Source organism: Bombina bombina, chromosome 6 (assembly GCF_027579735.1).
Source record: "Bombina bombina isolate aBomBom1 chromosome 6, aBomBom1.pri, whole genome shotgun sequence".
Classification (NCBI taxonomy): domain Eukaryota; kingdom Metazoa; phylum Chordata; class Amphibia; order Anura; family Bombinatoridae; genus Bombina; species Bombina bombina.
The window spans coordinates 385,589,591-385,661,679 of record NC_069504.1 but is presented as its reverse complement, the minus strand read 5'-3'; the positions used below and the strand labels follow the sequence as shown (position 1 = coordinate 385,661,679).

Below are 72,089 nucleotides of genomic sequence, written 5' to 3'. Positions count from 1 at the left end.
CATTTTCGAGTGATCCGATTTTCAGGACCAGGCCAAAATCAGGAAAGGCTGGGGATGCGGCCTACCCCGGACCGGAGACAGAACAGCAAAGGGCCAAATTCATCATATATATACTCCTAACCATCCGACCTACCAGTCCACACAGATCTGACCCTTGGCTGAGATGTAGCAAGCCAAAATTAAGCTTTTAAAGGTGAGCAGCTTACCGGAAGATTTTTCATCAGAGGAGGTGGGGGAGGCCTCAGGAGTCATTGCTAGGAAGTGAAGACTGAGAAGATCAGACAAAAAGAAGGTGAAAAGAGCCTCTGGAAATCACACATATGCTCTGGAAACTACATCAGGGACCAACAACATAAGGGTGAGTGGCGGGAAAATCGCCATTTCTTTTTTTTTTTTTCTCTCTGATACATCAGCACTATTAAGACTGAACTGTACATCCACTCAATATATCAATCTTTCACAAAATTTTACATTAAGAGTGAGTGTGCACTATAAACTGGCTAATTTTCTACAATATAAAGAGAAGATATTGGGGGAAGTTCCCAAAGCATATAACATCTAAAAGCTGCAGGCTGACTAACCATATGCCTAACTAGGCAATGAGCATGAGAAGTCACTAACAACAGGGCTCTTAACTTAAGTAGTTCTAAGTTTGCCACAGCAGGTAACATCTCACATCTCACTAACCTGACTCTGCACCTCATCAGGGCGAGAGTGGGACACTTTTAGCGAGAATATCTGTGGTAAAAGTTGTCACGTGGACACTAGAATGTAAGGCCCTGGGATACTAAAAAAATACCTACAGCACTTTGGAAAAAGATTTAAACTCTGCAATGTTTGGTTAAGCTTATAAAAATTCAGCCTGGGGTAGTCTTAAAGAGGCAATGAAGTCATAATCTGTTAAAATGCTACCCAGCAACTAACTTATGTTTTTGTAAAACGGATGGAGGAGGAAAGGGAGGCGAGGTGAGCAAAGGAAAATACAGGGGTCGTGTGTTCAATATATCTGTAACTCAGATTAACTCTATAACATATTTTCTGAAAGAGGTCACTATCTAAGATGAAGAGCAGGAACCAAACAGTAAAGGACTGCCTTTCTAAGTCACAGCTTAAACTTAAACTCATAGATAAAGCTGCATCTCCAACAAAGCTACCTACTGAAGTAGAATCAACAGAAGAGGATAGCCAAATAGGAAAAGATATTCCAAACAACGAACTGTTAACCCAGATCAAATCTTTCTTCCATGAAGAGTTGAAAACAGCAATACATGACCTCAGAAAGGACATAAGAGAAATAGGGGGAAGGACAACAGAATTGGAAAACAAAATTGATGATATCATGGAAGAGATTCCCCAAATCAAACACACCCTGTTAGACCATGCTATATATATCAAAAAGCTTGAAGAGCAGGTGGAAGACTTAGAAAATAGATCTAGAAGATCAAACCTGAGAATCAGAAACCTCCCAGAAGATTACAAAAATCTCCAAGCGGATGTTACGGAAATATTCCACCAACTAATTCCAGATACAGAAATCAACATGCTGCTATTCGATAGAATCCACAGAGCTCTCACCAGACCCTCCCAATCCAAAACCAGAGACATTATAGTTAAACTACATTATTATCATATCAAGGAGATGATTTTGCCGGCAGCAAGACAAGCTAAGTCGATCACCTATGAGGGACACAATATCCAAATATATACGGACCTATCTCCCATAACACTGAGAAAAAGACGTGAAATGAAACCAATTGTAGAAGCACTTAACAAAGAGAAGATAAGGTACCGCTGGAACTTTCCCTTCAAGTTGATCTTTACTCACCAGAATACCTTGTATTCTTGCTCGTCACTAGAGGAGGGACAAATGACACTGAACAAGCTGGATATAACAATGGAAGACCCCACAACGCAGACCAGACAGTGAGAAGACCAACCCAGAGAGAATGGTCTATGGTCACTAAAAAAGGTAACCCAAAAAATCAAGACCAACTACACCCTCCAATGAAGATCAGAACTCCAACAACGAGGAGAATCCTCCTGTCCTTTGAAGAAAACATCCTTATGGAGTTAGGGCAAGAAGATTATTAAGAGTACGAACTTTACCTCACACAGTTGGACTGGGTATAAGGTATAATTGAAGGAGACAGTAGTCCACGAATGGTAATTGAAAAATGTATTGTCTCTCTCTCCTTTCTTTTTTCCTTTTTTTCTTACTTTCTCTACTTATCTCTTTCCGTCATTCTCCTTTTGCTGGTATGTTTTCTCCCTCAAGGTACAATATCTGATTACATCCTTATGGAACTAGGGTGAGAAGACCCATAAGAGTTTGAACTTTACCTCACACAGTTGGACTGGATATAAGGTATAATGGAAAGATATATTAGTTCACGAGTTGTAATGGAAAAATTGTATTGTCCCTTTCTCCTACTTTCCTTTTTCTCTTACTTTTCATACCGATCTCTATCCTTCACTCTCTTTTTGCTGGTATGTTTTCTCCCACAAGGTATAATGTCAGATTATAGAAAATAAGAAAGTTATAACAAGACTATTCCAGAGTTGAATACTGACCAGAAGGTCAAAAATTTTGCAGGTGCAGTTTGCGGCACCCAGTTTGAATGTCATATTTAACTGTTTTATGTTTTATTGTTCAGTTCTAAAGGTTCAGGCACAACAGTCACGAAAAACAGGTTCATTAGGAAACTCCAAATATGAAGGTATCCTCCCAATGTGCAAAGGTCCCACATTTCCGGCCCGTATAGGCTACAGGTACCAAGGTTTCCTAGATGGTATTAAGCTTAAAAATAAAAAGTTACCATGCAGATTAAGATAATCTCACATAATGCCAGGGGCCTTAATTCCAATATAAAAAGAAAGAAATCCATTATAGAGTATAAAGCTCAAAAAGCTAACATAGTGATGATTCAGGAGACCCACTTCACCACCACCACGACACCCACATTTTGGGATAAACTTTTCCCTATTAAATATCATGCTATCAATAATAAGAAAAAATGTGGTGTTTCTATACTCCTACATGCCTCTCTTAACTTTAAGGAGGAAGAAATAATCACTGATAAGGAGGGGAGATACCTCATAGTAAGGGGATTGATACACAATACACCAATTCTGTTAGTGAACATTTATGCTCCTAATGATCACCAAGGGCCATTTTTCACCAAAATAAGTAAGCTGCTAATATCCTGGAAGAGACACAAAATAATCATGGGGGGCGACTTTAATATGACTTTAGACGATAAATTAGACAGGACATCAACGGACCCACAAAAGAATAGAAGACAGACCCCAGACCAGCAAATCTTAAGAGATTTATTAGTAGATCACAACTTACTAGACAGCTGGAGAGCAGTAAATAGAGGAGCCAAAGAATACACCTACTATTCATCAGTGCATGGCACACGCTCTAGAATCGACTTAATTTTAATAAGTCAAATCATACTCCCTCTGGTTACAGAGGCTACTATAAGCAGCTGCGTATGGTCAGACCATGACATGATGACATTAGAACTAGAAGGAGTGTTAAACCCAGGCAGAATAAGATCCTGGACCCTACACCCCAAAGTACTTCAAAATGAAGTCTTTAAACAACAAATTGAGAAGCACATCGATGAATTCATGAGAATAAATTAAGGTTCCACAGCTAATCCAAACATAATTTGGAGTGCTCTGAAGGCTTCCATTAGGGGTTTGATTATAGCTGAATCCTCTAAAGTTAAAAAACAATATAACTCCACATTAGAAAAACTGAGGAAGGAGATATCCGCGATTCGAGAACAAATAATGAGAAATTCCAAGGGAGGTCTAACTAAATTATTAAAAAAGAAAAGTGAGGGACTTAACCTATTGCTTGATAAAGAGGCAATCTCCTCCTTCAAAGCAGTCGATACAAGATACTACACATATGATAATAAACCTGACAAATTATTAGCAAATAAATTAAAAGATATGACCAGAGCCTCCACCATCCCACAAATACAATTAACAAATGGATCAGTAACCAATGATCCCCTGCAGATAGCTAATGAATTTGCCAACTATTACAACTCACTCTATAACCTGCCACAACCCAATACTGTAGTAGATAAACAAAAATAATTAGATAGGTTCCTGGAGAGTGGCTCACTAAAAAAAATCCCCCAAGAGGATCTAGATCTGCTTAATGCACCTATAACAATTCAGGAGATAAACCAAGCCATTAAAGGATTAAAGAGAAATAAAGCCCCGGGCCCGGACGGGTTCCCAGGCTCTTTTTATAAAGATCTTCAAAAATCGGTGGTACCACATTTAGTAACTATTTTCAATAATATTTTGCAAGGCAAAGAAATACCACAAGATATATTGACTGCGAGGGTGACAATTATCCCAAAGCCGGGGAAATGCAAACAATATTGTCAAAATTATAGGCCAATTTCACTAATAAATCAAGACCTCAAACTTTTCACCAAAATTTTGGCAAATCGATTGGCTACCCCTATCACAAATTTAATAAATACTGACCAAGTGGGATTCATAGCTCAAAGAGAAGCCCCAGATAATGTAAGAAAGATCATAGACTTGATAAATCTAGCAACTAATAAAGGAATGCCTTCTCTGCTCCTTACTCTGGATGCAGAGAAGGCATTTGACAGGATCAATTGGGATTACATGCTAGCAGTCCTAAATAAGGTAGGAATCAAGGGTCCATTTTATACGGGGTTAAAAAAGTTATACTCTACGCCGGATGCGTTTATCAGACTCTCGGGATATAAATCGAAGCAAATCAAGATCAGGAATGGGACCAGACAGGGCTGCCCACTATCACCGTTGTTTGCATTATGTATTGAACCACTAGCACAGAAAATTAGAGACAACCCCAATATAACAGGAATCAAAGTAGGTGAAAATGAATACAAAATATCACTGTTTGCGGATGATGTCATCCTCGCAGTCACTAAGCCCCTACTTTCCCTCCCAGTAATATACTCAGAGATAGGTAAGTTTGGTTCATTATCAGGATACAAGGTGAATGAAGGTAAATGCGAGGCCTTGGATATTCATCTGCCTAATCACACGAAAAAATTACTGGAGATTAATTTTACCTTCTCTTGGGCAAAGACATCCATCAAATATCTGGGTATTTTCCTTTCACGAAATGTGCATAACCTATACAAAGAAAATTACACAGGTATAATTAAACAGGTTAGAGCTTTGTTGACCAACTGGGCCAAATACAAACTCTCATTGTATGGAAGGATTATGTCCATCAAAATGACGATACTGCCCAAGATCCTCTATCTATTTCGCTCTCTCCCAATAAATGTACCGATTTCAGAACTACAAATAATGCAAAAGGAAATTCTTAAATTTATATGGCAAGGGAAAAGGGCAAGAATTAATAAGGACACGTTGACCAGACATAAATCGGGGGGGACGGGACTTCCAGACTTAATATCTTATTATTATGCAGCTAGAATGGCCCAAACCATCCAATGGCATAGAACGACAAAGAGTCCACAATGGGTTCAGTTAGAATCTGATATCATGGAAATAGGCAGATTAGATAGATTACTATGGGCAGACAAACAAGACAGACCTCAAATTTTACGACAGTATGTAGCAATACATCACACCATTATTCTATGGGACAAACTGAACAGAACCTTTTCAATTATCAATAACCGCTCTCAAGCAACACCCTTGATACCCATCAAGTCAATAACAAATTCACAAATGCAGGGAAAATGGGAAAATAAAGGCCTATATCGCATAGCAGATACACTTGTCAATGGTAGGATACTGTCTTTTAAACAATATGAAGAACTGGGGGAACCTGATAGAAATCTCTGGTTTCATTACCTACAACTCAAATCCAGGGTACAAGAGATCTTAGGAAACACAAAGAAAGAACACAACACTATATACGAGTCACTGTGCTTAACTAAAGAATATAAAAGGGGTACAGTTACTTTACTATATCCACTTTTCAACATCAAAGAGAAGGATAAAAAAAACAATAGCATGATAAAATGGGAACAGAACCTAGGTAGATCTTGGTCAGTTGAAACCTGGGCAGAAAATATCCAGAGAGATCTTAAATTCTCCCCTAATGCTACATTAAAAGAAAATTACCTCAAGGTAATACATAGGTGGTACATTTACCCCAATAGGTGGGCTAAAGCCGAGGGTCGTGAACATCATAAATGCTATAGAGGATGCGACGAAGAGGGGACATATCTACATATGTGGTGGCATTGTAGTAAGGTCAGGAGAATATGGGATCGCACCTCACACTATTTAAGCTTAATACTTGAAGTAGATATAGCCCTTTCTCCAGAGCAGGCCCTTCTACACTTTCCATTAGAAGGACATCTAAAGAGGCACTCCAAGTTAGTTAACATGATATGTACTTTTACACGTATGTGCATAGCAAAGTTCTGGAAGATAGATGTTCCCACCTTTGAATATATTGAAAAGAGAATAGAATACCACTATAATATGTCAAATGCCACTGCAGAACTCCTAAATACTAGGGACCGCTTCATCGAAATGTGGGAACCATATATTATGTATGTGGAAGGGACTAGAGGGGTAAGAAGGATTGACACGTAGAAAATCAACGTTGAAGGTGATAATTTATAAGAGTGTTTCTTTCTGTTGTGGATAAGATATTATGTTTATTACGATGATAAAGTTATTCGGAGTAAAATACCGACAAATATGTAATGAATGTGACTCTTGAACAGACTGAACCTGTAATGTTACTTGTTTGAAGTTTATTTGTAAAATGATATTTTGATTTGAAAATTAATAAAAAATATTTAAACAAAAATTAGCCCCCTCATTGCTCCCCTACTTACTAGAGTTTTCTCTCTAGCAGGCAAAACTGGTACCCTTCCTCCTGAGTTTCTCTCTGAAATGATAATAACCATCCCAAAGCCAGGCAAAGAACCTAATATTTGTGAACATTTTTTAACCCATATCCCTCTTAAACCTGGACACGAAGCTCTTCGCTAAAGTTTTAGCCACTCGGCTCAATCGTATTCTTCCTTCCCTGATAGATTGGGATCAAGTGGGATTCACCCTAGGCAGAGAGGGCCCGATAACACTAGGCGTCTCTTGAACATATTCCTTGAGGTTAGACGTGAGACTATACCATGTACAACTTTAGCCCTTGACGCTGAAAAAGCCTTTGACCGTGTGAATTGGCTGTACCTTTTTGAAGTTTTAAACAAATTTGACTTTCCGCCTCACTTTTTCACATGTGTCAAAGCGCTATATACACCTCTCACTCAACATCAGCAGAGGTCGGAGATTTTCATCCCCCTCCTTCCCAATCACTAATGGAACAAGGCAGGGATGCCCCATGTCCCCTCTAATTTTTGCTCTAAAAATGGAGCCCCTGGCTGCAGCAATTCAATTCAGCAATGACATTAAGGGAGTAGTAATAGCGGGTGTACCCCCAAAAAACGCTTTGTTTGCTGATGACCTCACTGTATTTTTGAGTGATCCTATCCATTCCCTCCCGGCCCTCTTTGACCTCCTACATGTCTTTGGGACTGTTAGTTATTACAAATTAAACGTGAATAAGACGGATGCGTATGTAATTAATGTACCTGACATGGAATTCGCCGAACTCAAAAGGCGATACACTTTCAACTGATCACGACAAAGACTCAAACACTTAGGAGTTTTTCTCTCCTGCAATATCTCGACTGCTGTTGAATCAAATTTTTACCCGCTCCTGCACTCCTTTAAAAAATCTGTTGAACACTGGAATGTTCCAAGCATCTCTTGGTTAGGTAGGGTAGCAGCCTTTAAAATTACTCTCCTTCCCAAGCTTACCTACCTTTTTCGAACCCTATCAATCCCCATCCCCAAATCTCTCATTGGGAAATTTCAACTCCTATGCAATAAGTTTATCTGGAAGTACAAGCACCCAAGAGTGACCACTAGAATCCTACAGCAACCATTGCTAAGTGGGGGCGCTGGTGCCCCTAACCTGGCATATTACCACAAAGCCTCTAGGTTGGCCCATATTCTTCCATGAAATTCTGAAACCTCTGATTGCAAATGGTGGAAACTGGAGCAAGCCACTTTGCAAGATTCGTTAGCACTTTCAGACTTATTGTGGATCCCTAAACACATAAGAGCCTCTTTTAAAAACCAAAATTATATAGTTCTTTCAGCCTTAAAATTCTGGGATAAAATCCGCTCTCTGCCTCAAATTGCCCCCCACCCTTCTCCGGCCCACACACTCTCGAGCCTACTTCGAGCTCTTAGGGATTCGCACCCCTCCATTTGGTGCTCTCATGGAATCGTCAGTATTCAGGACCTCTTCCCTAATGGATGATTAACCACCCTTGCAAACTTCTGCTCCACATTTCAACCTTCCCAACTTCTACAGTTTGAATTTTGGAGACTGAGAAGCCTCCTTCAATCGTGGGGAATTACTGCTCTTCCTCAACAGGCTCCCACAGTATGGGAACAACGCTGGCGCACAACCAAAAGAATCCCTAGAGCTTTGTCAATCTCTTATCAGGACGTTCTCAACCCTCCCACTTATTTTAAGTTGGCCTATATTGTTTCATGGGAAAGAGACCTGCGATTCCGCGCCACCCCAGAGGACTGGTCTAAAGCTGTACTGGTCACAAAACGGGATCTCCACTGCATCACATTACTGGAGCTATATCTTAAAATATGCATGCAATGGCACTTGACTCCTCTGAGGCTTTTTAAAATATCCCCTCTAATCTCCCCACTATGCTGGAGAGGATGTGGACACGTGGGTTCATCGGCACATGTGTGGTGGGAGTGCCCTGCTCTGCAGCCCCTCTGAAATATGCTCTCCCATAGATGCGCTGACTTGGACCCTTCCCTATGGACAAAACCACAGACTGTACTATTTCACTTCTATATTGGGTCTCCTCTCTCTCCCATGGGTCTCCTTAGTGTTTGTTTATTGACAGCTGTCAAACTAGCTATCACCCGTCTTTAGAAACAGACCACACTCCCTAACTGGAATGATATTGTTAAAATTATGGACTACCTAGAAGTGATGGAAAGTCCCATTTTTACTGTGAACAATAAGATTAATTTATACTGTCAAGCATGGGAGTTGTGGAAAAAAATCAGATAGCCCAGTAACTACAGGAGTGAAAGAGTCACCTTAGGCTAATGTCTCCCCAACCTCTTCCCTTCCTTTTTTTCTCCTGTTCTCCCCGGCCCGCCCTACCCCATCCCCTTTTTTTTAACTTCCCATTCTCTCTCTCTTTCATCTTTGCTTTTGTCTTATTTTTTGAACCGGCACGTTCCCTTTAATTCTGATATCCTATTATATTCACAAGCCCTTTTTTACAGCTATGTAGCTATTCATACACACACTAGCGTTAATTACTACTTCCTTGTTTACAGCATGCGCTATACTTACCAATACCTACTGCGGTAGGATCATGCTTATATCACAATGTCTTTTGCTTATTGTTGACCATTGATCTCTATAGCTTAAATGTAGCGTAAAAAACTAAATAATTTTTTTAGATATAGATTTGTGATTCATGTTGTTGTATTATTGATATGGCTCAATAAAGTTTATGTGAAAATAAAAAAAATAAAAAACTTTATTAAGGGTCCCTAGACATACCCAATTTTTTTTTTATTGTGTATATAATGTAATACCCCTAGCAAATCCCCATGTGTTTTTTTTTTACTTCATTTTTAAAAGATCTGTTGTGTCTTACTGCTCCAAGACCACCACCAAAGAGCAGAAGATTCTCTTACAAATGAGGGGTCTTGGAGGTTTGAAACTGTTAAAGGAACTGAGATCGAGGGGTTTTAAAATCATCCGCCCATCCAATTCCTTTGTAGCTACCGATATGTATTCTTGTTCAGTCCCTGGATGAGTTAGTTACAGCATTTATCTAAAGGTTTATAGGCCACATACAAAACACAGAAATGGTCTCACAAAAATGGACTACACTCTCAAACTGGAGTGGTTACATATCCTATGCCCTGGGAAAACCCACAACCCTGGGTGTTCACCAACAAACATAGACACCTGTATTTGCTACCATTGACTTAGACAGGAAACCCCAGACAAATTTGGGTGCAGACCATAGGATTAATTACATACAAATTTACACACAACACACAGCCTGACACTTCCTGTTTTTAGAACATGACAAAGGCCTGTGTCACCCTTGTTGCATATCAGCTTGTTTGGTTGAAAGTTAGCATGTATGACTGTAGGTTAAGGCCCAAGGAAGAGACAGTAATGAGATCTTGGGCCAAATGCTATAACTAACTATGGAGTCATTCACAATCTTGTAGAAAAGTATATCAAACGATTCATCTACAAAACTCCCTATATACTTTAATGTGGATTTTCTGTAGAAAATCATTAGATAAACTTTTTGTTTAAAAATTATTGACCCCTGCATTGTTTGTATATGCGTGTGTCCATGTGTATGTATGTATATGCATAGATAGATAGATAGATAGATAGATAGTGTGTCTGTCTTATACATTTTTACATTTTTTCAGATGCAAAAGTAAACAGGTCACTACATAACAAAGTTAAATCAAATTTGTATTTTTTGTAAAGCATATTGAAATATTACCAATACTCCATTTAGTGAGTAAAAATTAAGAAATCCGTGTTTTTGTCCAGAAAAAAAAATCAGAAAAAATGTGCCGCTAAGCCTAACATCCTACGTTTTCTTACCAAACTGCATATTTATTAATTGAATTTAAAGCCTACAAACCTTATTTCTTTCATGCAATTAGCAAGAGTCCATGAGCTAGTGACGTATGGGATATACATTCCTACCAGGAGGGGCAAAGTTTCCCAAACCTTAAAATGCCTATAAATACACCCCTCACCCCACCCACAATTCAGTTTTACAAACTTTGCCTCCCATGGAGGTGGTGAAGTAAGTTTGTGCTAGATTCTACGTTGATATGCGCTTTGCAGCAGGCTGAAGCCCAGTTTTCAGAGGGATGTGAAGAGAGTATTGCCTATTTGAATACAATGGTCTTCCTCTAGGGGATCTATTTCATAGGTTCTCTGTTATCGGTCGTAGAGATTTCTTCTTCTACCTCCCTTTTCAGATCGACGATATACTCTTATATACCATTACCTCTACTGATTCTCGTTTCAGTACTGGTTTGGCTATCTACTATATGTAGATGAGTGTCTTAGGGTAAGTAAGTCTTATTTTATTTATGACACTCTAAGCTATGGTTGGGCACTTTATATGTAAAGTTCTAAATATATGTCTTTAAACTTATATTTGCCATGATTCAGGATAATCAGTATTCCTTCATTCAGACTGTCAGTTTCATTATTTGGGATAATGCATATGAATAAATATTTTTTTCTTACCTTGAAAATTTTCAATTGACTATTTTTCCCTGTGGGCTGTTAGGCTCGTGGGGGCAGAAAATGTTTCATTTTATTGCGTCATTCTTGGCGCAAACTTTTTTGGCGCAAAATTTTGTCATTTCCGGCGTCGTAGTTGACGCCGGAAGTTGTTTGTAGTTACGTCATTTTTTTTTTACGTATGTGTATTCAGACGTTTTTTGCGCCAAAAAATGTGGGCGTCCGTTTCGACGTCAGAGGATGTGGCGTCATACTTGGCGCCAAAAAATATTGGCGTTGTACTTGGCGTCAATAATGTGGGTGTCATACTTGGCGCCAAAAATGTGGGCGTCATACTTGTTCCACTTTTTTCTCAAATTATTTAAGTCTCACTTTTTTGTTGCTTCTGGTTGCTAGAGGCTTGTTTATTTTGCATTTTTTCCCAGTCTTGAAACTGTCATTTAAGGAATTTGATCATTTTGCTTTATATGTTGTTTTTTTCTATTACATATTGCAAGATATTCAAAACACTGTTCTTGTATCAAGATATGCTGAGGGATTCCTGTTGATATCAGTCCTACCAAAGCTAAGTTCATTTATTTTAATGTTATGAATGTTTATCTTTATCTATGGTTTGTAATAAGTTATCATGATAAATTTTTACATTCAGAATCCATTAGTATGTATGCTTTATATATTGCTATTCTTTTTATATCTTTTGTATAAGATATACTTCGAAATTTATAAGAATATTTTTCTGATTCTATTTTAAAGGCTTTTGTCTGACATTCCGCCTTCTAATAAAATTTTTTAGATCTTTTTCAAACTTCTTTTAGTTGATGAAGTTTCAAATGACCAACAACATAATGAATTATCCTTCTCTGATGGTGCTTTTTTTCTCACTCAGAATTTTTCTTCATCAGATATTGACACTAACAAATCTACTTTTTTATTCTTTATTAAAGTACATTTGTTCCTTGTTCAAAAGGTGTTGATTATTTTGGATATTGTTTTATCTACTTCTTTTGATTTTAAAGACTAGCTAACATTTACATTCTGCTTATTTATCTTCTGTGGTTTCTTCAGAGGTTTTTTTCCCAGTTCCTGATACTAGGGAATGGAATAGGCTGAGAATTTTCTTTTAGTCCTTCTTTAAGGTTTTTAAATTGTATTCTTTGCTGGCAGTTAGTTTTCAGTTTTGAGGAAAGATTCCCCAAGTTAATGGGGCTATCTCTACTCCTGCTAAATATACTATTATTCTTATAGCAAATAGTATTTATTTTTTTCCTTCAGATGATTGTATCTTATTTAAGGGAAATTATTTTCAGGTACTTTTTATAGACCTGTAATTTATTTGGCTGATGTTGCAATTTCTGCATCTTTCTGGTTGGATACTTTAAGATCAAGTATCAGATTATGATTTGTTTAGCATTGTTAAAGGACAAAATCTTCTACTTTTTTGAAGTTCAGACTAAGTGCTATTGCATTGTCTTGTTATCTTGCATTTGTTGATTATGTAAGTCCAGTGTGTTGTCTGATCCTTTAACTTGTTTTAACATGCTAATAATTTCATTTGTGTTGTCATTTTATTAAAATATTTCGCAAATGAGGTTTAATCTATGTCTTTAGCTATTTTAGCTAGAAGAACTTTGTGATTTCAATCTTGGAATGCTAATTTGATTTCTAAAATCCATATTTCTTTTTTTCCAAGATATTCAATTATTTGGTTCATAATTGGATTCAATTATTTAACTGTTACTCTGGGCTTCAAGATTGAGTTCTAAGACTAAAACTTTAAGCTTATATTAATTTTCTGTTCTTACTAAGGAACGGAATCCTGTATTCTTCCCCAAGTAACATGTTTATAATTGGAAGTTTTTTTCTTCATTCAATTAAGCCTTTTTTTAAAAGTTCAAAGTCAGCTCCCTAAATTTGCATGTAGGTGCGATTCTTATTCCAGCTTGGCTGGTAAGGGGCAGGTTAGACTTTTTTGAAATTTGTTTGGTTCTATTCGGTCCAAACTTCTTAATCTTTGGGTACAGAATAAGTTTCAGAGTAAAACTGTCTGTGAGAAGTCTTTTTTCTCTATCATATTCCAGCTATTCCAGTAAGACTAACACTTTCCTGAAGTGTGTCTCAGATCTGGAGTTTTCTGGGGTATTTTTTCCAGTTTCATTTTAGGAACTGGGTTTTGGGTTTTTATTCAAGATTATTCATTGTTCCAAAGATAGAAAATCTTTTTGAACTGTCATAAGTCTACCATCTTTTAGAATGGTGTTTTATATGGTCTATTCTGCCTTTTTGGTCAGTGATGGCATTATTTTTTACAATAGATACAATAGATGCATATCTTCATTTTCTGTTTTCATTCAGATTATTTTTATTTTCTGAGATTCTCTTTTTTTGACAAGCATTACCAATTTGTTGCTTTTCCTTCTGGTCTAGCGACAGCTCTAAGAATCTTTTCAAGGTTCTCAGTGTTCCTTTTTTGGACGGTATCGTGGTACTGGCTCAGTCTTTTTCGTTCTGTGGAATCTCATACGATTCAACTTTGTTGTTTCTTCAAGACATGGTTAGAGGATCTTTTTATCAAAAGCTCCTTGATTTCTCACACAAGGGTCACCTTTTTTTAGGTTTCCAGATAGATTGTGTAAATGTTTTTGTCTCTAACAGACAAGTGACAAGTTTTAGGTTTCATGGCTGCAGCCTTGGATTCGATTCCCTTTGCTCATTTCATAGGAAACCTTTCCAGTTTTTTTATGTTGAATAATGGTGCATGGATTCTAGGATATTACTTTTTATATCTTTGAATCCTAATGTTTAACTATCTTTGATTCGGTGGTTAAGATCACCATAATTTAGTTCTACAGGTCTATTCGGTTCTTTCAACCTGGACCATGATCTCTACAGATGCGAGTCTTTTAGGTTGGGAGGCTGTCTGAGGATCTCTGTCAGCACAAGGGGTTTGGAAATCTCAGGAGGCGAGATTACCATTTGATATTTTGGAACTCCGTGCATTCTCAGAGTTCTTCAGTTGGTTTCTTTTTGAAGAAGAGACGTGTTTTTCAGACAGACAATGTCACAACTGTGGCGTATGTCAATCATCAGAGTGGGACTATCAGTCTTTAGGCTGTGACAGAAGTATCTCGGATATTTGCTTGGACTAAATCCAGCTCCTATCTAATTCTGTGGTCTTTTTTCCAGGTATAGACAATTGGGAAGCGGATTATCTCTGTTAATCAAGCTTTAAATCCGGGAGAATGGTCTCTTTACCCAGATATGTTTTTCAATTTTTCAGAATTGAGGGCTTCCAGAAACAGATCTGATGGCATCTCATCTAAACAAGGAACTTCCCAGGGGCCTATTCAGGTTCTGGGATCCTCAGGCGGAAGTAGTTTATGCATTAACACTTCCTTGGAATTATCAATCTGCCTATATTTTTTCTTCTCTGGTTCTTCTTTTTAGAGTGATTTTCTAAAGCATCAGAGACCAATCTTTGGTGTGGCTGGTGGCTTTAGCATGGCCACACAGGTTTTGGTATATGGTTCTTGTTCGGATGTCCAGTTGCCAATCTTGGTTACTTCCATTAAGGCCAGACCTTATATCTTAACATTCGTTTTTTTCATCAGGAATACAAACTATTAATTTGATGGTATGAAAATTTAACGCTTGGTACTTAGTCATAGAAAATTCTCCGACTCAGTGATTAATACTATGTTGCAGGCTCGTAAATCTGTGTCTAGTAGGATTTATCGAGTTTGGAAGATTTACATCTCATGATGCTCTTCTTATGAATTCTATTGGCATTCTTTTAGAATTCCTAGGATTTTATAGTTTCTTCATAAGGTTTTGTCTGCATGTTCCTTGAAAGGACAAATCTCTGCTTTTTCTGTGCTGTTTCACAGTCACAGTAAGAATTGCTAAATCTTTCTGATATTCATTGTTTTGTTCAGGCTTTGGTTCGTATCAAGCCTGTCATTTAAGCCAATTTCTCCTCCTTGGAGTCTTATTTTGGTTCTGAAGGCTTTAGAGACTCTTCTATTTGAGTATATGCTTTCTTTGGACATTAATTACTTTCATGGAAAGTATTGTTCTTTTTAGACATCTCTTCAGCTAGAACAGTTTTTTTAATTATCTGTTCTTTCTTGTGAATCTCCTTTTTCTGATTTTTCATCAGGATAAGGTGGTTTTTGCTGTCCTCATTTCAATTTTTACCTAAGTTGTGAATTCTAACAACATTAGTAGAGGAATTATTGTCCCTTCCTTGTGTCCTATTCCTAAGAATTCTTTAGTAAGATTCTTACATTCTTTCGATGTGGTAAGAGTTTTGAAATATTATGTTGAAGCTACTCAGATTTCAGACTGACTTCTAGTCTATTTGTTATCTTTTCTGGTTTTAGGAAAGGTCAGAAGGCTTCTGCCTTTTCTTTGGCATCTTGGTTAAAGCTTTTGATTCATCATGCTTATTTGGAGTTGGGTTAATCCCCGCCTCTGAGGATTACGACTCATTCTACTAGGTCAGTTTCTACTTCCTGGACTTTTAAGAATGAAGCTTCTGTTGATCAGATTTGCAAAGCAATGACTTGGTCTTCTTTGCATACTTTTACTAAATTCTACCATTTTGATGTTTTCTCTTCTTCAGAAGCAGTTTTTGGTAGAATAGTACTTCAGGCAGCTGTTTCAGTTTGATTCTTCTGCTTAAATTTCAGTTTTTTTCATTATAAAAATTGAAACTTTTGATTTGGGTAGTGGATTAATTTTTTCAGCGGAATTGGCTGTCTTTATTTTATCCCTCCCTCTCTAGTGACTCTTGCGTGGAAGTTCCACATCTTGGGTATCTGCTATCCCATACGTCACTAGCTCTTGGACTCTTGCTAATTACATGAAAGAAAACATAATTTATGTAAGAACTTACCTGATAAATTCATTTCTTTCATATTAGCAAGAGTCCATGAGGCCCACCCTTTTTGTGGTGGTTATGATTTTTTTGTATAAAGCACAATTATTCCAATTCCTTATTTTTGATGCTTTCGCTCCCTTCTTATCACCCCACTTCTTTGCTATTCATTAAACTGAATTGTGGGTGTGGTGAGGGGTGTATTTATAGGCATTTTAAGGTTTGGGAAACTTTGCCCCTCCTGGTAGGAATGTATATCCCATACGTCACTAGCTCATGGACTCTTGCTAATATGAAAGAAATGAATTTATCAGGTAAGTTCTTACATAAATTATGTTTTTTTTATAACCAATTGCATATGTATATATATAAATTACATTTACAGTGTTTACATCATATTATAAAACATTTGTTTTTTCTCCCATAAATGTAATATCAGATTGTAGTAAATCACCTGTATGAGGTATGTTTATACTGTCTTAATCTTTAGTTCAACAAGTTCTTAGTCACCATTCCTTTACTATTCCATGAATATGACACAGCAAAAACCGTGCAAAAATGTAAACTCATAACATAAAATTAGGTGATGCAATATTTTTACAAATGCAAGTTATCATAATATATAACAAACTATTTCTGAACTTGCCTGTAACAGATAACTGAATAGGTGTTTTAGAAGAAACACAACATTTTTTCAAAGTCATATATATGCAGTCACCAATTAGCAGCTAGCTCCCAGTTGTGCATCTCGCATACACATACATACACATATACTGTGTATATACATAAACACTCATACACACAGTAGCAATTAGCGCTTATAAAATTAACCAGAGATCAGATCTCTGGTTAATTTTACATATATATACAGGTGTCCCTCGGTTTACAACGGTTCAATTTGCACCGTTTCAGAATAACAACCTTTTTTTCAGTCATGTGACTGCTATTGAAAAGCATTGAGAAGCAGTGCATTGATTAAAATAGCCAGTAGGTGGAGCTGTCCCCTTGTGTTGCAGCAAAGATATGCAAGTCAAGCAAGCTAAAATGAATCAGTATGACTAGACCTGAGCTATCGAGCAGCTTTCATAGGAACAAGATCTTCCTGTATATAAATCAGTCCAGATTGGAATGCATGGAAATAATTGTTTGCAAAAGAATGCAAGTAAAGTGTGTGTTGTGTGATTATTTTATTAGGTTTATAATGCTGTTTAGCATTTAAAGTCTTCATTTCAAAGCTTTAAAAATAATGTATTAGGTGTTACTTATGACAATTTTTAGAGGTGCCTGGAACCTAACTCCCTCACTTCCCATTAACTTACATTATAAACTGGGTTTCAATTTACAACGGTTTCAATTTACAACCATTCCTTCTGGAACCTAACCCCGGCGTAAACTGAGGGCTACCTGTATATATATATATATATATATATATATATATATATATATATATATATATAAAGTACATATCCAAAAAGGCTTGCACTCTGTGGTCTTTAAATATCAAACAATGTTTAATGTGACGTTTCGGGGATAACTCTTCCCTTCCCCTGAGGAAGTATATTCAAAGTAGCATCATGAGCAACATAATGTCCCTTATTAAGCCTCCCATATTGTAAGAGAGACTCAAAATATTATGGGCTTGATTACAAGTGGTGCGTTAACTTATTGTGTCCCCTCAAACGGGCACATTACAAGTGGCTGGTTATTGCTACCGCGAGCTTGCAGTAGCAATTAGCGCTTATAAAATTAACCAGAGATCAGATCTCTGGTTAATTTTATAAAAGTGCCCCAAATACCCCCAAAATACAGTATAGTATATGTTATTAAAAATAAAAATTGTAGCATTTTTTATATTTTTATAAAATTACTGTACTATGCAGTATTTTGTGGTCTAAAGTTGGTGGAAGTGGGGTGTTAGAAAAAAAAACGTCACTGAAAAGTGCCTTTACATTGCGGTCTATGAGAACTGTGTTTTCTCTATAAATATGTATGTATATGCGTATACATATATATTTATGTGTTAATATGTGTATATACATATTAACACATAAAAATATATGTATATAATCATATACATATATATTTATAATTGCTGCCATCGCTGCACAACTTACCCACTTCACTGCACTAGTTCTTTTGCCATATCTCACGGCATGAGAATGAGGCTCCCATTGGAGCCTATGGAAGCACGTTCTCATTAGCGCAATGCTTCCCAGCAATGCGAACACGAGCTTGCATTCGCATTGCTGTCAACTTGTAATACCAGCACACATTAGTTTTGCGCAACATAAAAGTTTCACGAAACACTTCCAAAATACATTACGAAGTACAGTTATACTAATATTAACACTGTCTAATACAAATTATTTTAAAATAAATATTGCACACAAAAGTTATAAGGGCTCAAAGATACCAGATCTCGGGTGTTTTACATTGACATACATACACATACAGTACATAAAGAAACTGATTTATATATGTTTAAAGGGACACTGAACACAAATTTTTTCTTTCATGATTCAGATAGAGCATGCAATTTTAAGCAACTTTCTATTTTACTCCTATTATCAATTTTTCTTCGTTCTCTTGCAATGTTTATTTAAAAACAAAGGCATCTAAGCTTTTTTATTAGTTCAGTACTCTGGAAGCACTTTTTTATTGGTGGATGAATTTATCCACCAATCATCAAGAACAACCCAGGTTGTTCACCAAAAATGGGCCGGCATCTAAACTTGCATTCTTCCATTTCAAATAAAGATATCAAGAGAATGAAGACAATTTGATAATAGGAGTAAATTAGAAAGTTGCTTAAAATGTCATGCTCTATCTGAATCACAAAAGAAAATATTTGGGTTCAGTGTCCCTTTAACTAGGGAGATAATGAAAAGATTTTACATTACAATCTTATGCACATTAAACAATATCTCAGATGTATTTTCAAAGAGATATTCACATATAGATCTCAAGATATCTAGACATATATATATATATATATATATATATATACAGTATATTCATATACATATCTCACAATAAATAAATATATCAGTCCAAAAATCTTGACATACTGTATATAGAGAAATATTTATTTATAAATAAATACAACATATTCCGTTGCGAAAATATTTTCGCGATATGAAATATTTGCATTTTCATGTACACTTTTCAAGGAGAATACGTCATGGGCTTGCACAACATATTAGGGTTTTTCGGGGGGGGGGGGGGGTTCAATTTATCTTCTTCATTGACTTCTATTACGCAGCTTAACCCACGTGCAAAATAAGTTATTTAGCAACTTGTAATAGCTGTGCAACCCCAAATGTGAAAAACCCATAACACCCATGGTGTTTTCGCAACTGATTTGCTGCGTGACTTCTAAACTTGCCTGATATGTGGTACATTTGTCTTTATTATTATTGCTAGGCATATTATCATAACTAAAATATGTCAGGTGGGTACTCAAAATTACTATTATCTGACGAAAGTCTAAAAATGGCATACAGAAATAAATATGGCTGTAGAACACTCATGAGTTTCCAAAAGGCATCACATTTATAATTTACTTGAAATAATAGATTTAAGCAAAGACAAAATAATTTCTGTAAGATTCTTTTCCATCACATGTATAATATTAAAATCTAAAATTATGAATAGAATTTTTGAAATCCTATAAATAATGAGTTACTCATGTCAGTTGCCACATCACGTCGCTAATATTATTGTATTATTTATTATTATTATTTTAATTGTTATTATTATTAATAATAATAATAATATCATCATCATTTTATTTTGAAAGTTTAACAAATCTCTAGTTCAACTCAAAACAAAACTGATGAAATCTGAGCTGACCTTCCATAAAGTGTTTTGTCAACATCCCTTAACATTTTTAAGCAGATCTTACTGTAATCTATGTTTTTTATGTTTAGTTTAGTATTTTGTTAAATGTCCTTTTAAGGAGGCTGTGAATGATCTACAAGTATATTTTAAAATACTTTTATTGAAAGTTGAAGGTTATACTAGAGACAGAATGGAATTTTATCTTGTGTCATCTGACAGATGTTTCTGTTGTCTAAACTTTGTTTCCCCAATTACAATCTATGTAAATGATTGGTTATTTTTGTTTTACAAAGGAAAGAATCTGATTGGATGTTTTTTTTTTTTTTGCTCTTCAATTTAGAAACATATAAAAATGATGGATTGAGAGGTTTACAGAAACAGACTTCTAATAACTGAAGAGCAGATCACTCATCATGAAACAGGTTTGTTTTCTACTTTTTGATGTATACATACAACATCTAACATGATATTTAGCAATCAAATGCCTACAGAGTAATTTTAACAAAGTTGTAGGACCAACACACCTTTAAACATAAATGTCCTGCAGGTTTCAAGGTGGGTACAACACAATCATAATCAGAGCAAAAACCCCTTGCTCCAAATAATCAAGTGTCCAAAGAAATGTTGCACTCTCAGGTGTGGAAAAGTGAGATAACCTTTATTAGGTAGACAGCAACATTTCGGGGGAACCTGCTCCTTCGTCGAGCTTGACAAAGGGGCAGGTACCCCAAAACGTTGCTGTCTACCTAATAAAGGTTATTTCACTTTTCCACACCTGAGAGTGCAACATTTCTTTGGACACTTTACAGAGTAATTTTAGTTATTAAAAAGTAATAGCTTTGTCACATTAAACAAATATCACCATTTTATCTTTATCTTACTAGGTGTTAAGAAAACAAAAACTCATAACAAGATCCCTTAAAAAGTTACTTGCATTAAAGATGGAGAAAGTTATAGAACTGAGTCATTAACAAATATTTGTTTTGCCAAATAAAGATAAGACTAAGTTTAAGTGCACTATGTAAAATATTTATTTAAGGTACGTATATGCAGGTTTTACTAAACAATTTTAAATGCTGATTTTCTGTACCTTCCCTTATTCTGATCCACATGAAAAAACTGTGGGTGTTATTTTTGAAATAATGATAATTATAATGCTAAGTGTGTATAACTTTGTTAAATTAACCATGTGTTAGGCAGTAAATATAAAACCGTGACAAACCATCTATGTTGCATCTAGGGTTGCCACCTCAGCCACGCTTTCCTGGACACTTATGAGTTACACATGCTGCAGGGTGTGCAGAGGGAAACATGCATTGTGCTGCTGGACAGCACAAAAATTGCGACCTTGGACAGCACAATACATGTTCCTCCCTGCACACCCTGCAGCATGTGTATCTCATAAGTGTCCAAGAAAACATAGCTAAGGGGGAAACCCTAGTTGTAGCTATACATTCAATATTACAATTCTGACATTAATGCTATGCATGTTGCTTCAACATAGTTTTGATATAGTAAGATTTATTTTTATTTGCACAGTTTTGTACATTAGTATGCTGTAAGCTCTAAAATTAAACTGCTTCTGTGACAATTAACTGAACAAAAAATGTATTTAGCTTAAAGGGACATTCCAGCCATAATTTGAATCCACATGGATGAGTTTCAGTTTTAAATAGAAGCATTTTTGCAATATACATGTATTAGCAAAAATGCTTCTAGTAAAAGCTATGGCTGTTTCAAAACTGTATTTAAGTATGCACCGTGCACCAGTGTTTTAACACATCACTTGGTCAGAGAGCCTAAGGTGCGTCTATCATCTGGTAAGGACTCAATGTGTTTGACAGAAAGATCACCCAGCGCCTGTTGGTATTGACCCTTGGCTAAGATAAATTGACCCCTAGTGGTCAATAGACAAACAATCAGACTTAAAAAATATATCAAAGCGCCAACAATAGAGGCAGGGTCTTGTCTTAAATAGATTACTTTGACAATATTTATTACAATAATGTTTAAAATCTGATCATTCCATTTCTGGAAGATTAAGATACATGAGTTAAATAGCAATGTGAGTAAGCAACTATTTACAATTACCTCTTATTAAAAATGACTGTTTATCAACATGGAATTTTCGAGTAAATACAATGAATAAAATATATATAAACACCGTGAGTAGATTCTCCAATTTCAGTCACAAAATAAAATAAAAATAAAAATCACATAAAAGTCAATAAAATCCTTATATTCCCTCATGGATCCATGTTTACAATCTAAAATTTAACAATGTTAACAGTCTCTATAAGGTAAGATTGACCCAAATCTTTTGATAACGATTTAGAGGATTTTAAAGCTCACCTACTAGTTAGGTGTGAAGGGATTTTAATTTCCCCTTTAACTTATTGTCTTCCGTGCCTATTGCAAACTGTCTCTATTTTAAGGCTGCAATATACTAAAACAAAGCTTATCTGGTAGAGCTTTTGGCACAATTAATCATTTTTTTGCATACACTCCTAATATCTGAGCGGGTTACCGCTATTGCTCAGCGGGTTACCGCTATTTTAATCGCCGTGAAAAAGTGAATGATAGAACCAGTCACTATTTCAAGGCTATAGTTCACCACAACATAAGCTTACTGGTAGAGCTTGTTGCACAATTTTTCTGGTATTGACGAAACACTTCTATTTTTTCAGCGAGTAGCTACTTTTTCAATCGCCATGAAACAAGGTGATTACTAAGTGACTAATACAATCAAATAAACATGTGCAAACAACTTAAACATGTGCAAAATGTTCCACTGTGAGGAAAAATTATATATTGTGATGTAAGTGAAGTTTAAAATCTCACTCAATTTCAACTATGTATTTAACTTTCAAATTTTAACATAATACAAATCTGATCCAACTTTGGTTCAAAGCGCTATTTCTTAATGTGACGTGATATTAAACTTAAATACTGTGAATAGATCCTTAAAAAATAATCTCAAAGAATAATAGTGACTCTTCAATATTATATGTGGCTTGCCATATTGCCGTAGAAATGTCAGTTTATAAGATAATATTAGACGACTGATTGTCAAATGTTCTGAACCTTAGTTTTTAGTGGTTTGGGTTAGTCCCCAGATGGTATTGTATTCCCAGGACCAGTGGAGTTGCCAATACTCCTTTTCAGTTCATATGTGCATATGCCTGCAGTTGTGTGCGGCTCAATCCCTCAGCTTCCCAAGTGTTTGTAACTCTGCACAGCTCGATCCCTCTGTTAAAACAAGTAAAAGCAATAGTGCAGATTGCAAATATAATTCCTAGTGTAAGAAATACACTTACCAGCCAACGCGTTTCGGTCGTTAATCGACCTTTCTCAAGACTCAAGTCTTGAGAAAGGTCGATTAACGACCGAAACTTGTTGTAAATAGTTGCTTACTCACATTGCTATTTAACTCATGTATTTTAATCTTCCAGAAATGGAATGATCAGATTTTAAACATTGTTGTAATAAATATTGTCAAAGTAATCTATTTAAGACAAGACCCTGCCTCTATTGTTGGCGCTTTGATATATTTTTTAAGTCTGAATGACTCAATGTGTTAATTATTTGCAGTATACAAGCCCCACTAGTGCTCTGAGCAGCTGCACTATTTAAAATGCTGGTGCACTGAAAATATCTAGCTATACTTCATATGCACATGCAGAGAAAAATGTTAACACTAAAACAGTGATAACTTTTACTAGAAGCATTTTTTTGCCAATACATATTTATTGCAAATACTGTATGTTTCTATTCAAATATGTAATTAATCTATGTGCATTTAAATTTTGACTAGAAAGTCCCTTTAAATAGATAGAACATGCAATTTTAAACAACTTTCCATTTTACTTCTATCATTAATTTTGCTTAATTCTCATTGTATCCTTTGTGAAAGTGTATCCTGGGTGAGCTCAAGCGCATGCACATGTCCTTAGCCATCTGGCAACAATGTGTACAAGAATGTTTAACACAATGTTATACATAGTTGCAAACTCTGCTCCCATAATGTGTCTGTAGCATTCTATGGCAATTGTGTTATAACATTGCTATAAACATTGTTTGCAAACACTGAAACCAGATGGCTAAAAACATGTGCACACTGCTAAGCTCACCTAGTTTTACTCTTTAACAAAAGATACCAGGAGAATTAAGCAAAATTGACAACAGAACTAAATTAGAAAGTTGTTTAAAATGTCCAATCCATTTAAGTTTAATATTGACTTTACTGTCCCTTTAATATTTTAATATTAATGTATCTGGATTAACATGCACCATTGATTGACTTTGCGTTCTACATGTAAGCTACAATCTTGCACATATTTGAAATATTTGCTAACTAAAGTCAATGTGGTTGATGTTTAGTGTTACATGATTTTTGTTATTGAATTCGTTTAGCATTACATATTAATGCTTTATGCAAGGTTATCTTCACATGTTACAATCATGTGGTACTGATTAGCTTTTAATGAGGTAAGATACATTTCTTTGTGGAATAAGGAAACTTAGCTGTAGATGGTTGTTTCCCTATCTCTTATAATTGGTTTGAATAGGCTCCGAAATACATGGGCCTCGATCCGATAAAAATCGTCGCCCGCAAAAGCTGGCGCCGCCAATATTTGCGCTGGTTTGGTATCACATATACGGCGTAACCTAGAAGTTACGCGCGTATATATTTCTGCCGTCGCCCGTAGTTTTTTGGGCCATAAGCAGGCATACCAAACCAGCGCAGTTTGGTATCCAATATACAGCGTAAGGACTTACCTGGCGAAAATGGAGAAATCTTACTCCATTTTCACCTTGCCACAAAAAGCAGCCGTAAGAAGCCTTACGCTGACTATTGGAGCCCCTAAACTAGCTACAAAATAAACCTAACACCTAACGCATGCGCAATGTCTATCTACCTGTCAACCGCGATCTGCTAAATAAAACCTAACACCTTACGCATGCGCAATGTCTATCTACCTGTCAACCGCGATCCCCTGCCGCAATACCTAATAAAGTATATAACCCCTAAACCGCCGCCATCTACATAAACTAACCCCTTACTGTGAGCCCCTAAAACCGCCACCATCCAACTGATCTATCCCCTAATGTGAGCCCCTAAAACCGCCACCATCTAACTGATCTTTCCCCTAATGTGAGCCCCTAAAACCGCCATCATCTACCTGATCTATCCCCTAATGTGAGCCCCTAAAACCGCCACCATCTACCTGATCTATCCCCTAATCTGACCCCTTACACCGCCGCCAGCTATATTAATATTATTAACCCCTAATCTAATATCCATAAAGTAATAAGCTCTATTACCAGCCCTTAAAAGGGCCTTTTGCGGGGCTTTGCCCCAAAGTTAACAGCTCTTTTGCCCTATAACCTGCCCTCCCTACACCGCCGCCATCTATATTAATGGTATTAACCCCTAATGTAAGCCCCTTACACCGCCGCCATCTATATTAAAATTATTAACCCCTAATTTAATCTACCTACCCCGCCACCAGCTATATTATCTATATTAACCCTAAGTATATTATAGTTAATATAGTTATTACATTATACATATTAACTATATTAACCCTAATTATATTAGGGTTAATATAGTTAATATAGTTACTATAGTATTTATATTAACTATATTAACTCTATCTAACCCTAACACCCCTAACTAAATTCTTATTAAATAAATCTAATATTAATATTATTAATAATAATTACATTGTAGCTATGTTAGGGTTTATATTTATTTTACAGGTAAATTGTTAATTATTTTAACTAGGTGCAATAGCTATTAAATAGTTATTAACTATTTAATAGCTATCTAGTTAAAATAATTACCCAATTACCTGTAAAATAAATCCTAACCTAAGTTACAAATACACCTACACTATCAATAAATTAAATAAACTATAAATATCTATCTAAAAATACAATTAAATAAACTAAACTAAATTACAAAACCCCCCACTAAATTACAAAAAATAAAAAAAAGATTACAAGATTTTTAAGCTAATTACACCTATTCTAAGCCCCCTAATAAAATAATAAAGCCCCCCAAAATAAAAAAAATTCCCTACCCTATTCTAAATTAAAAAAAGTTCAAAGCTCTTTTACCTTACCAGCCCTTAAAAGGGCCTTTTGTGGGGGCATGCCCCAAAGAAAACTGCTCTTTTGCCTGAAAAAAAAAACACAATACCACCCCCCAACATTACAACCCACCACCCACATACCCCTATTCTAAACCCACCCAAACCCCCCTTAAATAAACCTAACACTACCCCCCTGAAGATCTCCCTACCTTGTCTTCACCACACCGGGCCGAACTCCTCATCCGATCCAGGCAATGTCTTTATCCAAGCGGCAGCAAAGTCTTCTTCCATCCGGCAGCATCTTCCATCAAACGGCATCTTCAATCTTCATACTTCGCTCCTCCGACGCGGAGCATCCATCCCGGCCGACGACTGAACGACGAATGAGGTACCTTTAAATGACGTCATCCAAGATGGCGTCCATCGAATTGCGATTGGCTGATAGGATTCTATCAGCCAATCGGAATGGGGCGCGATCCGATATACGGCGTAGTTTGCGGCGCAAGCGAAGGAACTCGCGTCGCCCGCAGTTTCAGCTCACATCTCGAGCTATCCAATATACGGCGCCATCAGATGCTAACGTGCCGTAAGTCGGATAAACCAGTGATGTCCAGAAATCTGCGCAAGTACAAATTTCTGGGGTCGCCAGTGACTTAAGGCACGTTAGAAACTGCCGGCGCCTACAAAATCTGACTAAAGTATGAAATCACCCGCACTGTCTAACACGCCTCCCTAACATAGCCCGACACGTCTAACACGCCTCCCTAACATAGCCCGACACGTCTAACCCTCTATCTGCTATCCCCCCTCACTATCCTAACAATAAAAAAAGTTATTAATCCCTAAAACGCTGCTCCCAAACCCCGCCGCAATCTAATACAGTTATTAACCCCTAAACCGCTGCTCCCGGACCCCCTGCCAGCTATATTAAATCTATAACCCCCTAAAGTGAGCCCATACCCCGCCGACATCTACCTTACCTACCCCCTAAAGTGAGCCTCTACCCCGCCGCCATCTATTTTAAAATTATTAACCCCTAATTTAATCCCCCTACCCCGCCACCATCTATATTAAATTATTTAACCCCTAAAATACTAAACTATCCCTACCACTAAACCTAAGTCTAACCCTACAAATAGCCCTGAAAAGGGCTTTTTGCGTGGCATTGCCCCAAAGTAACAGCTCTTTTGCCAGCCCTTAAAAGGGCTTTTTGCGGGGCATGCCCCAAAGAATTCAGCTCTTTTACTAGCCCCGCTTTTGGCGGGGCTTTGTCACAAAGTAAACTGCTCTTTTGCCTACAATCTACATCCCCCTACACCGCGGCCACCTATAATAAATGTATTAACCCCTAATCTAATCCCCCTACACCGCCGCCAGCTATATTAACTATATTAACCCTAATTATATTAGGGTTAATATAGTTAATATAGTTATTATATTATATATATTTTAAGTATAATAACCCTATCTAACTCTAACATCCCTAACTAAACTCTTATTAAGATAAATCTAATATTAATATTATTAATTAAAATATTCCTATTTAAATCTAAAAACTTACCTATAAAATAAACCCTAAGATAGCTACAATATAATTAATAATTACATTGTAGCTATCTTAGGGTTTATATTTATTTTACAGGTAAATTGTTAATTATTTTAACTAGGTATAATAGCTATTAAATAGTTATTAACTATTTAATAGCTACCTAGTTAAAATAGTTACCCAATTACCTGTAAAATAAATCCTAACCTAAGTTACAAATACAACTAGACTAGCAATAAATTAAATAAACTACAAATATCTATCTAAAAATACAATTAAATAAACTAAACTAAATTACAAAAACAAACAAACACTAAATTACAAAAAATAAAAAAAAAGATTACAAGATTTTTAAGCTAATTACACCTATTCTAAGCCCCCTAATAAAATAATAAAGCCCCCCAAAATAAAAAAATTTCCCTACCCTATTCTAAATTAAAAAAAAGTTCAAAGCTCTTTTACCTTACCAGCCCTTAAAAGGGCCTTTTGCGGGGCATGCCCCAAAGAAAACTGCTCTTTTGCCTGAAAAACCCCCCACAATACCACCCCCCAACATTACAACCCACCACCCACATACCCCTAATCTAACCCAAACCCCACTTAAATAAACCTAACACTACCCCCCTGAAGATCTCCCTACCTTATCTTCACCACGCCGAACCAATCAGCCAATCAGATTGAACTTGAATCTGATTGGCTGATTCAATCAGCCAATCAGATTTTTCTACCTTAATTCCGATTGGCTGATAGAATCCTATCAGCCAATCGGAATTCGATGGACGCCATCTTGGATGACGTCATTTAAAGGTACCTCATTCGTCATTCAGTCGTCGGCCGGGATGGATGCTCCGCGTCGGAGGAGCGACGAATGAAGATTGAAGATGCCGTTTGATGGAAGATGCTGCCGGATGGAAGAAGACTTTGCTGCCGCTTGGATAAAGACATCGCCCGGATCGGATGAGGAGTTCAGCCCGGTGTGGTGAAGACAAGGTAGGGAGATCTTCAGGCGGGTAGTGTTAGGTTTATTTAAGGGGGGGTTTGGGTTAGATTAGGGGTATGTGGGTGGTGGGTTGTTATGTTGGGGGGTGGTATTGTGTTTTTTTTTTCAGGCAAAAGAGCAGTTTTCTTTGGGGCATGCCCCCACAAAAGGCCCTTTTAAGGGCTGGTAAGGTAAAAGAGCTTTGAACTTTTTTTAATTTAGAATAGGGTAGGGAATTTTTTTTATTTTGGGGGCTTTATTATTTTATTAGGGGGCTTAGTATAGGTGTAATTAGCTTAAAAATCTTGTAATCTTTTTTTTTATTTTTTGTAATTTAGTGGGGGGTTTTGTAATTTAGTTTAGTTTATTTAATTGTATTTTTAGATAGCTATTTATAGTTTATTTAATTTATTGATAGTGTAGGTGTATTTGTAACTTAGGTTAGGATTTATTTTACAGGTAATTGGGTAATTATTTTAAATAGATAGCTATTAAATAGTTAATAACTATTTAATAGCTATTGCACCTAGTTAAAATAATTAACAATTTACCTGTAAAATAAATATAAACCCTAACATAGCTACAATGTAATTATTAATTATATTGTAGCTATCTTAGGGTTTATTTTATAGGTAAGTATTTAGATTTAAATAGGAATATTTTAGTTTATAATATAAATTAGATTTATTTAATAAGAATTTAGTTAGGGGTGTTAGGGTTAGATAGAGTTAATATAGTTAATATAAATACTATAGTAACTATATTAACTATATTAACCCTAATATAATTAGGGTTAATATAGTTAATATATATAATGTAATAACTATATTAACTATAATATACTTAGGGTTAATATAGGTAATATAGCTGGCGGCGGGGTAGGTAGATTAAATTAGGGGTTAATAATTTTAATATAGATGGCGGCGGTGTAAGGGGCTTACATTAGGGGTTAATACCATTAATATAGGTGGCGGGGGTGTAGGGAGGGCAGGTTATAGGGCAAAAGAGCTGTTAACTTTGGGGCAAAGCCCCGCAAAAGGCCCTTTTAAGGGCTGGTAATAGAGCTTATTACTTTATGGATATTAGATTAGGGGTTAATAATATTAATATAGCTGGCGGCGGTGTAAGGGGTCAGATTAGGGGATAGATCAGGTAGATGGCGGCGGTTTTAGGGGTTCATATTAGGGGATAGATCAGTTAGATGGTGGCGGTTTTAGGGGCTCACATTAGGGGATAGATCAGTTAGATGGTGGCGGTTTTAGGGGCTCACATTAGGGGATAGATCAGTTAGATGGTGGCGGTTTTAGGGGCTCACATTAGGGGATAGATCAGTTAGATGGTGGCTGTTTTAGGGGCTCACAGTAGGGGGATCAGTTAGATGGTGGCGGTTTTAGGGGCTCACAGTAGGGGGTTAGTTTATGTAGATGGCGGCGGTTTATGGGTTAAATACTTTATTAGGGATTGTGGAGGGGGATTGCGGTTGACAGGTAGATAGAGATTGCGCATGCGTTAGGTGTTAGGTTTTATTTAGCAGATCGCGGTTGACAGGTAGATAGACATTGCGCATGCGTTAGGTGTTAGGTTTATTTAGCAGCTAGTTTAGGGAGTTACGGGGCTCCAATAGTCAGCGCAAGGCTTCTTACGGCTGCTTTATGTGGTGAGGTGAAAATGGAGTAAGATTTCTCCATTTTCGCCACGTAAGTCCTTACGCTGTATATTGGATACCAAACTGCGCTGGTTTGGTATACCTGCCTATGGCCCAAAAAACTACGGGCGACGGCAGAAATATACGTGTGTAACTTCTAGGTTACGCCGTATATGTGATACCAAACCAGCGCAAGTATTGGCGTCGCCAGCTTTTGTGGGCTACGATTTTTATCGGATCGAGCCCATGATGAGTCATCCAAAACTATTTACATTTAGCCATAAATATCTATGTTTCTATGAGTATATGTAGATGTAAGAATATAACTATAAATACATTTATATAAATGTTAATATTTGAAAATAATAAAAACAATAAAAAAATGCCTTGTACAAGATATTGAAAACAATAATGTGCAAAACGTCTTTGATACCATGGGGTCTATTTATGATAGTGCGGATGGACATGATGCGATGTAGCGTATCATGTCCGCCGCACATCAATAAATGCCGACAGCATACGCTGTCGGCATTTATCATTGCACCAGCAGTTCTTGTGAACTGCTGGTGCAATTCTTCCCCCTGCAGATTTGCGGCCAATCGGCAGCTAGCAGGGGTTGTCAAGGGTTGATTTCTGTCCGCCGCCTCAGAGCAGGCGGACAGGTTATGAAGCAGCGGCCTTTAGACCATACGGAGCTTGATAAATAGGCCCCCAGATGCAGATTTTTATTTAAAAAAAAAAACATATTTAAACTAGTTTTCTATTTGTCTCTCTTTGTAAAAACAAGGCTGTGGGGAAACCCTATTAGATAATTCATGTTCCACACAGACACACATCCTTGTAGGACAGTCTCTTTTATTGCCTGTTATATATTTTCCTCAGTGGGGAAGATAGAGAAGGTGAGACTTAAAGGGACAGTCTATCATAGACTTTTAAAAGATAGATAATCCCTTTATTGCCTATTCCCCAGTTTTACATAACCAACACATTAGCACAGATTACAAAATAGAAACTCAGTGGAATTTAGAAAACCAACAATTTTCAGTTAAATTACAGGAAAGGGGGCAACATAAATAATACTTTTTTTTTAACTACACATAATAAAACATTTTATATTACAATCCTATATTGTTTAATCATCCTTTAACTGTCCCTATCTGCCCTCAGCAGAGGAAATAAGATATCACAGGAATCTCACAATGTTCTCCTGAAAGAATACAGTCAACACATACATTTTAAAAAAAACATTTTTTTTATTGCAAGCAACATTTTAAAGTATGCCTTAAAATACAGTAGGGGCTACATACAAAGATATGAAAGTATAACCTCCGCTATAATGAATTAAAATCAATGACTCATACAAAGCTTTTTAGATGTGTGGATAGTAATCAACTATTCATTTTGTTTCTACTAATTATAGTACACACGTGCAATAAATGTGTGGACTGTACCCTGTATTTTTCCATAATAATATTTACTCAGCATAGTGGTTGCACAATAATGGCACACATAGTACATGGAATATAAGGTTCTGCATGTGCTTCACTTTGAAGCAGGGGCGGAACTATCGGTGATGCGAAGGTCGCGATCGCGACCGGGCCCACGAGGTCCCTCCCACAGGGGGGCCCAACTACAGACTGTTTTTTTGTTGTTGTTTTTTTAATTTAATTTTAAATGTATTTATTTTTGTTCGCTGCCACCCAGACTCACTTGCCATTTTGGCACGCCGCGCACTGTTGCGCAGATACTTAGGCTAGAGCAGAGGGCCCACTGCCCAGGGCGGAAGTAAAGCCTAGACTAGAGTTGTCCACCTCCTCCTCCTGACTGACTGCGCGTGTATCGGCTTGTGACTGCACGTGCAGTCTAGTCAGGAGTCTGTCTGGGACATCTGGCAGTCTGTCGCATCAGAGAGGAGCAGCACGGTCAAACTCATCAGCACAACGGTCGGTAAGCCAGCGTGTAAGCCTGGGCGGGGGGTCGGGGAGCACACACTAAGCAGTGAGTGTACACGGTTGAAGACACTCAGAGGGATGGGATCCGAAACAGGCGTGACCTGCAGCTAGCAGCACAGCTCAGCCGGCAAAGCAGGGGATCAGGAAAGGTAAAGTGTACTAATAAACAGCACACTAGGTCTAGGAGTTTATTATCACACTAGGGGCTCCATGTACTAAGCCGTCAATTCATCCGTCATTGTAGACGCGGATAAACTCGCCGTTACTCGCCGCGGGCGAAATGGTGTCCGCTGTCGCTATGTACTAATATTCCCCCAATAAATAGACAAGTCTAGCCCGCCGCGAGCAGTTGCGGATTGTTGATAAATTTGACGCCTCGCTCGCCGCGACTAAGCTGATGGTACTTAACTTTCAGTTGAATTGTCTGGCCAATTATTAACACGTGACATGCAAGGTGTCACGAACATCATAGTAGTCGCGGGAATAGAATTTTGCTCCTATAAAAGTTCAACTTATCTAAACAACTTTATTATTGTTCAAAATTTTTTGAAGAGTGATAACAGAGCGTTATTTTTGTAATATTTATTTACAATTTGGATATGGCTTCATCTGGATCTGATAATATATAAATATTAATATAAAAATAATTATAAAGATTGACAACTAACAATACAAATTTAAATAGATTACTCTTTAATTACAGTCGACAAATTGGGCGCAATTTATGTACATGGAAATGAGAGACAAATTAGACGCCAGTTATGCTGTAAGTACAATGCTGATATTACTGCCTTTTATATATGTCTAGACTGGCGTCTAGATTGACTTTCCTATTGTTTTGTACCTTGCCCGCCACCTAAAAGGTGGCGAGGCAAAAATAGCGAGGTGGGAGCGGAAATTGTAGCGAGCGGACAAATAGATTTTTTAGTACATTCGTTTTTTGGCGAGTTGGTGGTCAAATGTGTCTAATTACAGTGAAAAATGGAGCGGTAGCGAGGTTTGGCGGATAAGTACGCTCGCAATTTTAAAGATGCGAGTTTTAACATAATTGACGGCTTTGTACATATCAGTTTGCGAGTTTTGACGCGAGATTTGTTGCGGGTAGCTCGCTGACTGCTTAGTACATGGAGCCCTAGGTCTAGGAGTTTATTATCACACAGAGCAGACACTGATGTGCACAAATCAGAGTTGCAAGCACGTCGTTTAATTACAAGCAGGCAGACAAGCTATTGGTGTGAGATGTTCATAAATGATCAATCCTGTTAAAAAAAGGAAAATAGGTCATGCATAGTAGGAGAAAATCTAGGAACATTTTTTAATAGGCGACTTGTTGGGTTTACCTTATCAAAATATAAGATGTATAAATATGTATCTAGATAGATCATAGATGGATGATCATTAACTATGGATGTGGAAGTAAAAACAGATGTAAAGTAGCTTTAAAAGTATAGATTCGTAATGCATTAGAATTGGGTCTTATTTAAACAGTGTTAAAATATTGTTAATTGTAATGTTCAAAATGTATGTGATGATTTTATGGTTTAGCGAACTTAGCACACTAAGAACATTGATGGATAGAAAGATGGGGAGTTGTGGCGTCACTTTGTTACGTATTCTGAGCCTAACACCTGATTTCCCCACTACATGTGTCTGCTATTGTCCAGTGTGGCTGCTTCTTCCTAATACAGTGCTGTGTTTAGGGAACTGAAGGGAGAGGGAAGGAATAGGGTAGGATACAACAATGAGCCTGTCCTATGCATTTTCATAAAAACCAGGCAGAAATCACTTGTGTCTTTGCAGATCATAAAAATAAGGGAAGCAGCTTCAGAGGCCAAGTTCTCACTGTGACCATGATTCAATGGGCTTAAGTGCAGCTGTGCAGTTTAACTGTTGCCAAGGCTTATCTATGGCACCTTGTATTTGTCAAGCCATGAAGTAGTTATCTGTGAAGTTTGGCTGTATTTAGATTGTGTTTGTTATGTGGAAGTATAGATGTTGTATCAAGTGTTTTCTAGTTTTCACTGCAATGGCCACAATCGTTCTAACAGTATCTGGAATAGTAATTTATATGATAGTGTGTTAGCTTATACTACTCACATCAAAGTAATACATTGTGTAAGACTCAATGTATTACTTTGAAGATAGATATATAGAATAGATATATATATATATATAGATAGATAGATAGATAGATAGATAGATAGATAGATATGTATGTGTGTGTATACAGAACAATCATCAGTTATATATGCGTGTATATACAGCACATTCAGCTATATATGTGTGTGTATACAGCAAACACAAAAATGTTTTCTTGCACCTGGGCCCTGTGGTTTCTAGTTACGCCTCTGCTTTGAAGAATAAGTTATCTTCTATGAGAGCTTAGGAGCTGTCATGGAATAGGCTAAAATGTGCTTATTTTGCATTATGAACAAATGTAGTAAAGAAAATGTCTTTGTTTCTCATTATAAAGGGACATTAAAATAAAAATGTTTTTTTGAGCATTAATAATTAAAAGAAGCGTTTGTTCTCCCTTTATCCTTTATTTTATAGGATTAGGGGCACTTGCTAAGATACTTTAAAGTAATGGATACAATGTATGTTTTCCATTATGGCAGGTTGAATCTATGCTTTGCACAAGCTCTAAGCCTTAAAAGTTAAGCTCTTACTAATATACATAATGTTCTCTTTCATTCACAACTTAAGCTTTAATACTTCTGGTATGTAATAGGTTAATTTTTGACACAATCACCTGTCTGCACACTCACACGTAGGTTTGTATTTGTTATTAACCAATAGGAATTATATTCTGCTTTTAAATGAAGCAGCACTTGTGCATTCCATCAGCTATGATTACGGTATCACACCGAAACATGTCAGCTGGAAGCAACAAGTGCTGAGTGTTGTATGCTTTTTGACCCCCATGGTTTTTATCCACAAGTGGACTTCAAAAAAAGTTTTGACTTTATTTTACTGCATTGACCCTGAATTTCTTTCTACTGATTACTTCATTACGCCAGTATCTGGGGTCCTTAGGCTCGAAAGCCTCTCACTTAGCAGGCTGAGTTTGGATTCGCCTGCTCTTACAGCCCTGATTACGTCTGCTTGCTACCTACTGAAGATGAGACAAGGGATACACCGATTGGACACCGCACACCACGTGACCGGCTGTGCATACGTCATCGGACGCGCACTGTGTGAATTGAGAAACACACTGAATCGGCACATTACAGAGGACTCTGCAAGAAGCGGTGAGCAAAGGGGATCTATTTGCAGCACACGGAGCCGGAAGGATTGTGACAACGCAGCACCGCATTTGATGCAGTGAGTATAGCCAGCGATTTTACTGTGGCAATGTTAATCTCACATGGCATGTTCCATTTGTGCTGTTGGTTTGTCTGAAGAGTCCGGGGCAAGAGTGTGCAAGCATTTGAACTCTGTGCAAAGTTTTCTTTTTCAACGGACTGTCTAATCCCTTGTTTCTGGGCATATGTTGCAATCTTGCAAGTGAGAGTTGAGAATCATTCCCACAATGGGAGCTTTCTAATATAGTGCACTCTACTAACTTTCCTTTACTTATCGAATATCTTCTATGCTTCCTGGCAGCATATCAGTTTAGTGCATTTATTGAGCCTTTTCTACCATGGAGGTTTCTGTCGTTAATTATTACTCATTACTACCTGTGGATGAAAGAGGGTATGGAGATCAGGAACTGGACTCAATTTTCTCTACAGATATCACTACCTTTTCATTAAGTGAACTTTTTGATAAAATGGAGATTCTGCTAGTTAAAGAACACAGGTTACAATTCGATGTGTGGACATTTGAGAAATATATCAAATTAAATATTGTACCAAGGGGACTGAGGATTGCTAAATTTCCCACCTTTGAAGTCACTGATAGTGAATTTATTAACACATGGAATGCTGTTTTGACAGAATGCTCCTTTAGGCTAATGAATCTGTTGATTATGTATAAAATGAAACTGCTTACTAACATTAGAACAGAAATTGACACATTACAGCAAGTTTTGAATGACAAGAAACAGGATTTAGATTATTTAAAGTTTGATGGCATTCTCAGGGCTACACTTATTGAGTCTAAAAATCTCATTCTTAATATGTAGCACTCTAAGTATCTTCGAGACCAGTCAGACTATGATAATCAATCAGTTTACATCTGGAGTCACTCCAGTACTAATCCAAGGAGGTCTAGCAATAGAAGAGGCAGATCTAGGAGTAGAAACAGGAATAGAGGCAGAGGGGGTAATCATCAACAGAAAAACACTGACCCTTCACAGGTGGGACAATTCCAATACACGGATAGTGAGCCAGATTCAGGGGAAGAAGCAGGCACTTCAGGAAGTGAGATTGTAGTGGCTGCACCAAAAGGTATACTTAAGACCCCAGGCAAGCAGGTTAACATACAAACACCTGGACCCACACATAAAAATAATCAGGGTATACCCAATAAACCTACTAAACCTACACTCCAGAACACTAAGGATGGTAAAAATTCAAACACTAAATATGTGACTAGTGAACATCAGTCTTCCCAACAAGCGATTTCGAATACAGGTGAAGATAGGAGAGTTTTTGAACAGGTTTTTTACCAGTCCAGGGACAAAACTGGAATAGGTCAGGCCAAGCAGAACAAGCAGGACAGGTATACCCTAAGGGGAAACAGGAAAACCAAATACCAATAATGAATGCTGATACTAATAAATATAATGCTATCAACCTATCCAGTATATCACTCTCTGATGTACAACTTAGAGTATTAAGTTATGGAATGTCCTTTGCACCAACATGTACTTTTGATCTTTTCAGAACAATGTTGGATGTGAACAAGCTTATCAGGAATTTAACCCTGAAAAAACATTTTCAGGGAGATATGACAATGGCACAGGACCATCCTGATGTTCACACACAACAAGGTTCAGAAAATTTAAAATTTGTTGATTTTTCTGAAGCATGTGATGTCATTTCATTACAACAATTGGGAAGGAAAGGGGAAGTCCTAGATCCTTCTAACATGATATCTAACTTCAGTGGTTTTTAAAAAACCATCAGAATTTTACCCGATACAATCCAGAGGCACCACACTTGAAACTTTTTTCAAAAGAGTAGAGAATGATCTTACTCTACTCGCCTCTAAAACAGAGACTAATGGGGAATTTAAGACCAAATCTAACCTCACAATTACTGAAAGGAAGGCTATCACTGAATTACAGAAGAATAATAACATAGTGATACGCACAGCCGATAAGGGAGGTGCAGTAGTTGTTTTAGATAGGGAGGCCTATATTCACGAAGCACACAGACAGCTGCATGACACAGACAATTACCTTGAACTAGATAGAGATCCTACACAATGTTTCCAAAGGGATTTGAGGAGACTCTTGGATGATGGTTTGGAGGATGGGCACTTTGATTTTGCCACTTTTGAGTATTTGTATGTCGAATGCCCAGTGGTGCCCATCTTCCACCATCTTCCTAAAGTCCACAAAACACTGATAGAGGTAAAGGGTCGACCAATTATAAGTGGAATTGGGTCCATTTTTGAACACCTATCCCAATGGTTAGACGCTCTATTTTTTCCATTTGTAAAAAGTTTGCAGAGCTATCTGAGAGATACTAAAGATCTTTTAATTTTATTTGAAGATTTTTTGTGGGACTCTAGGGTACACATTTGGCTGACTGTGGATGTAGTCGCCCTTTATTCTTCAATCCCTCATGAAAAGGGTTTGGAGGCCATTAGGTACTTTCTGGAAAATTTCTCATCTTTAGATGGGCCTTTCATTGAATACATATTAAGGGCCACTCACTTTATGCTAACACACAATTATTTTCGGTTTGGGGAATCTTTCTATCTCCAAAGATGTGGGACAGCTATGGGGGCCAAATTTGCGCCCTCATATGCCAACCTCCTTATGGGCTGGTGGGAGATGTCCCACATCTTTGGAGACCGGAACCCCTATAGAGATCAGATATCCTTTTACAGGCGGTATATCGAAGATCTGCTTTTTGTGTGGTGTGGATCACCCTCAGACCTTTTAGACTTTGTTACAAGTCTTAATAACAATGATGTAGGCCTCAAATTTACATTTGAACACCATCATACTGAGATCAATTTTTTGGATCTCACTCTTAAAGCTGACAGGTCAGGTAAAATTCATAGCAGTACGTTTAGAAAGCCAATCACAAGGAATACCCTGCTCCATGCTAAGAGTTGTCACCCCAAGCATGTACCATTAGCAGTAGCTAAAGGGGAGATGATTAGGCTAAAACGTAATTGCAGTGAAGAATCAACTTTCCGAGAACAGAGAAAGGAACTTGAAAAGAGACTTACGGATAGAGGATACCCTAAACATGTCATCAAACAGGCACATGCACAAGTTGACAGAATAGATAGGGAGACCCTCCTTAAAGGATCCAGAACTCAGAATAAGACACAGGTTGCTATGACAGATAATAAAGTTACCTTTGTTACGGACTATAGCATGGAATACAAAGAAATCTGTAACATAGTCAATAAACACTTTAGAATGTTGGCAGCCGATGATAAGCTTGTGAATACAGTAGAGAAAGGCTTACGCTGCTCATTTAGAAGGAGTAAGACCCTAGGTAACATCCTCTCACCATCAGAGTTACCACCCTGCTCTGAGAAACCACAGGGTTCTTGGTTGAAACACAGGGGGATGTACAGATGTGGCAAATCCAGGTGTAAACCATGTGATCTTGCCATTATTTCAGATAAGTTTCATTCAACAGTCACAGGAGAAGAGTTTAAGATCCAGGCATGCCTTAACTGCACATCCTCCTATGTTATTTACTTACTCTCATGCACTGAATGTCATTTACAGTATGTAGGGCTCACTAGTACAGAGGTGAATACGAGGATTCGTAATCACCTTTCTACTATCAAAATTGGAGAAACTAGTACCCCACTAGTCAAACATTTTAAAACTGTACATAATCAGAGCAGTGCAACACTGAGATGGCAAGCCATCGAAAAGGCTACTATCCCCTTACGTGGAGGAGACAGATCCAACATTTTAGGTAAAAGGGAGATGTTCTGGATTTTTAAGTTACAAACTCGTGTCCCCAGGGGACTTAATTCAGAATATGATCTGATTAATTACTGGAAGTAGTGGGTTTCAAAATACTCCAAAGAATTTCATATATTGCAGCTATTTATTGAACCCTACATTCTTCAGTCTAAAAAGTCCTCACAATAAAAAATAATAAAATATAATGAAAAGGCTTTAGTTAGTTGGGTTATATTAAATCCCTACTTTTCTTCACTATTTACATAGTCTTAATCCTATATGAGTTTGGTTATAAACATTGACACTTACTGTTAGCTATACACACTAATTCTTACTAAACCCAGAGATGGTCTATGGTATTTATATGTGTTGCAACAGTTTTATGTTCTTTACCTTTGTTTTGACCAGTGAAATAAGAAAGAAAGAAAGTGTTATTACATTTTTTCTGAATTTTTTAATATTGCTCATAAAGCTTATCTACAGTATTTTAAATAAGCACTATTAAGCATAAAGCTGAGCATTAATAATTAAAAGAAGCGTTTGTTCTCCCTTTATCCTTTATTTTATAGGATTAGGGGCACTTGCTAAGATACTTTAAAGTAATGGATACAATGTATGTTTTCCATTATGGCAGGTTGAATCTATGCTTTGCTCAAGCTCTAAGCCTTAAAAGTTAAGCTTTAACTAATATACATAATGTTCTCTTTCATTCACAACTTAAGCTTTAATACTTCTGGTATGTAATAGGTTAATTTTTGACACAATCACCTGTCTGCACACTCACACGTAGGTTTGTATTTGTTATTAACCAATAGGAATTATATTCTGCTTTTAAATGAAGCAGCACTTGTGCATTCCATCAGCTATGATTACGGTATCACACCGAAACATGTCAGCTGGAAGCAACAAGTGCTGAGTGTTGTATGCTTTTTGACCCCCATGGTTTTTATCCACAAGTGGACTTCAAAAAAAGTTTTGATTTTATTTTACTGCATTGACCCTGGATTTCTTTCTACTGATTACTTCATTACGCCAGTATCTGGGGTCCTTAGGCTCGAAAGCCTCTCACTTAGCAGGCTGAGTTTGGATTCGCCTGCTCTTACAGCCTTGATTACGTCTGCTTGCTACCTACTGAAGACGAGACAAGGGATACACCGATTGGACACCGCACACCACGTGACCAGCTGTGCATACGTCATCGGACGCGCACTGTGTGAATTGAGAAACACACTGAATCGGCACATTACAGAGGACTCTGCAAGAAGCGGTGAGCAAAGGGGATCTATTTGCAGCACACGGAGCCGGAAGGATTGTGACAATGCAGCACCGCATTTGATGCAGTGAGTATAGCCAGCGATTTTACTGTGGCAATGTTAATCTCACATGGCATGTTCCATTTGTGCTGTTGGTTTGTCTGAAGAGTCCGGGGCAAGAGTGTGCAAGCATTTGAACTCTGTGCAAAGTTTTCTTTTTCAACGGACTGTCTAATCCCTTGTTTCTGGGCATATGTTGCAATCTTGCAAGTGAGAGTTGAGAATCATTCCCACAATGGGAGCTTTCTAATATAGTGCACTCTACTAACTTTCCTTTACTTATGGTATATATATATATATATAGATATATATATAGAATATATATATATATATATATATATATATATATAGATAGATAGATAGATAGATAGATAGATAGATAGATAGATATGTATGTGTGTGTATACAGAACAATCATCAGTTATATATGCGTGTATATACAGCACATTCAGCTATATATGTGTGTGTATACAGCAAACACAAAAATGTTTTCTTGCATCTGGGCCCTGTGGTTTCTAGTTACGCCTCTGCTTTGAAGAATAAGTTATCTTCTATGAGAGCTTAGGAGCTGTCATGGAATAGGTTAAAATGTGCTTATTTTGCATTATGAACAAATGTAGTAAAGAAAATGTCTTTGTTTCTCATTATAAAGGGACATTAAAATAAAAATGTTTTATTTAAGAATTAGAAAGAATTTATAGTATTACAAAAATCAGCATGCAAAATAGATGTTTTAAAACTGGCTTTTTGTTAGTAATGTATGGATTTTTTTCTGGAATATTGTCTATCTTACTTCTTCTGCTGGGGCCAATTCGATATAAGCAAACTCTTGCACATGTTAAGCAATCACTGGTCAAGAAGGTGGAATATTAAGGATCTGCATCCACAAAATGCCCTCCAACCTCTCTTGGGAAGTAGAAATAATATACATTTTAAACTTCAAATTACAGGAAAAGTAGGCAAAATAAATAATGAAAGTACATTACAAATTTTTTAAATAATAATAATTAAACATTTTCGGATAGATTGCCAGTGGAGCTGTAATTAGCACGTTTGTGCAACCTAACACCTATTGAGCTATAGCTGACACGAGTTAGTAATATTTGACATTTTAATGTTCTTCACATAGAAGAAAATGTTCTATTTATTTTTAAATAAATATATAAAATGTATTTTTGTAAAATATATATCTACACCTATGTATATAAATACAGGAATCACTATATATATATATATATATATATATATATATATATATTTATATTTAAAACTACGAAGAACATTTTACCCTATGTGAAGAACAATGAAATGTAAAATATTTACAGTGAGCATACAGTAAGACACATTATTAAAAATTATTAAATATTAATACTGAATAAAAATATTTCATGTTTTCAGGTTTTTGAGTGGAAAGGACTGCAAATTGTATGTATGTTGTGTATATATATATAGATATATATAGAGATATATATAGAGATAGATAGATAGATTGTAGTAGCCGTAAAAGTCCATTAGTTAAATATCAAAATAAAAAAGGTATTGCAGTATGCAGTAATACTTGCAGTAATACCTTTTTTTTTATTGGACTAACATTAACTAGTGAAAGAAAGTTTTCGTTAGATTCCTCAATTCCTCAGGTACTGCATAAAGTGATGTTAAATCCAAGTGTACAACAAACGCTAAAAATAAAATAAACATTAGTTTCAGTCATCATTTACTAAAATAATCCGTGTTAAACTCACCCTATCTGTGCCGCAAGTATATTGCTAACTAGCGCATATATCCACCCACAGCACAGCGCTCTTCTCCAATGAGGTGACATTTTCACCTCTAAACCAATAGCCGTGCTTGGATACAGAACACTGTCAGTTGACATGAACAGCTAATGGGTTAGAAGTGGAAACATCACCTTATTGAAGAAGAGCACTGTGCCATGGGTGGCCGGAAGCGCTGAGTTAGCACAGATTAACACAGTTTTTTAGTAAATAATGAATGAAACTAATGTTTATTTTTTTTATGGTAAATCCTAGCGTTTGTTATACGCTTGGATTTAACATCACTTTAAGACCACAGAAAGTGAGGAATCTCTCGAAAACTTGTTTTTCACTATGTAATATAAGTCCAATAAAAAGGTATTATTGCCTACTGCAATGCTCTTCTTATTTTGATATATGTCTATATATATATATATATATATATGTGTGTGTGTGTATTTGTGTTTATATATGTATATACATACATATACAGTAGTATCCCACAAAAGTGAGTACACCCCTCACATTTTTGTAAATATTTTATTATATCTTTTCATGCGACAACACTGAAGAAATGACACTTTGCTACAATGTAAAGTAGTGAGTGTACAGCCTGTATAACAGTGTAAATTTGCTGCCCCCTCAAAATAACTCAACACACAACCATTAATGTCTAAACCATTGGCAACAAAAGTGAGTACACCCCTATGTGGAAATTTCCAAATTGGGCCCTAAGTGTCAATATTTTGTGAGGCCACCATTATTTTCCAGGACTGCCTTAACCCTCTGGGGCATGGAGTTCACCAGAGCTTCATAGGTTGCCATTGAAGTCCTCTTCCACTCCTCCATGATGACATCACAGAGCTGGTTGATGTTAGAGACCTTTAGCTCCCCCACCTTCCATTTAAGGATGCCCCACATATGCTCAATATGGTTTAGGTCTGGAGACATGCTTGGCTATTCCATCACCTTTACCCTCAGCCTTTTTAGCAAGGCAGTGGTCGTCTTAAAGGGACACTAAACCCAAAACATTTCTTTCATGATTCAGACAGAGAATTCAATTTTAAACAACATTCCAATTTACTTATATTATCTAATTTGCTTCATTATTTAGATATCCTTTATTAAAGAAATACTAATGCACATGGGTTAGCCAATCATATGAGGCATCTATGTGCAGCCACCAATCAGCAACTACTGTGCATATCTAGGACTGAATAGCAAGAGAATGAAGCAAATTAGATAATAGAAGTAAATTAGAAAGTTGTTTTAAATGGTATTCTCTATCCGAATCGTGAAAGAAAAAATTAGGCTTTAATGTCCCTTTAATTTAGATGTGTTTTTGGGGTTGTTATCATGTAGGAATATTGCCCTGCGTCCCAGTCTCCAAAGGGAGGGGAATCATGCTCTGCTTCAGTATGTCACAGTACATGTTGGCATTCATGGTTCCCTCAATGAACTGTAGCTCCCCAGTGCTCTTTTTGAATCTTGATAGAAAACTTTTGGGTTTCATACTTATTTGCAGCTTGACTGAATACACTGCAACTGCCACTTGATTTGTTAGTTTACTTTAAAGGGACATATTATTCAGAAATGCTTTGTCAGAGATATGAAGAGCAACATTGAAAAATTGATAAAACTATTTTAGCATGAAAAAGCTGTTTAATTTTAAAGTTCAACTATAACTTCAACTATTCTAATTCAAATAACACAGATAACACTGATTATAACCCCATTTGAGTGAATAAAACAGGCCTTTAAAGTGCAGAGCTTTAAAGGGACATGAAACCCCAATTTGTTATTTCATGATTCAGATTGAGAATGTTATTTTAAACAACTTTTCAATTTACTTCTATTATCTAATGTGTTTTGTTCTCTTGAAATGCTTTGTAGAAAAGGATACCTAGGTAGGCTCAGGAGCTGGTGATTGGTGGATGCACATATATACCTCATGTAATTCTCTCACCCAATGCATTAACTAGCTCCCAGTAATGAATTGCTAAATCTTCAACAAATAATAACAAGAAAATGAAGCAAATTAGATAATAGAAGAAAATTAGGTTTGCCACCTCAGGCATGTTTTCCTGGGCACTTATGAGATATGCATGCTGCAGGGTTAGCAGGGCGGAGCATGTATTGCTTCTATGGACATCACATGAATAGTGCTAATGAACAGCACAATACATGTTCCTCCCTGCATACCCTACAGCATGTGTAACTCATAAGTGTCCAGTAAAACATGGCCGAGGTGGCAACCCTAATTACAATACCTTGTTTTTTGAAGAAAATGGATATTACTGTGCTGAATAAATCAAGTTTTTCTATTGAAAGCCAATAAGCAATGAAGTCTCAGGACTATTACATTACACAATAATGTATCTTGTTTGTTTCACATTTAGTTAAAGGATAAGTAAATACAGTAGATTTTCATAATCAACAAATGCATAATAACAAGACAAAGCATTAGCAATTAGTCTGAAATTAAAATAAGTAGATTTTTTTATATGACACATTTCAGTTATGTCTATTTCCACTCCCCCTGCATCATGTGACAGCCATTAGCCAATCACAAATGCATATACATATATTCTGTGATTGCTTGCACATGCTCAGTAGGAAGTTGGTGACTAAAAAAGTGTAAATATAAAAAGACTATGCACATTGATGGAAGTAAACTGGAAAGTTGTATAAAATTGCCTGCTCTATGTGAATCATGAAAGTTTAATTTTGACTTGAGTGTCCCTTTACGCTTTTCAATGCAAAAAAAATGTTTAAAACATGCTTAACTGCTGTTTATTTATATACATAATAAAAGTGTTTGGAAACAATGTCACTTTAACTCTTTTTGGGACAGTAACTCATAAAGCACATAAAGCATACAATCTTGTCTTACATATTTACCAAGACTGAGCTTTAACCTCCCATTGACTTGAAATTAACAAACATGACTGTAGGTTGCTTGACACTTGGAATATTGAGTTTAGGCTAGTGGCCCCTGGCAAAGTTAAATGTTTTTTGATTAAAAGCAGTATTGTCGTTTAACTTGTATTTACATCAAACAGAAGACGTTTTGAAAGACTTAAACAAAAAGCTTTCACTCAACTTCAACTTGTGGAAATGAATTGATACAATTATTGAATCCTAGTGAAACACAACTGTGGTTTATGCTTAATAAAGTTTTATAAAGAGCACATGACAAACAGGTATAGATTTATTAAACTATTTTTTAAAATAGACTGCTATTTTGAGTTAAAATATATTATACCCTTTGTAGTTCAGTGCAGTGTAGTTAAAGCGGCATTCTGGATTAAAATTTAAATGCACATAGATGAATTAAAACTTTGAATACAAACATATTTGCAATATACATGTACTGGTAAATATTATATTATATTAAGAGTTATAATTGTTTTAGGGCTAGATTTATCAAGCTGAGGCAGACAGGGGCGCATATACGCGCCCCTGTCTGCTGCAGCTCGCCTCTTTCGGAAGTGAATTTCCCCAGAGGAATTTACCATTGCACACAAGCGCTATTTTACACTCGCGTGCAATCCTACCCCCTTCCCGCGCACAGCCAATCACGCTTGGGCAGGAGCTGTCAATCTCCCCGGTCGGATTAGACTGCAGAGATTGAACGTCGCCACCTTAGAGGTGGTGAAAGGTTAGAAAAGAAGTGGCCTGATGACCGCTGCTTGTTAAATACGGCAAGCAGGTTATCTTGTGAGAACCTGCAGCCATAGGGGTTCAAAGGCTGGCAAAAGCCTTTGATAAATCGACCACTTAGTGTTAACATTTTTCTTTGCACGTGCATGAGAAGTATAGCTAGATATTCTCAGTGTCAAGCATTTTAAATACTGAAGCTGTGCAGAGCACCAGTGGGGCTTGTATCATGTCAGCAATTAACAAATTGAGTACCAGATGGTACAAGCACCTTAGGCAAGTGCTGTGTTTTAAAAGCTGGTGCACGGTGCATATTTAAATACACATTTAAAACAGCTATAACTTTTATTAGAAGCATTTTTGCTAAAACATGTATATTACAAACTGCTTCTATTCATAACTGAAATGCACCCATGTGGAGTCCCATTTTGTCTGGAATGTCCCTTTAAGCAATGTCCGACATGGACTCCACTGCACTCCTCCATAGAAGTCTATAATGTGAGAGATTCAGACATGCAGATATTAGAGCATCACTCAATAAATAAATACAAGCTATGGTCTTGTAGTATCATCACAAAAATGAAAGTGCTATTGATTGCTCTCGAGCAATGTTTTCGCAAAATACTGATAATATTTTTAAACTCCATTTGTAATCTAGGTCTTTGTATTGTATTTTAAATTAGTTAATGTGGACAAAAATATGTATCTTACCTTGGTTTTCTGAACTGGGATTGCTGTTTTGCTAAGTGACGTTAACAAGGCTTGAGAATAACCCCAGGGACTTATGAGAGAAACAATCTGTCATGAATAAAGCGATATCCATCTTGTATACTTTGCCATTCGTAACTCACACCTTTCTGGGTGTAATGAAATTTAGTAAATCTATCTCTGTGATATAACATACATACTGGCCTAGAGACCTAAAAACAAGCTTTTTAAGTAATGCAAATTCCTTCACAAATATTATTTTTTGCATTAAAAACTATCGGCTAGATTACGAGTCTTGCGTTAGCCTTAAAAAGCAGCGTTGAGAGATCCCAATGCTGCTTTTTAACGCCCACTGGTATTACGAGCCTGGCAGGTACAGGTGTACCACTCACTTTTCTTCCGTGACTCGAGCTTACCACAAATCCCCTTACGGAAATTGCGTATCCTATCTTTTTAATGGGATTTGCCTAACGTCGGTATTACGAGTATTGGAAGAAGTGAGCGGTACAGCCTCTCCTGTCAAGACTCCTACCGCATTTAAAAGTCAGTAGTTAAGAGTTTTATGGGCTAACGCTGTAACATAAAACTCTTAACTAAAGTGCTAAAAAGTACACTAACACCCATAAACTACCTATTAACCCCTAAACCGAGCTCCCCCCCACATCGCAAACGCTTAAATAAAGTTTTTAACCCCTAATCTGCCGACCGGACATCGCCGCCACTGTAATAAATATATTAACCCCTAAACCGCTGCACTCCCACCTCACAAACACTAGTTAAATTTTATTAAGCCCTAATCTGCTGTCCCTAACATCGCCGACACCTATCTACATTTATTAACCCTTAATCTGCCGCCACCAACGTCTCCGCTACTATATTAAATTATTAACCCCTAAACCTAAGTCTAACCCTAAGTCTATCCCCCCAACTTAAATATAATTTAATGAAACAAAATAAAATTACTACAATTAAATAAATTAATCCTATTTTAAACTAAATACCTATAAAATAAACCCTAAGATAGCTACAATATAACTAATAGTTACATTGCATCTATCTAAGGGTTTATATTTATTTTACTGGCAACTTTGCATTTATTTTAACTAGGTAGAATAGTTATTAAATAGTTATTAACTATTTAATAACTACCTAGTTAAAATAAGTACAAATTTACCTGTAAAATAAATCCTAACCTAAGTTACAATTACACCTAACACTACACTATCATTAAATTAATTTAATAAATTACCTACAATTAAATACAATTAAATTAAATAAACTAAAGCACAAAAAAACCCAAACACTAAATTACAGAAAATTAAAAAATAATTACAAGAATTTTAAACTAATTACACATAATCTAATCCCCCTAATAAAATAAAAAAGATAAAAAAGCCCCCCAAAATAATAAAATTTCCTACCCTATACTAAATTACAAATAGCCCTTAAAGGGCCTTTTGTGGGGCATTTCCCCAAAGTAATCAGCTCTTTTACCTGTAAAAATAAATACAATACCCCCCCAACATTAAAACCCACCACCCAAACACCCAACCCTACTCTAAAACCCACCCAATACCCCCTTAATAAAACCTAACACTAACCCCTTGAAGATCACCCTACCTTGAGACATCCTCACCCAGCCGGGCACAAGTGGACCTCCAGAGGGGCAGAAGTCTTCATCCGATCCGGGCAGAAGAGGTCCTCCAAGCGGCAGAAGTCTTCATCCAGGCGGCATCTTCTATCTTCATCCATCCGGAGCGGAGCGGGTCCATCTTTAATCCAGCCAATGTGGAGCATCCTTTTCAAATGAAGGCCAAGCGAAGAATGAAGGTTCCTTTAAATGACGTCTTTCAAGATGGTGTCCCTTGAATTCCGATTCGCTGATAGCATTGTATCAGCCAATCGGAATTAAGGTAGGAAAATCCTATTGGCTGATCCAATCAGCCAATAGGATTGATGTCGCATTCTTTTGGCTGATTGGAACAGCCAATTGAATGCGAGCTCAATCCTATTGGCTGATTGGATCAGCCAATAGGATTGAACTTCAATCCTGTTGGCTGATTGGATCAGCCAATAGGATTTTTCCTACCTTAATTCCGATTGGCTGATAGAATCCTATCAGCCAATCGGAATTCAAGGGATGCCATCTTGGATGATGTCATTAAAAGGAACCTTCATTCTTCCCTTGGACTTTGTTTGAAGAGGATGCTCCGCGTTGGCTGGATTGAAGATGGACCCGCTCCACTCCGGATGGATGAAGATAGAAGATGCCGTCTGGATGAAGCCTTCTGCCCGTCTGGAGGTCCTCTTCTGCCCGGATCAGATGAAGACTTCTGCCCCTCTGGAGGTCCACTTGTGCCCGGCTGGGTGAAGACGTCTCAAGGTAGGGTGATCTTCAAGGGGGAAATGTTAGGTTTTTTAAGTGGGGATTGGGTGGGTTTTAGAGTAGGGTAGGGAGTGTGGGTGGTGGGTTTTAATGTTGGGGGGTATTGTATTTTTTTTTCCAGGTAAAAGATCTGATTACTTTGGGGCAATGCCCCGCAAAAGGCCCTTTTAAGGGCTATTTGTAATTTAGTATAGGGTAGGGAATTTTATTATTTTGGGGGGCTTTTTTATTTTATTAGTGGGATTAGATTAGGTGTAATTAGTTTAAAAAAATTGTAATTATTTTTTATTTTCTGTAATTTAGTGTTTCTTGTTTTTCGTACTTTAGTTTATTTAATTTAATTGTAGTTAATTGTGGTTAGTTTATGTAATTAATTTAATTATAGTGTAGTGTTAGGTGTAATTGTAATTTAGGTTAGGATTTATTTTACAGGTAAATTTGTACTTATTTTAACTAGGTAGCTATTAAATAGTTAATAACTATTTAATAACTATTCTACCTAGTTAAAATAAACACACAAACAAGACTATTCAGCGCTAGGTTATAATGCTGCACTCTATGTACTGAAAAATAATTTAGGTAGTATATGATATATAGTACATATGCTTAAGAATATACTAAAAAAAGTCCTCCATAAGAAGTGGATACATAAAAGTCAATTGTGTGCCAAATAGTACCTTCAGTTCTCCAATAAAAGAAAGTATTATTTTTGCTCAGATAGTACTATCAGCTTCCACGATTTTCCTTGTTTCCTTCTTGCTGCTCCTTTAAATCTCTTCTTTCTCAAGGGATTATGGGATCCAGGATCCAGATATATAGCCAAAAAACAAAGCGCAAGAGAGAAGGATTAAAGTGTAGTCAATAAACACCAGAGATAGCGCAATATATAAATATCTACTCACCAGAGTTATAAATAAAAGTGCCTTTATTTGTGCAATACAACAATAGTAAAACAACTCTGCGTCCGTGTACAGCACCCGGTTTGCAAACAGCTGACAACCGGAAGGTCTTGAGTGACAGGATTCAACCTGCGGCGGGGTTTCCGGATTGTCCTCCCTCAGCTGGTCGGCTTTGCTCCTCCATGCTTGGGACAAGTGTATAAGAACCCCAACGCGTTTTCCCCCGGTACTCGCCGGGCTTTATCAAGGGAATGTAGTTCAAAAAGCTTTTTGAACTACATCCCCTTGATAAAGCAGTAATTGTCACTCTAAATCACATTCTAAATATCTTACCAATAACAGTAATTTGTGACTATTTACACAAGTCTTTTGAGTTCAAAACACATCTCAAGAGTTCCTGCTTTCTAAATCATTTTTTTGCATGTTAACTGTACTCATTAGTAAACTAAACTGTTGTCTATGTTTAACCATAATATTGCTACCCAAGCAATAATTTTGTTTTAATTATAAGCAGGTCTTTCACCTTCAAAATATAACTAGTTTGTAGAAAGTTAAATGAATAGCAAAAATTACTAGCATTAAGGTACAAATATTTTAATTACATTTTATTAGAGTACATAGCAAAGATCCTGTCAGTCATTTCGTTTTAAAGGCATTTTGCATAAATTCACCTTTCTAAAATAAAAACATAACAGTCAGAATCCTTAAGACATTGCATTGAGTCACGGCATCAAACATGCGATGCACTGTAATTCACAAATCTTCACTATCTTTTTTGCCTCCCCTTGTAGACTTCATTCCCCAAGCTTTACTTGGGATGGATGCCAGAGAATAAATCGGGAAGCCTTACTTGAACCCTCTAGGCAGAGGCAGAAAAATAGTGTAGATGGGGGAATTACATTACATTGGGCTTTATTTAATGTGAAGAAGATTATTTATTTCTATTGTACTATTATTAAGCATTCCATGCTTTTTTCCCTCTCCAATTTTAGGAGTCTGAAGATCCTACAAAGAATGACTCTCAAAATCTCCATTCTGACACTCTTACTTTTAGTTATATGCATGTCCAGCTGGAGGAACATGTGCAGCCAGAGCTCAGCACCAAAGACATGATCATGGAAAAAGCAAAAGTGGCCTGTTCAAGTAGTCCCAAAATTCTGGCCAACTTTTTCTTTAAGCTTTTCCCAGTGCTGCAATGGCTTCCAAGATACAAAATTAAGGAATATCTTCCTGGTGACATTACATCTGGAATTATTGTGGGCATTGTTACCATTCCTCAGTCCATAGCTTATTCCTTATTGGCAAATCAAGACCCAATTTATGGACTATATACCAATTTCTTCTGCTGCATCATCTATTTCTTGACAGCAACATCTCGCCATAATTGTGTTGGTACTTTTGGTGTCCTTTGCCTTATGGTTGGTGAATCTGTAAGCAAACAATTGAAAGCTGCAGGGTATGATACAGATGGAGATACCATTGCAGTTATAAATTCAACTACCAATGGAACTATATGTGGAAGAAGCTGCTATGCCATTACCGTGGCTACATCTATAACATTCATTGCTGGTGTTTATCAGGTAACAGTTTTCCTAGTTGGTTTTAATACAGATTGCCAAAAAAACATGTTTTCCGCCTAACCCTCAATCATGAAACATAGGTGTTAAGGATATTAAATGAAAAATCCCACCTTGGAGTACAATGGACCTGTACTACATTTTGTCCTGGCAGTGGAGGTGAAGCCCAAAACATAATTACTAATAAAATATTTCATTGACCCCTCTGGTACAACGTTATCATCCTTGATACATAGGGTTGAGGCCCAAATTTTGAAAGCCAGTGCCACTCAGGTGTCCTAGAAACTCCAAGAACAATGAGACAAACCACAAATAAATATTGGTGAGATTCAATAATTAAATATTGTAGGTAATTATTCAATTGAAAAGATTTGCAAACAAGTGTTTCTGAGACCCTAAAGTGGGATTATATTTAAGGGTCCAAATTAATATTTCATTTATGATGCTTGCAAGACCATTTGAAGGGTAATGTTATTGTTACAAAAAGTGAACTGTAAAGCTCATGAATATAGTGAATACTTGCGAAAAATGCATATAGTAGGTTCCTTTGGATAAATGCCTTTATAAACATATATTCCATAAAAGTATGCTTAAAATTATATATATATATACAGTTAGTTTTTTCTCTCATATTTTTTTCTTTTTTTTTTCTTTTCCAGATTATTATGGGTATCTTCCAGTTAGGATTTATTTCCATGTATTTGTCAGAACCTTTGCTCAGTGGCTTTGTGACCGGATCATCCCTCACAATTTTGACTTCACAGATGAAATATCTCCTAGGCTTAAAGATTCCTCGCCGTGATGGTGCTGGTGCTCTGGTTATGACTTGGGTTGACATATTTACTAATATAAAAAGCACAAATATATGTGATTTGGTTACTAGTATAGTAGCTATAGCAGTCATTGTTCCAATCAAAGAAATTAACGATAGATTCAAAAGTAAAATGAAGATACCCTTTCCTGTAGAGTTGTTAGTTATTATAGTGGCCACATTGGTTTCCTACTATTTCAACTTTAAGGGCAATTATAAGTCATCAATTTGTGGGTCCATTCCCACAGGTTTCTTAGTACCTAAAGCACCTGACTGGAGTCTGATTCCAAGCATTGCTACTGATGCTATTCCAATTGCTATTATTGGATTTGCAATGACAGTCTCACTTGCTGAAATATTTGCCAAAAAGCATGGGTATACAATCAGAAGCAATCAGGAGATGATAGCTATTGGCATGTGCAACATCATTCCATCTTTCTTTCATTGTTTTACTAGTTGTGCTGCTTTGGCTAAATCTCTTCTTAGAGAATCCACAGGGGCCAAAACTCAACTTAATGGCATAATCAGTTCTCTTGTCCTGTTACTTGTGCTTCTGGCAATTGCCCCACTTTTCTATTCACTACAAAACTGCATTTTAGGAGTTATCACTATAACCAGCCTCAGGGGCGCACTTAGAAAATTTTCAGACACTCCAAAAATGTGGCGGGTTAGTAGAATTGATACCATTATCTGGTGGGTGAGCATGCTGGCATCATCCTTAATCACAACCGAAATCGGGTTGCTAGTTGCAGTTTGCTTCTCTATCTTTTGTGTTATAATTCGCACTCAGAGACCAAGGGCAACACTTCTAGGCAAAGTCAGCGGCACAGAAATATATGAAGACCAATTCACATATAAAGAGCTTAGCAATATACCAAATGTAAAAATATTTCGTTTTGACACTTCACTCTATTATGCCAACAAGGATTATTTCAAGAACAGTCTGTATAGTAAGACAGGTATTAACCCTTCCTTAGTGTCTGCATTACAGAAAAAGGCTAAAAAGAAGCGAGAGACTGAAGCAGGACAAGCAAGATTTAGTTTTATTTCAAGATTCAGCATAATGAAAACAGTCAATAAGGCCCATAATCAGTCAGAAATCTCTGAACCACATATTGATATTCACTCTCTTGTCATAGATTGTGGTGCCTTGCAGTTCATAGACACTGTGGGCCTTTCTGTACTCAAGGAGGTGCGTAATGACTATGAAGAGATAGGAGTGCAAGTTTTCCTAGCCAATTGCAACCCATCTGTGAGACGCATGCTCACTGATGGAAGCTACTTTAGTAAAAAAAGTGATGATGCAGAGCTGATTGCTTTTCATAGTGTTCATGATGCTGTTAACTTTGCTGAACGAAAGTATTGTGATAAGCAATTGGAAATTCAGATGAATGAAGCTGCATTCTCTTTTGACCCAAATCAAGCGATCAGTGATGAACTAAGAAAATAGTCACTGGCAAAGAGACAGATTAATGATAAGATAAAATGTCTGTTTATTCACATTTATAGTGAACAATCCTCCTTGCCCCAATAACTGGAAAGCACTTGGTTATAGTTGTTTTTTTTTTTTGTTTGTTTTTTTATATCACTAAAAAAAAAAAACTGAAAGGCAAAATAATTTATAATTAGAGACTTACAATTCTAAAATTAAGACAAAATTATTTTTTTATGTATATTTTCTGATTCTGTATAAAGTTAAAAGTAATAGATTGTAAATACACTTGGTCTCATATTTACGTGCATATGTACAAACGAAATTGTACATTAACTGTTTATGATGTTTCTATTGCAGAAAAAGAATAAATTAGCACACATGAATCTATCATGTAATGAAAGGAATGTGAATATTTCAATTTTTTTGTTACTTTGTATCATAACTGTTCACTCATTTGCAAACAAACATTGCAACTATGTGTTAATAAAAATAATTAAATAATTATTTGTCTACAGTTTCTTAGTTAAATTATAATAGTGAGCACTGGTTTAGTATAATGTGAAACATACAACACTGCGGTTTTCAAGCAATTTCTTTGGGTTATGTGTCTATGTTCCATAAACAAATGCAACTGTTTTATTTAATGATTAGTCTCCTTATTTTCATTATTTTGGCCATACTATCATTTTACTAAACCTTTACTCTTACTAATAATATTTGTTTAAATCTGATACCCATCAAAAGAATCCAGCACCAGTGTAATAGAGTCTGGTGTGCAAGCTGTAAGTATTAAAACGCTGCCACCTTTGTACTTTACAGTACCTAAAAAATGATAGAATATTCACTCCAAGACAATGTAACTTGATGTGTTGTGACACATTATTAAATTCATATACAAATTTATGAAGGGTGCGAACATCGCACCACCAAATGCCAAAAATATCATCTATGTATTGGCACCATACCACATAAAGGGCTCTACTTATCAAGGTCTGGCGGACCTGATCCAACATGCATCAGGTCTGCCAGACCTCGCTGAATACGGCAAGCAATATGCTCGCTGTATTCAGCATTGCACCAGCAGCTCACAAGAGCTGTTGGTGCAACGCTCCCCCTGCAGACTCGCGGCCAATAGGCCGCCAGCAGGGGGGTGTCAATCAACCCGATCGTACTCTTTGTGACTGCTGCTTCATAACTGCTGTTTCTGGCGAGTCGAAACACGGCCCTTCAAGCTCCGTACGGGAGGTGGGAGTGATGTTGAAACCCATCACCATACCCTTTATTTGTAAGTAGGAATTATCCTGAAATAAAAGCAGTTGCAATATAGAATAATCTCTAATCATTTCAATATAAATCGTTATTCTTGTGTAGTAAATGCATTACTTCTAGCCAAGGCTTTTTAACCCCTTCATGCTGGGGGCAAGTGTTTAAATTGAAAAATTAAATCATTGATCGTTGATGTGATCGTGTGATTTCAAGGCCAGGATCTAATCATGGAAGTCTGCGAACGATGCTAGGCACAACCCCATGAAATAAAAGGACACCAAAAAAAGTTGGATGTTCTATGCCTTCCTAACAGTGTTAAAGCCAAGGGCTGTTACAAAGGCACTACTACATCTATGCCACTGGTATGGATAATAAATGTGTATAGACTTACTATGTCCAAACTAAAAGGAATAGATTTATCCAAATCACCAGGAAAATCCTGAATTTAAAAAAAAAAAAAAAAAATTGTAGGATTTGTATACTTTATATTTGGAATTATTTGTAGAAATTGAATCAGTATTGGTCAGGTGATTTAAACAGATTTTTATGTATTTTGGGTAGTGTATAAAATACTTGGGTATTTTATTTCTTTGTATCCTCATCAATTATACTATACCTAAATTCTCTGTTAAACTATGTGAACAAATATTTTGTATTTCATGGAAAGGGTCATGAGGAAGGGATAGATAAACTTCTGGATCTGATAACTGTTGTAATATTTCCTCCACATAATATCTCTTATTTAAAATAAAAACGGTTCCACAATGACCACACATCTAGGCAGTATTATAATAAATAAAGACACAGACACAAAAGCTGGGAGAAAAAGGCCACAGCCCGCATTTATTATTTAAATTAATTGAATTAAAACTTTATTTAAACAACATTAACATTAAAAGGTGCTTGCCAAATTAACCTAGCGTGCCTTCCACTGGCGCTCCGCCAGGCACGCCCACATCCTTAACCTCTCCCCATACCTGAGGAGGTACCCAAAATAATTATATAAACTTAGCGGCTAGCACCCCGCAACAGCTGCGACAACCACTTACCAAAAGGGGAGGGAGGGCGCTTCTCTTTACAGGTCTTCTCTCCTGCTCAGCAAACCAACGAGTGAGCAACGGCTCACGGAACCAAGCCCCTATGCCTAGAGTGAGGTCATTGACCCCTCCTCTCATAGGCATTCCTACGGGGCTCGATTGACCACACATCTAGGCAGTATTATAATAAATAAAGCACAGACACAAAAGCTGGGGGGAAAAGGCCGCAGCCCACATTTATTATTTAAATTAATTGAATTAAAACTTTATTAAAACAACATTAACATTAAAAGGTGCTTGCCAAATTAACCTAGCGTGCCTTCCACTGGCGCTCCGCCAGGCACACCCACATCCTTAACCTCTCCCCATACCTGAGGAGGTACCCAAAATAATTATATAAACTTAGCGGCTAGCACCCCGCAACAGCTGCGACAACCACTTACCAAAAGGGGAGGGAGGGCGCTTCTCTTTACAGGTCTTCTCTCCTGCTCAGCAAACCAACGAGTGAGCAACGGCTCACGGAACCAAGCCCCTATGCCTAGAGTGAGGTCATTGGCCCCTCCTCTCATAGGCATTCCTACGGGGCTCGATTGACCACACATCTAGGCAGTATTATAATAAATAAAGCACAGACACAAAAGCTGGGGGGAAAAGGCCGCAGCCCACATTTATTATTTAAATTAATTGAATTAAAACTTTATTAAAACAACATTAACATTAAAAGGTGCTTGCCAAATTAACCTAACGTGCCTTCCACTGGCGCTCCGCCAGGCACGCCCACATCCTTAACCTCTCCCCATACCTGAGGAGGTACCCAAAATAATTATATAAACTTAGCGGCTAGCACCCCGCCACTGCTCGAAAACCCTTCGAGCACCAACCCACAGGGCTAAGGCCTTTTTTCACCCCTTCGCTCATGTTGAAATTAAACAAGTGTAAACCAATTTTGTTAAGGTGCACTCCATCTTTTAAAAAGAAACAGCTTCCGGATTCTCCTTCAAACTCCACATGCCTGACACCAAAACCCCCCAATTTTACCACAAAACTTGTAATTGTACGATTAACCTTCTTTCGAGATTAATCCAATCTTTTAATGTCCCAAGCAGACCTTCAAGACAGTCTGCACTCGATGTCAGACCATATTATCATCGTATTAGGAAATAACTCCTTTAACCTAGAAATATCCCTTTTTTATAATGTCGATAAGGCACTTTTGAGCCATAAACCAGAGATCATTACCTCCTGCATGAATGATTAAGATGTCAGGTGGATGAAAAAGCCTAGCCCAACTAATAACTTTAACTAATAGCTGATCCCACTTCATTCCCCTAATACCAAACCATTTAATCAAGATTTCTTCAGAAGAACAGCTAAGTTGCATCCCTGATTTTCTGACTGCTGCCTCTTTCCTTGCCCAATATATATATGAGTGTCCCATGATCCAACAGTGAAGGGGACCTGCCAAAAAACAAAAACTATCTATAACTTTATAACTTTTTAACTAGGTCTGGCCTAACATATAACCTAAAGCAATCAGATCTCCATCTCCCAATCTTTTTAACCGTAACAACATTCAACCCAGAAATACTCGCTTCAGTTGCTGCCCCGATTCTAAAAGAATGGCAACCAAAATCCTTACTATCCAAACCAATCACCTTTAAAGCCTTTTTCATCACTGACTCAAATTGATAACGGGATAAAGAAGTCCCATCTTCATGAACCAATAACGGAATACCATCAATACCCCTTCTGACGAATAGAAAATCCCTAACTGCCGTAACCGGGCAGCACAGACCCCCAATTTCTCTCAAACAAATCCAACAACCTTTTCCTGATTGGTCAGTTTTAGATTATCTCAACCATAAAAGAAACTCGTGAGGGTTCAATGCCACATCTCTATAATATAACCCCCCACAACTCCAGCGATTTGAAGAAACTAACTCTGAAATCCTAAAAGCCCCGAAAAAGGCAATTAAAAAGGCAACTCTAAATAAAAGGACCTCAAACTGGGAAAAACAAATTACAGAAAGAACATTAACAAGCCTTTCTAACGACGAAAAAACCAAGGGCCTCCTATTATCTACAGAAATCCTACCCCTAATTAGGCTTCTCACTGCCATTCACACACAACATTTCTTTGACAGATCAACCCAACCTAGGAGGTTAAACAAGAAGGATAATGCCGTCATATTCCTCTGAACCATCAAATTAGACATATTCCTCTCTCTCCATTCCTCGATCCAATCTAATAACAAAAACTCCTCCTTATCTCCTTCAAAATCAGCTATTTTATTTAACCACTGCAACCATACTGATAAGTAAGCTTTCCAAGTACTAGGAGCTAAGGCTCCCCTCACCGATCTCAACAGTCTAGGAAGTTCAAATACCACATTTCTTCCGGGCAAGGAGAACCGGTCCCTTCTGCATCCGGCACTGCCTCCCGGAATCTCCGCCACTGAAAACGAGAAAGAGCGTCAGCCCCCACATTCTCTTTTCCAGGAACATGAATAGCTCGGAAATAAACGTTGTGTTTCATACATTCAAAGACAAACATCCTGAGTAACCCAATCACTGGCTTAGAGCTGGATGATAGGTGGTTGATAGCAAAGACAACCCCCATATTATCTGAGTGAAAAACAACCTTTCTGTTCGCAAATTCAGAACCCCAAATTTTCAAAGATACCACCAGCGGAAATAATTCCAGGAATACAAGATTATTATTTTTTTTTGTTTCAAATAATTTTTATTGACAATTTTCAGACAATAGCGATAACTCAAACGTACAATTAACATTCGTTGCATAATACAATAAAAATAAACCTTCTAAATAAACCTGAGGATGTTTCAGCATTTGAGTTAGCACAGGAGATAGAGATAATGAGGAAAAGAAAAAAAGAAAAGATCAATATTTAAAGAAAGAAAAGAGTGAAAAGAAAAGGGCAGAGGTGGAGGTGAAAGGGAGGGGAAGGGGAACTAGTTGTAGAATAAAAAGTATTCTTGCACTATGTTAGGCCAACATGGTTAGTAAATATTATACTGATTTGTGGACGAATGAGAGTGGTTAGTAATTTAATACAATGGGTATCTTTACTGCACCTTATTGCGCTCTTTGCTCCCATATAAAAATGATGTCAAGTATGAAATCTTTTTTCCCTATAAAGCAATAGTGTCTTTTCTCAAGGGATTGTAGATAAGTCAGCTCTGATTCCCATTGAAGGAAAGTGGGGGGGGGGGGGATGTTGCTGCTTCCATAACCTAGGTATGAGTTGTTTGGCACATGTGAGCATCAGCTGTAATATTTTTTTGCGATAAACGCACTGTATATCTGGAACTAAGTTCAGTAGTATCATAGGGGCAGTAAGGGTATATTGAGTGTGCAGAGTAGTGTTAATACATTGTTCTATTTGGGCCCAATAATTCGACAATCTATCGCATGACCACCATATATGAGTCAAAGTGCCAACCTCTCCACAATGTCACCAGCAGATCGGGTTAGCCCCTGGGAATATTGTAGACAATCTCTGAGGGGTAAGGTACCATCGAGAGATGATTTTATAATTAAGTTCAGTTAGTACTAAGGATATTGAAGCGGAGTGTGTCAGTTGGAAACAACGTGACCAATCCTCTTTTGGAAGTCCGGAGTGGAACTCTGTCTCCCATTTGATGGTAAAGGAGGGTAAATTGATCGAAGGAAGGGTCCTAAGTAGCCTGTGTATAGTGGATAGGTGGGATTTATGTATGTCCAGGTTTAGGCATAGTTTTTCAAACGGTGTAAGTGAGCGAGGGCAGTCATGTCTTTGTGGAGAGTCAAGGATAGCCTGCCGAATTTGAAGATAGGAGAACCAACTGTGAAAGAGAACCTAGTGAGTCTCTTAGAGAAATTCTGTCCTTAATCAAGGAAGAGTCTGTAAGTAGAAATATAGGTAGATTTTTGTGGCTCAGGGTCTCAGTCTCAAATTTGAATTGGTGTTGTCGAAAAAAGAGTGCATTGTTTAACAATGGGGTCATGGGCGAGATTATAGTAGAAAGGGTGTTAGGATGCTGGATAAGAGAATCCCAAATGGCAAGAGTTGTTTTAATACATTCACTAAACTTGGTCAAGGGGGGTCTATGAGATTTAGGGAGCCAACAGAGATCTCTCATCGAAGTTTGCTGGAGTAATGCTGCCTCAATTTGTACCCAGATTTTAAATGAGGAATTATAATTCCACGCTATTATTCGGGTGAGGTGTGCCGCTTTGTAATATAGTGATAGATTTGGAAGATTAAGACCTCCTTCTTCCTTTCTCAAGTATAGTGTATGACGAGACACTCTTGGTTTTTTAAAGGCCCAGATAAAGGATTCTAACATTCTTTGTTGCGTGCGTAGAAATTGTTTTGGTATTGCGATAGGAAGGGCCTGAAATAAATATAGGTATTTAGGAATAATCATCATTTTTATGGCTTTTATATGACCCATTCAAGACAGATGTCCCTGTTTATGCCATGTATCTAGTAATGGAAAGATGGCAGTTTGAAGTTTTAGGAAGTTCTCGTGGAATAAATCCTGAGGGTTTTTAGGGATATTAAGTCCTAAGTATCGAAGTGAGTTCGTAATAGCGAAAGGGGTGTCATTTTGAAGGAAGTCTAGTTCTGCAGGGTTTACGTGAATGGGGATAATGCTCGATTTCTCCATATTTATAGAATAGTTCAAAAACTGTTTATATAACTCTAATACTTGTATGAGGGCAGGGAGAGAAGTTTTGGGTGCCCGTAAGGTGAAGATAATGTCATCTGCAAAAAGAAGACAAGTCTGGTGGATGTCGCCGAACGGGATACCGGTGATATTAGGATCATTTCTGATTTGAATTGCGAGGATTGTGACTGTAATGGCAAACAGCAGGGGAGATAGCGGGCACCCCTGTCGGGTGCCATTAGATATTGGGAAAGCCTGGGAGATTGTGTCATTGACTTTTATCCTAGCATGAGGGTTATTATAGAGTGCTTGTACTCTGGCTATAAATTTGTCTGGGAGGCCAAACCTCGACAGGGCCGACCACATAAAATGCCAGTCGACCCTGTCAAAGGCCTTCTCGGCGTCCGTGGAGAAAAGAACAAGGGGATCTTTAGAGTTGTGGGAGGTAAATAGTGCGTGGAGTAATCTGGTGGTATTATCTTTTGCTTCGCGGCCCCTGATGAAGCCAACCTGGTCCAGGTGGATGACTTTCAGAAGGATGGTATTAAGGCGATTTGCCAAGATCTTGGCATAAATCTTGATGTCAACGTTTATTAAGGAGATTGGTCTATAACTGCCGACGTTGTCTTTTGGTTTATCAGGTTTAGGTATTACTGTAATCATGTCTTCTAATAAAGGTTGAGTTAAAGAAAGACCTTGGTCTATACACTGAAACAGTTCAAGTAAATGGGGGCTAAGCTTTCCAAATAAGAGCTGATAGAATTTGGACGAAAGACCATCCGGACCAGGGGACTTACTTCCTGGGAGAGATTTAATTGTTTGTGTTATTTCCTGCAATGAGATGGGTGCATCTAATATGTCAAGATCTTCTCGTTGGACAGTGGGGACTTTAATTGAGTCAAAGAAAGATTTCATCTTATCTCGCCTCTCAAGATCGTCTGTGTTGTTATTGATATTATATAGTGAAGTGTAGTATGAGACAAAACTAGTGGATATATCTTCATTTTTACAGCAAATTGTTCCTGAGCTATTTTTGATGGATTGAATATAAGAGTTGAGCCTCTGTTTCTTTAGGAATCTCACCAGCATTCGCCCCGCTTTATGAGATTCTGCATAGAATTTCGCTTTAGAGGCTATGGCATATGTGCGTTTTCTATTAGGAATTTGTTAAGGATGTCCCTTGCTTCTTTTACTTCATTTAGTTTTTTCGTAGATTGGGGGTCTTGTTTATGAGAATTTTCTTTAGCTAGGAAAATGCTGGTCAGAGTATCAAAGTGGGTAGATCTTTGTTTTTTAAGTTTTGCAGTTAGCTGTATAATGATTCCCCTAATGAAACATTTATAGGATTCCCAATTGTTGGTAGAGGAAGTGTCAGAAGAAATATTAAATTCAAAGAACTCATCCGTATGTTTAATTAGTTGGTCAATGATATCATTATTGGTAAGGATATGCTCGTTTAGTCTCCAATTCAGTCTACAGTTGGGTTTAGTTGACCATTTAAACCTTGATCTAACTAGACTATGGTCGGACCAGGAGGTATGTGAAATCTTTGAGTCTATTAAGTTCGTAAGGGAGGCCTGGTCACAAAATATGTAGTCAAGACGTGTGTAGGAGCGTTGTGGGTGAGAGAAAAAGGTGTAATCCTTGGTGACTGTGTTCACTATTCTCCATGTGTCAAATAACGTAAATGATTAAAGTAAAGCGTTATTGTTTTTAATCTGAGAAAGTCTGAGGTAGGATTGTCCCGTAGATGTGTCCATAGATGGGTTTGATGGGAAGTTGAAGTCTCCCCCTAGCAGGACAGGCCCTTTGGCTATATCTAGAAGCTTATTAATAACTTTGTGGAAGAAACAAGGAGTGGGTTTATTAGGGGCATAGATATTTGCTAAAGTAATGGGTTTACCATAATAAAGAACTACGAGGATTAAAATCCTGCCCTCAGTGTCACTATATTTTTGCAATAATTCAAATGAAGTGTTGCATTTAAAAAGAGTGCAAACACCATTGTGTCTGGAGGGACCTGAGCTAAAGTAGTGTTGATTATAGTATCTAGTAGGGAGCTTGGGTTCACGTTTTTTTTAAAAGTGAGTTTCTTGTATCATCACGACTTCTAGACCCTTTTTATAAAAGTCATATAGAGCAATTGATCTCTTTTCTGCCGAAAGAAAACCTTTTACATTTTGGGTGGCTAAGGTAAATGACCCATGAAATACTTGAGGTTGCATTGTCAGCGCTATATGTTATGGGACCGTAAAAAGAAAAATCAGTAGTAAGTGCGAAGGTAATGACAAGGGGTTATTGAGTGTGGGAGGGAAAAGAGTTCGGTAAGAAGGTTAAAGAGAAAGTCAGAACTGGGTGAATCTGGTATAAGGATGACAGGAGTAAGCTCTGGTTTAAGTGTAACACAGTAAATTGAAAAAAGATAACTGGCGCTAAACAAATAGCTAGGATTACACTACCAAATGTGAAAATATATACCTTAATAGTTATAATTTATGTGGTCTGATGCAACTAGTGATTCATAAAAATAATGTGAATATGGAAAAACCTTAAAATCTCAAGTGCACTTGTGTATTTAGTGGATAAAAAATATACAAAATCCTACAGCAGCCTACAAGTTTACCCAGATATCTGCCCACAGACATTAATAAAAAGAAGAGAAGCTAGATATCTTACTCTGCACTTGCAGGATCTGGGTATTAAGTATAGATGGGGGTTCCCCTTTTGCCTCAGAGTGGAGAAGGATAATCAAGTCTTCATATATCGGAACCCTGATGACATCGAAGAGTTCTGCACCAAACTGGGCATAGCACAACCATCCCTCCCCTCAATGTCCAGAGAAGAAAAAGATAGCCCATATAACCCCACAGGTCCTAGAGAACAAAGACAACCATGGGTTAGGGTGAATAGAAAACGACAAAGAGGACCTGGGGCCAAGGACCCCTTCACCACTTCCAGCAGATCTGTTACCTGAAGCTTTCGTTAGCAGCTTAATTAGTTCATTGTTATCTGAATAAAGGACCATGACCTGTTATTGATCAGTGACACTTACAGATTTCTGAAGTTTAACTAATGGTAGGCCTACCATTTATACATAGGTCATGAAGGTATATACTCAGGTTGAATGTTTTTACACTTAAGCTGCCTCTTTCGTATTACATGTTAACTTAATATTATGCCAGTTGTTAGTCATGTTTTGTACATGAACCCTCTACCACAATTGGTTAACCATAGATCCCAAGCTGCTATTTTTAGCATGCAACTAGTGGCTCTTTGCTCTGGTACTCAACTCGAGCGGGGAATCACTAGACAGGATCACACAGTTTGGTGTTACTTATATGTTTTTATTTTCTTGTTTTTTGTATCTAGGTCAGTGCAGAGTCTCTATGTCAGAATTGTTGTCTGCTATTCTACATTTCTTTCATGTAAAACATTGCTAGGTCTCTTTCCTGGGACGGATGGTTCCCATCGGGTAAGTTGTACAATCACATTGTTATATGATATACCCATACACAGCAACCAAAATCATTTGAAAACTAAATGCACCTGTCACCACTCACAAAGCGCTAATGGCAGCTAACAGAATTAAGATATTATCTCAGAATGTCAAGGGTTTAAACTCCCCAAATAAAAGATCAGTAGCACTTAACTGGTTCAAGAGACATAAAGGAGATATAATCTACATGCAAGAAACTCATTTTGACATAAATAAACAACCGAGGTGTAGCTCAAGTTTATATCCTACAGGGTATTTTAGTTCAGCTAAAACAAAACATAGGGGGGTGGGAATCCTATTTCATAGAAAAGTTCCATTCCAGCTTCTTCAGAAAGAAACGGACTTGGAGGGTAGATACATCATATTGGTGGGGATTCTCTATAACAGACCCGTGACGTTAGTGAATGTTTACTGCCCAAATAAGAACCAGATCCCCTTCCTAAGAAAAGTCATAAATAGAATAACTGATATAAAAAAAGGCACAATCCTGTTGGGTGGCGATTTTAATACGCTGCTAGACCCGCAGCTAGGTAGCTCAAATCTTAGGGGGGCACGATCAAAGAAAGACTCTATCAAATTAGATAAATGCCTTTGGGATTTAACCCTTTTGGATGTATGGCATACACTAAACCCTGGTAAACGCCAATACACCTTCTTTTCCCACCCAAGACAAGTTTACTCTAGAATAGATTACTTATGCATAGATCAAAACAGCCTAACAATGGTATCAAATGTGGAGATTATCCCGAACGCTTGGTCAGATCACTCCATGGTCTCCATGGAAGTGGACTGGTCTTCTGTACCAGCAGCTCCCTACCTGTGGCGCCTGGATGAATCATTACTTCACAAACCTGACGTAGCCCAAAAAATTAAAACAGTAATAGAAGAATATTTTACGCATAATACAAGTGAACAACATAGCCCCACAATTTTATGGGACGCCCATAAGGCGGTAATAAGAGGGGAACTTATTAAAATACAGGCATCCCTTAAAAGATCATACCAACAGAAATATAACACTCTCTTAAAAGACTTAAAAGATATTGATAGGACACATCAATTGAACCCTGCCGATATGATCATCTTAAATAAAAGACATGAAATAAGATTAGCCTTAAGGAACCACTTACAAGAGGAGGCACATAAAAGAGCTCTATATCTCAAAAGGGTTTATTTCACAGAAAGTAATAAAGCGGGTGCAAGCTTAGCCAGAACCTTAAAGCAAAAGTCGCTTAATTATCACATAAGAGAAATAGAAATCTCCGAAAATCAACAGTCATCCGATAGCGATCAAATAGCAGATGCCTTTAGAAAATATTATGAGGGGTTATATAACATCCCAACTGATAAGCAGTCAGATGGAGAGTTACTCATGGAACAGTATATTGCCCAGGCTGACCTACCAACACTTGATCCAGATAAGAAAACAGACATGGAAGCCCCTATCACTAATTTAGAAGTAATGACAGCAATAGATTCCCTACCCATAGGTAAAAGCCCTGGCCCAGATGGGTTTAGCAATAAGTATTATAAAATGTTTAAATCATTCCTGACACCACACCTCACCTCCCTATTTAACTCCATTGATGACAAGGGGGCTTTTTCTAGAGAATTCTTACTTTCTCATATCACGGTTATCCCCAAGCCAAATAAATCCACAACGTTGACTAGTAACTATAGGCCAATATCCCTATTAAATTCAGATCTAAAAATATATTCCAAAATATTGTCATCTAGAATAAATAAAGTCCTTCCTGAGATCATACACGTAGACCAAGCTGGTTTTGTCCCCAATAGAGAGGCACGGGACAACACGGTTAGGGTCCTCCAATTAATAGACTATGCAAAATTTAAAAATATACAATCTATTTTAATTTCTACAGATGCTGAAAAAGCTTTTGATAGATTAAATTGGAAGTTTTTAGTTAAAGTAATGTCAAATATAGGTTTTGGAGACAAAATGATAAACAGGATTATTAGTTTATATACAGACCCTTCAGCCATAGTTAAAGTAAATGGGGTCCTGTCCTCCCCATTCCCCATTAGAAACGGAACACGCCAGGGTTGCCCCTTATCCCCCACCTTATTTATTATCACAATGGAAGTTCTGGCCGCACACATAAGAAAAAATAATTATATTAAAGGTATAAAAATAGAGCAGAATGAATATAAATTAAATATGTATGCAGATGATGTATTGATATCATTGGCATCTCCCGCTACTTCTTTACCTCACCTATTAAATGAATTTGAAAGATTTGGTGCCCACTCAAATTTCTTAATAAATAATCAAAAATCAGAGATCCTTAACATAAACTTATCTCCACAAGAGCTTAAAGGACTTGGCCAGTTGTGTACATATAAAAGAAAAACAGACGCGATTAGATATCTGGGAATTGAGATCTCAGTGGATAATGCAAAGATATTCAACCTAAATTATACAAATCTGTTGAAAAACATTGACTTAGACTTAACTAGATGGGCAAAAAACAAAACTTCTTGGTGGGGCAGAATACAAACCATCAAAATGAACATACTCCCTAGATTACTTTACATGCTCCAAGCGGCCCCAATATATTTGTCACCAATGTTCCTTAAAAAAGTACAAAATAGTATAAACTCCTTTATATGGGGAACAAATAAACCCAGAATAGCAAAATCAACTATCTACCGTTCCTTAGATGAGGGGGGTTTGGGAGTCCCCAATGTAGCATCATACTACCAAGCAGTCACACTGCAAAGAGTAATAGAATGGCACACGGGGACAGACTCTAAAGCTTGGGTCTCTTTGGACTCACAAATATTAAGAGCGCCTCAGGTGGGAGCATTATGCTGGATTGATAAAAGACATAGACCACGAATAATACAGAAGATATCTCTGTTGAGACAGGTGTTCCAGAACTGGGATAAAATACTAGGGAGTCACGTAGGCTTATCATCCATAAAATCCCCTCTGTCCCCGGTATTTGTAAACGCTGAGTTCAAGAAAGGACTAGAAATGGGAGACTGTGGTAGTGGTGAAATTGGTTACTCCATACCATTTTGTACGTTGACCCACAACAACAAACTGAAGCCACGGGAAGATCTGGGAGACATAGCTGGGGGAATATTCACTAATTGGTTAAAATACTCTCAATTAACACATTTAATACAAACCTCCCCTTTCAAAAGTGACTTCCTTCGTCAGCTAACTGACTTTGAGAAAATCTGTTTTAATGCAAGGCCTTTTAAGGGTACATTATCAATGACTAGGAAGTTACTAAGTAAATTAAAGAATATATCACTACCCACATATGTAAATAGATGGCAACAGGAATTGGGGGAACAATTTGATGATAGACAGTGGAAACAAATGTTCTACCGTACTCACAAAGTATCTGGGTCGGCTAGCATCTTGGAACTAAACTATAAAATCATAACAAGATGGTACCTGACGCCACAAAGACTGAAGTATATTTACCCAAACTCTCTAGGAGAGTGTTGGCGTGGGTGTGGAAAAGTGGGGAATATGATGCATTTATGGTGGGAATGTGGGAATCTCCATAATCTGTGGATAGAAGTAGAAAAATTGGGGAAATATTTATTTAACACGGAATATACATTAAGAGCAACCCATGTCTTATTTAACCAGAAACCGGGTAAGTTCTGTAAGATCAGGCAAGCAGTTTTCCAAATAGCCCTAAACAGTGCTAAATCCATAATAGCCAGACAGTGGAAGCTAAACACGCAATTCACGAAACAAATGTGAATAAACAGAACAGATGAGTTATTCTTTCTAGAAAAGTATGGTTTCTTTAGAAAACAAAAACTTGAGGTTTTCAACGATATGCAACTTTACTGGGATCAGTTCAAAACACATATTACGCCTTCCATGTAGGTGACAATAGAATATGGGATCCATCCGTCCCCTTCCATATCTTTGAGTAACCAAGTATAAGAGCATAGATTATGGATTCTTGATATAAGTGGCATGAACCAGAGTCTGTATCATTAATAGTAGACTTAGTAAACACTGACCGAAAAGTTGATTGTTAAATGCTACCTTGTTAGTGTAGCATATTGTTTAGTTTTAATTGAAGTTTGAAATGTCATTATCAATGTTGATATATTTGTTAAACTTATTTTTGCCGAAGAATGTATGATGCCTTAACACTGGAATTGTCTTATTGGTTTACATTCTTGTAATATGAAAATCTCAATAAAAACATTAATAAATAAAAAAAAATAAAAAAAAAAAAAATATATACAAAATCCTAATGTTAATAAGTGATATCTAACTTTAAGATAGATAATTAGCAACTAAGTGACAAGACCGAATATGCAAAAAATAAAATAAAACTCTGTGGTCTAAACCGTGCTGTGGTGTAGGATACACTATGTCACGGAACAGCCTCAACGGATAATAGGAAAAAGGCCAAAGGTATTATGTGTACAAAATAAAAGTGATAGCGGTCTGCTGGGTTAAAAGAATAAAATGAGTAAGAGTTTTTAAGGTGCGGATAATGCAAATGAATCCCTCTGACTAGAATAAAAAATATATATATTTAATATTAGACAAAAATAAAACTATCGATTAGTCTGTATAGTACTAAATGTTATAAATGTATTAAAACATACACTAGGGACATCTCCCTTAAGTGCTAATAACAAGAAACAAAATATTGGTTCCAAGATTAATGAATATATAACACGTATGGCTAATAGAACAAAGTTCCTGTAGGATGAGAGAGTCACAGTTTAATAACTAGTAAGGTACCTTACTGAACTCGGAGTAGTGGGAGCTGGCAGCTCAACCGTATGTTAATTCCTTGTGCTTCCTTCGGGTCTGAGTTTGACGGGGTGTTTCGCGGCTGAACAACAAACCGCCCACTTCTGTGATGATTGGCGGTTTGGGCCACACACCCTTTCTTTGATAGGCCAGATGAATCCACGTAATGAGTGAGTGTATCAGCACATCTGATGATAGGTGTAACAGTCTTGTTTACGATAAAATGCCTGTGAACCTTGAATAAGGTGGATATGCTCCTTTAAAAACTGCAATCCAAGCAGTATTAGCAGCAAGATTGGACAACTTATATTAGCGCTGATCAGATCCCTGGTCCTCAAGTGGCTGTTGACTTCGTTTAAGTTAGGTAGTCCACAAGAGGGGCTGGATCGCAGCTAGTAGTGTGATATAAGTCTCGTAGTGTCCGAATAGTAAAAACAAAATCACTGGAGTAAATTCTACGCATTTCACCCCGAGAGGGCTTTATCAAGAGGTATCGTGGGACATTACAAGACTTATATCACACTACTAGCTGCGATCCAGCCCCTCTTGTGGACTACCTAACTTAAACAAAGTCAAAAGCCACTTGAGAACCAGGGATCTGATCAGCGCTAATATAAATTGTCCAATCTTGCTGCTAATACTGCTTGGATTGCAGTTTTTAAAGGAGCATATCCACCTTATTTATCGTAAACAAGACTGTTACACCTATCATCAGATGTGCTGATACACTCACTCATTACGTGGATCCATCTGGCCTATCAAAGAAAGGGTGTGTGGCCCAAACCGCCAATCATCACAGAAGTGGGGGGTTTGTTGTTCAGCCGCGAAACACCCCGTCAAACTCAGACGCTGAAGGAAGCACAAGGAATTAAAATACGGTTGAGATGCCAGCTCCCACTACTCCGAGTTCAGTAAGGTACCTTACTAGTTATTAAACTGTGACTCTCTCATCCTACAGGAACTTTGTTCTATTAGCCATACGTGTTATATATTCATTCATCTTGGAGCCAATATTTTGTTTCTTGTTATTAGCACTTAAGGGAGACGTCCCTAGTGTATTTTTTAATACATTTATAACATTTAGTACTATACAGACTAATCGATTGTTTTATTATTGTCTAATATTAAATATATATATATATTTTATTCTAGTCAGAGGGATTCATTTGCATTATCCGCACCTTAAAAACTCTTACTCATTTTATTCTTTTAACCCAGCAGACCGCTATCACTTTTATTTTGTACACATAATACCTTTGGCCTTTTTCCTATTATCCGTTGAGGCTGTTCCGTGACATAGTGTATCCTACACCACAGCACGGTTTAGACCACAGAGTTTTATTTTATTTTTTGCATATTAGGTATTGTCACTTAGTTGCTAATTATCTATCTTAAAGTAAGATATCACTTATTAACATTAGGATTTTGTATATTTTGTATCCACTAAATACACAAGTGCACTTGAGATTTTAAGGTTTTTCCATATTCACATTATTTTTATGAATCACTAGTTGCATCAGACCACATAAATTATAACTATTAAGGTATATATTTTCACATTTGGTAGTGTAATCCTAGCTATTTGTTTATCGCCAGTTATCTTCTTTCAATTTTCAGTATTCATTCTATATTTAACTACTAAGGAGGAGTAGTTTTTATAACGAGGCTTTTAGGATTACAGTTAGCGCCAACCCACACTCTCACTACTTAAGTGTAACACAGGCAATGGAAGGAGGCTGTTAGGCAAGTGGGACATAAAATACATTTGAAGTGAGAGCTGAACAGCAAGAGGATTAAAGAATTCTATTCCATTTGTGGACCTAAACAATTCAGTTATATTTTAACTAGGATAACTAGACTAAGCAGTAGTGTCTTATAGCTACAGTACAACAAAAAATATAAGATAACCTCGTTTCAAACAGTTGTAGGACAGATATGCTTAAGGAGCTTGCAGAAACAAAAAGACACATAATTTGAAAGACACCTCGGGCACACACCAGAATAATGGAAGCCCCCGGGGTCCCTTCCCACAATTTCATTGTAGAATCAAAACATTATTGTATTGAGCGTTTCCTGTGACAGTGCTGGTTGGGGGATAGGGAGAATGCCATGATTACAACTTTTCTACAAACAGCTTATTGGAGATATAAACAAAGGTTTCTAGAGGTATGCTTTTATAAGGGTTATGATATAAACATTATTGAGTTGTGCTACTACGATTTTCAAGCATAGCAAACTGAACTTGGGGGCCTGGTATATGGGGAGAGGTGTACTGGAAAGGTTATTGCATCAAATATTATAGCAACAAGTGGGATCATGGAAATATTTGGACTATAATAAGAAGGTTTCAGAATATTCCTTCAGTTATCAAACTAGAGGGGCTATATCATAAGTGTGTAAAATACTAAGGAATACAAGATTTTTTTGTTAAACCAGCCACCGCCCAATCCACCGGCCAATTACCAGCACACTATTTTTTCAGAAATAAGGCTCCAAAACCATGCGCACCCGAAGCATCAGTGAATAAATGCAGCTCACTACTTAAAATCTCCGGAGCTTGAATCAAGGATTTACCATTAAAATCCTTTAAGAAAGCTTTCCAAACTCTCAAATCTTCCTTTACTTGTACTGACAAACGAATCCTAAAGTGGGGAATTTTAACTCCCACCGTAGATAAAGATAACCGCCTGCAGAAAATTCTTCCAAACGGAATGATTTTACATGCAAAATTCAGCTTACCAACCAAAGACTGAATGTCCCTTAAGGAAAGTTTTTTCCTTGACAGGGCCGCATCAATTGAAGATACTAAATCATGGATTTTTTCGAAAGGAAGTCTACATTCCATGGAAACGGCATCAATACAGATGCCCAGAAAACTAATCACAGAAGAAGGGCCTTCAGTTTTTTCACTAGCAACAGGGATCCCAAAATCCCTAGCTAC

At 37.1% G+C, this 72,089-nt stretch overlaps 1 protein-coding gene across 1 annotated transcript; it reads left to right on the top strand.

Annotated features, from left to right (window-relative positions):
• The first annotated feature begins 20,463 nt into the window (after positions 1–20,463).
• Positions 20,464–54,411, top strand: LOC128665088 (sulfate transporter-like). The gene is made up of 3 exons (XM_053719836.1): positions 20,464–20,515; positions 51,077–51,664; positions 52,321–54,411. Exons 1-3 carry the CDS (start codon positions 20,507–20,509, stop codon positions 53,920–53,922), a joined length of 2,199 nt encoding a protein of 732 aa, XP_053575811.1. The 5' UTR covers positions 20,464–20,506; the 3' UTR covers positions 53,923–54,411.
• Positions 54,412–72,089: the final 17,678 nt, after the last annotated feature.

Excerpts from the sequence above, each read along its gene's own strand:
- LOC128665088 (XM_053719836.1), top strand. Across the intron at positions 51,665-52,320 it reads TCATTGCTGGTGTTTATCAG|ATTATTATGGGTATCTTCCA; the intron begins GTAACAGTTTTC and ends TTTCTTTTCCAG.